This window comes from Oratosquilla oratoria, chromosome 1 (genome assembly GCF_046742065.1).
Source record: "Oratosquilla oratoria isolate Oo_2021 chromosome 1, ASM4674206v1, whole genome shotgun sequence".
Taxonomy (NCBI): Eukaryota; Metazoa; Arthropoda; class Malacostraca; order Stomatopoda; family Squillidae; genus Oratosquilla; species Oratosquilla oratoria.
Genome location: NC_134777.1, coordinates 77,657,941 through 77,730,029, shown reverse-complemented (window position 1 = coordinate 77,730,029; position 72,089 = coordinate 77,657,941). Strand labels below are relative to the sequence as shown.

The following is a 72,089-nucleotide window of genomic DNA, read 5'->3' as shown; positions in this document are numbered from 1 at the left end:
ATATTACCCCAGGGGTCATACCTTGATTCACCCCATAGAGAATGCTTGGCATTAAAATCACCCATTAAAATAAAAGGCTGAGGAAGCTGGTCAACCAAAGATTGTATGTCATTTAACTCAAACTGACGGGAATGGTTAAATAAGTCTAGAAGTCGATCTTCCAGTTCAGGCTCCATTTAGTGGTAAAGATTTGTACTAAACAAGCCTGCAACACTGAATGTAGGTGGATACTTCTGTGGTTTACAGACTTGTTAACAATGATACCAGTACCTCCATGAGCATGACCCCCAATCATAGGATGAGATCTATAAAAATTATAATTAAGTCCAACATTAGGGGATAAATCACCAAGCATAGTCTCTTGGAGACAAATAGCAGACACATCATGTTCTTTAAAGAGAATCCAAACTTGCTCTTGATGAGAGTTAAAACCTTGAATATTCCACTGAATTATAGACATTATACAGCTTTTTCTTTTTTGGTTCTCTTGGCAAAGGGAAGAGAAGGTTGGGAGAGAGAGGGTTTACAAGATGGGTTCTTATCTTAATTTCTTTGTGTTTGAGGGTGGCATCCTCCTCTCTGACAATGGTCCGACAGATGTTGATGTAGAGACAGAATTAACTACCGGTAGTTCCTTTCTTAGATTGCATATCACGTTATGGGGAAGAAGTTGAAGATGAGGGTGGACTGTGGAGCCTTTTACTGCGCACAACTTCAGACTCCATAGCTTTTCTTCTGTACACCTCAACCGAGTGAGGTACACCAGTCAGTGATCCCTGTACTGGGGAGCCCCCCAAGTTTGGGAGAGAGATTATCTGAGAGGAGGCTTAATTGAAGGAACCCTGCAGGGTTTCAGCAATGGAGACCTAAGGTACCCCTCCAGATGGGGCAGGAGACATTCCCTCAACAGAGGATGAGAGAACCTCCGCAGAGGAGGATTGAGGAGTACTAGAATTTCCAAGTTGTGGAGAAGAACGAATAGGTCTACTAGTGACTCTTTCACACTGAAGCTTGGGTTCAGCATTAACAGAAGAATTCGTATTAGCATTTGTTTTTCTATTAGATTCTAGAGTTGGTTGATCCTCATCGTTTCTGTGCACCTCAACTGAATGAAGCACACCAGTCACCAATCCCTCTACTGGGGAGTCCCCCAAGTCTGGAAGAGAGATTGCCTGAGAGGAGGCTTCATTGGAAGCCTGTGAGGTTTCAGCAATAGAAACCTTAGGTGCCCCTCCAGATGGGGCAGGAGACATCCCCTCAACAGGAGATGAGGAAACCTCCACAGAGGAGGATTGAGAAGTACTAGAAATTCCAAGTTGAGAAAAAGAAAGACGATTAGATTTGATAGTAACACTTTTACACTGAGGCTTGGGTTCAGTGTTAACAGAAGAATTCATATTGCCATTTTTATTTCTATTGGGTTCCACTTTACTATTTGTTTTAACAACATCACTGTATCTTTTGGAATTAGTAGTCTTTTGGCATGACCAACACTAATATGTTCTGCATGGGCTTTTAGTAGTGCATCTTGTTCCTTCTTATAAATTAAGCAGTTCTTATCCCTGGCACTGTGCTCTCCTTTACAATTTATACAAGCATTTGGAAGGGAACAATCCCCATGCTCTGGCTGAGCACATATCAAACACAGTTTGTCTTTTGCACATCGGTAGGAAGGATAGCCAAAACCAAAGCAGTTAAAGCACTGAAGGGGACGGGGATTAAACTGGTTCACATGCACAATCTCTTTTTCTATCTCTACATAATGAGGCAGAGCTTCACCAAAAAAAGTTAGGATAATCATAGAAGAACGAGGGATTTTAAAAACCCTCCAAACATTAGTTGGGCACATTTCTAAAATTTCATCTTCCTAAAAGTAATGGTTTCTCTATTAAAAATTAACCCTTTGGCTTAACTAAAGGTATAGTGGGGTTTAACATCCTTAATGTCTGGTTTCTGACTCAAGTTAAGCACCATGGCAGCTTGCTCATAAGATTTTACATGAATTATGAAGGAATTTCTTCCAAATCGTGATACCTGTGAGTTAGTTAAATTACCAGAGCCAAGGTGACTCTTCAAGAATCTTCTAGACTTGAACAAGTTAGCACATTCCTTTGCAAAAGTGATAATAAGTCACTTAGTTGGATTGGGAGGCCTCTGCACACTTTTCTTCCTTTCATCTACTAGGTTTTCTGGATAAAAGATATCCAGGTTAGGTGGCGCTCTAGCAACAAGTTGGGCCAAAGATTCATTTCCTTTGGAATTATCATAATCCAAGTAGGCAGCAGCTGCATCCTGATTAGAAAGAAATGAGATCTGGACTAGCCAAGCCTTAAAGTTGTCAGTCAGTTTAACCCTGATCTTTTTAATGAGTCCAAATTTACAGAACTCTTCATGTAAGTCAACATAACTCTTATCAAGAGACATATTTTAAATGTAAGACTCTATGACAATTGGGAGCAATACTTGAGCTATTTATAGGCTTCTGAGTATCTAAAGATGATTTCCTCACTCCAGAATCCATTCCAATTGTAAGTTTCTGGACAACAGAATTATCTGTCAATGAGGTCTCAGTATCATTACCGAAATCCTTTTTCAAGCCAGAATCAAACAACTGGGAGTTTTACTTTTACCGAGCCAACATCGTCAACATTAGAATCAGCAATATTAGGAGAGGGATTGGGGGTTTAGGAGGAGGATCAGGTAGTGGTGGTTTAGAATATACAGTTTGAGCAGCTGCCATGATCATGTATATTTATAGGGCCACATCATATATCATGAAAGAGAGATCAATACATAGAAGATACTGCAGTTGCCTGATGCCTCAAGCAATAAAAGAAAAGTCTGCAGAGTCAGGAAGTTCCAGAAACGACTGTTTACACATGCAGGGCCTTGGATTTGAGTTAGAGACTTTGTCTACCCGGAGATTTGTCCTCTTTAGTTTTGTCACTCTGCATGTGCACTGGATAGAAAGTAAGTTGGCAGCCTAGTACCTACCTTGCAAACATGCATTCCCCAGTCAGTGAGCTTTCAGCCCTCACAGGGAGTAGTGACCTCGCAGTATACATCCCCACTTGATTGGGTTCAGACATGTAGTTTGGAAGGCACCAAGATACTAGAACCTGCCTTAACAAGTATTAGAGAAAGATGGTGAAAGAGGAGAGCAGAGTAGCAAATATGAAGGATAGGGATAGGGGAATTCACAAAGGAAAAGGGTGGGGGACCCTCTATCTATTCACTATCCCAAGAACCTTATCCTAAAACAACTGTCAGAGGGTGAGGGCGGCAAATCCTATGAGCATTCCAGTCCATAGTCAAAGACAAGCTAGGGTTGTCCATTGGCTCAGATTTTGTCTGGTAGCTTAGGGTTGACCTCTCCAGTATGGTTGCACCTGGCTGGCACTGTTCAGCCCATTCTTGCTACATGCAAGCACCCCCACTACATAAAAGTATTGGGCCTTCGGGGGGGGGGGAGGGGCAGCTACAGTTAAGGACCATTACCCCTAACCCCATATTGACACTCTAGTTGACCAGGTAGGGAAGTCCCACTTCATCTCCAAGATAGACCTAATCAAGGGGTACCACCAGATCAAACTCTTCATAACCCCTCTTGGCCTGTTTAAATATCTGGTCCTCCCTTTTGGCCTGTATAACACTCCTGCCACCTTTCAGCGGCCCATCAATCATACCATCTCTGGACTAGATAAAACTTTTGCCTATCTTGACAATCTTCTTGTTTTAGCAGATTCGTGGGAAGACTACCTCACCAAACTAAACTCCCTTCTAGATCACCTCTCCACCGCAGGATTCGTGGCCAACTTGTCCAAATCCGAGTTCAGCAGAGCCATGGTCACCTACCTAGGGCATGTAGTTGACCACAGGCTGTGCCAACCCAAGATGGCCAACACCCAGGCCATCCTAAACTTCACTGTCCCAGACAACCAGAAATAGCTTCGAAGGTTCTTGGGGATGGCGAAGTTCTACCATCGCTTTTGCCGCAACTTCTCAGCAATAGCAGCCCTGACCAGCCCTAAAGAGAAGTTTGTCTGGTCCACTGCCTGCCAAGAATCCTTTGAAGCCCTCCAACGTTTCTTGAGCACTGAGCCCATACTTTGGACTCCCAACTACTTGCACCCCTTCGTCCTCAAAATAGACGCCTCCGGAGAGGGGACAGGTGTCCTTCTCCAAGATGATGACCACTTCCCCACTCTCCACTCGGTTAGCTACTACTCAGCCAAACTACTCCCCTACCAATGCTCGTACTCCACAGTGGAAAAAGAAGCCATGGCCTTAGTCTCTGCCTTCAAGCACTTCAAATGCTATTTAAGCTATCCTGGACATGAGACCATTGTCTACAGTGACCATAACCCTCTCATCTTTATTGAAAAGACCAGACTCGCCAACCAATGCACTTTTCAGTGGGCTTTCCAACTCCACCCCTTAATCCTGGACTTCTGGAAGGGGGGTGTTATAGTCACTGGTCACCACCATCAGTTTTCTTTCACCCCAAAACAGACCATTTGAAGACACTTGTAAATGACCTGTCAACCCCACCACTTCCCCATGTCTTGTTAACAGCTCCAATGGGTTGTTGGTTCCAACCTGTTTTTGAGCCAGAATCAAACCCTCAATGAACCACTGACGAGGTCCATGTCAAAGCTCTGCCCACTACACCCACTATTCAAAGGCGGCCACCAACTTCAACAGACGGCAATCAAGACCCAAGTGGCTTCTCTATGTCTCAAGACGCTTGCGTTTATATTGTTCCTGCCCTGCTGCTCCACCACTGGCTCCCCCGAGGACAAGCCTTGTTCTGCCCACAACTTGAGTATAACCAACTCTTACCTGGTAGAAATGGAATCCCCCCCCCCTTTTTTTAATCTATCTTTACATGTATTTGTTTTGTGACTGGGAACACTTCTCTTGTGTTTAAATTATTCATTACAAGTTTCTTATTCCATTGTATTTCTTTTTATAATATGTCTGATGTCATCCTTCAGGATGTATTGGTGATATTACAGATTAATTATATGTTTTCATGTTATTTGTCATTAGACATCTCGACTTGGCTTTACGTGTGTAAAAATTGACCGAGGGCCACTATGGTTGCATCATGCCTTCGTAAATGATCAGTTTCAACCCCGTACAGACCTGGCCACTATTCATAATCCTGGAATAGTACAGCACACTTCAGCAAGCCATAACGATATGGATAACTAATATATCTGTATACTATGAATGCTATTACCTTGTTTCTGAAAAAGTAATCTCACCAAGCCTGAACAGTGCCTGCAAGACCAGTATATACATGTTGCTCTCTGGCAGGCACAAGTATAGATGAAGTTAGTTAAAATTCTATCAATCTTAACGTTTGGTAGCTCATTTGGCACTTATTGAAATAATATGGTGGGTGGGAGAGAAAGAGTGAAAAATATAGCAGGGGAGAGAGATTGTGTGTGTGTGAAAGAGATAGATGGTAGGTGGGGGGAAGAGAGAAATATGGCAGGGGAGGGATAGAGAGAGTAAGAGATATGGTGGGGCAGAAAGAGGGAGAGAGATAAAGAAATATGGCAAGGAGAGGGATAGAGATAGATAACAGGGAGAGAGAGAAAATAGAGAAAGAAATATGGTGAGAATGAGGGATAGAATGACAGAGGGAGATATATTGGGGGGAAGGAGAGATGGAGGGGGAGAGAGGAACAGATTGAGAGCTATATGATGGAGGGGAAAGATAAGAGATAGGGGATAGAGAAAGTGGAATATGGTGGGGATAGGGATATAGATTATTGATTGATTGATTAATTAGAGTGAGCAAAAGCCCGGCACAGGGTCGTTAGACCATTCGTGCCACGGGATAAAATAGATAACGAGGTTAAAATATTAAATTCTAAACATTAAAACAACTACAATGTTACTGTCTGATTAATTATTAAAATAACCTACGAAATATATACGAAACCTAGACATTAAGCAGCGAACTACACAAGAAGTAAGACTACTAATAAATAGGTACAACACAGTTAAAATTAAATATAATAAAACAAATTAACGTCTTTTAAAAATCCTACAAGGGGTTGTATCATGGGTGTAGCACCAAGCATCTTACGGAGGTCAGGAGGAAGGCCCCACTTCCGCCGCCAAGGCTCGTAGTATCTGCACTCGAGCAGGAAATGACGGACGGAAAAGGGGGAGCCACACCTCACGCAAGAAGGGGGAATCCGGGGAAGAGTAAATAAAAATTCGTGAGTTACCTTTGTATGTCCAATACGTAAACGGTTTAAAAGTTTCGGATAAAAACGGTTGTGGTGGGAAAGGAGTGGCCAGCGATCTGCAGAACATTTTATGCTCCGTAGTTTTTGGTTCGTTCTAATATTGTCCCAGGTGGTGTCAAACTTTCTACGCACGCGGGAGGAGATGGTAGTGCGGATGTCGGAAAAGGGAGAGTCCCCGCGCGATGGTAAGGGACGGGCCGCCGCAGACTTGGCCGCCCTGTCCGCCTTCTCATTGCCAATGATACCGACGTGTCCGGGGGACCAGCAGAATCGGATAGTTTTTTCCCTGGCCACTGTTCTCGTGTGCCACTCTTGGATCTCGGATATCACGGGGTGGGACGGAATAAAGCTAGTAAGTGCTAAAATTGATGATTGAGAGTCGCTATAAATGGTAAAATCATTAAAATCTGAATCAAAAATAAAATGCTTCAAAGTGAGTAAAATTGCGTAAAGTTCAGCCGTAAAAACAGATGAGGTGAAGGGTAATTTTGCTGTGAAAGTTTGAGATGATGTAACGGCTGCGCAGCCCACACCAGCGGGAGATTTTGACCCGTCAGTATAGACTGCGATGGAATTGGCATGTAATTCTTTATGCTCCTCAAACGAGGCAGCAACGATGTAGGGCAGGTGCCCATTTTTTGTCCGTTTCATGGGGCAGAACTCAGGAATGGGCCTGCACCAAGGCAGGGTATCAAAGTTTCTGGACTCGGACACCTTAAGGGGGCAGCCGCTTCCCTCCTAAATTAGACGGAGCGCGCGTAGGTGCGGTGGGACTGAAGCTGATCTTTTGGTGTTGTACGTATCCCTGAGTCTTACGTTATTAACCACGTCAAAAGATGGTATCTTTCTGAACGATTTGCACTTGAAGTAAAAGGAGAGTAAAAGTTGCTCCCTTCGGTTAGAGAGCGGCAAATCGCCAGAGAGGACGTAGAGGGATTCGACAGGAGAGGTACGGTAGGCACCAGTACACAGTCGCAAAGCCTGGTGGTGTACTGTATCGAGGGAGCGGAGGGACGTCGCACTTGCCGAGGAATAGATCTGGCACGCGTAATCCAGCCGTGATCTTATGAGGGCGTGGTATAATCTGAGGAGCGAAGGCTGGTCCGCTCCCCAGTCGCGTCCAGAAACCGCCTTTAAGATGTTGAGGGCGGAGAGGGAAGATCGTCTAAGACTGAGGATATGGCTGTTCCACGTAAGGTGCTGGTAAAAAATGACCCCAAGAAACTTAGTCGACTGTTCATAGGGTATTTGAATGCCTCCCATGATAATATGTGGAGGAACATTCTGGCGCGGTCGTTGTTGAGGCCTGCAAAAATGCATCGCCACCGTCTTCGATGAGGAGAATCGGCAGCCTCTGCGAGAGGCCCAGGAAGTAGCAGCATTTACACCGCGCTGAGTGCGTGTAATTGCTGTGAAAAGGTTTATGGAGGAGAAGTACAAAAGGAAGTCATCAGCGAAGAGTGAGCACTGGAGCGAAGTGTCTGCCTCAGCAACCGTCCGGATTATCCCATTGATCCTGACCAAGAACAAGGTGGGGCTGATGACGCTGCCTTGGGGGACACCTTGCTCCTGGGGCTTGGGCGACGAATATGCTCCGCCGATCTTCACCCTCAGAGTTCTATCTGATATGAAAGCTCGAAGGAAGGAAAACATCCTACCCCGCACTCCCATCTCGAGGAGGCTCATCAAGATACCCCCTCTCCAAGTCGTGTCGTACGCCTTCTCTAGGTCGAAGAAGACGGCGATGGTATTCATGTTGCGCACTAGGGCGTCCTGCACGTGTGTCGAAAAACGGAGCAGAGGATCTAAGGTGGAGCGGTGTCGGCGAAAGCCGAACTGGTAAGGGGTGAGGTGGTCTCTACTCTCCAGGTGGTGGGTAAGTCGAAGGTTGACCATCCTCTCAAACACCTTGCATAACATACTCGTCAGGGCGATCGGCCGGTAACTAGAAGGGATCTGGTTATCCTTGCCTGGCTTGGTTATGGGGACGATCGTAAACGATCGCCAAGATGATGGTAAGAGACCAGAGTACCAAATCCTGTTATATATCGTCAGAAGGGTTGTGAGAGCCTCCGAAGGAAGGTGGTTAATCATGTCGACACTAATCGTGTCATCGCCTGGGCTAATTCGGCGTCTGGTCGATGGCGTGCTTGAGTTCACGGAGGGAGAAGGGCAGATTGTAAGCTCAGTGTCTGTGGGAGCGTGGTCATCAAAATTCGTCACGTGATCCGGTAGCTGGAGTTCTCGATGTAGGGCAGTAGAGCTGGAAACACGGGAGAAGTGTGTGGCGAGTTCCTCGGCCACCTCGCACGGGTCTGAGACAACGGTGTCATTTATAAGGAGGGACGGCTGAGGAGATGGTATGTACCTGCCGGAAAGCTTCTTCACTCGGTTCCAAACTGACGCCGAAGGCGTCGACGTTTTAATGGTCGATACGTAGTTCTGCCATGACTTGCGCTTCGCCTCCTTCATATACTTTCGTTTGATCGCAACCGCTTTCTGGTACACCATTTTATTGGTCTCCGTCGGAAGGCGACGGAAACGCCGGTAGCAGGAACGAGCGGTGTCACGAAGCTTCCGGCAGGTGGTGTCCCACCAAGGAACAGGCGGCCTGCCAATCGGCGGGCGGCTAACCGGTATAGAACCGCCGGCGGCGTTAAGAACAATTGAGACGAATTGCTTATAAGCTTGAATCGGGTCGTCCATGTATAAGTCACTTAGTTCGGAGCACAGCTCCCCAAAGAGTGACCAATTTGCCGCTTTCAACTTCCACCTTTGGGGCTGGGAGATGGGGGGAGGAGAGACACGAGAAACTACTACCGGGTAGTGGTCGCTGCCGTGTAAATCCGCACACACCCTCCGCTGAAGTGCAGATCCCAAGATCCAAGACAGAAGTAGTGTCGAGGAAGATGTTACGATAAGTCGGGTTTTCATCGTTCATGAGGGAGACCTCGTTCTCCTCTAAAAGTTTTTCAATGGCGCGGCCCTTCTCGTCACGGGAAGAGCTATGCCATAAAGGACTGTTTGCGTTCAGATCACCAAGAATAATAAATGGGGGTGGGAGTGCATCGACAAGTTCTTGAATGTCGGAAGCACGAACACTAGAGCTTGGCGGCAGGTATAGGGAGCAGATCGTGTAGCTCTTACTAAGGATGGCCCGTACAGCGGCCGCCTGGAGAGTTGTGCGCAAAGGGATGGTAGTGTGTTGAACGCTTGCGTAGACGACTATCGCAGCACCACCCCTGCTTGGAGAACCAGCTGCAGGAACGGTACCGTAGAACCTGTAGTTCATACCTAGATTATAGTGACTGGAGGGAAGCATAGTTTCTTGAAGACAGACAACTCCGGGTTGTGTTCACGGAGGAGACATTTCAACTCCTCCCCGTTCGCACGGAGACCTCGGATGTTCCATTGAAGGAGTGTTGTGGGAGGTGAGAATTTGAGGGATTAATTAGAGTGCCGCCCCCCCGATGGGGGACGGCTTAAGTTAGCCATCATGGGGTTTACGAGATTCGCGTCCCATAGGAGTTTTTTGAGTTAAGATCTTGGCTCTCTGGTCTCTTTCTTTCGGTCTTTGTTCTGGAGATTTAGAATACGGATCGGGATTAGAAGGCGGTTGTTTCTTCGACGGGTTTGGCGTGGTTTTGATAGGGTGAGGCTGTGTAAACTTTTTATTGGATCTGGCATCATCTGGGGGACACTAAAGGAGGAGGTTGAAGGGAGGTGTTGGAGGGCGCGGTCTTGGACGGGCGGTCGCTCGAGTCACCATCGGGCAGGGGTCGTTTCTGGGAAAGCTTCTTGCCGGAAAGGGCAGGAGGATGTTTAGGTAACAGCGGGAGTAATGGAAGGTCCAAAAGCGAAGTTGTGGAGTTGCTTGGGCTCTTCATCACAACGTCTTCGGTACCAGGAATCTCCCCATCCTGCACAGACGACGGGGTGGAGATGGATGTCATCTGGAGGAAGTCACTCATTGATGAAGAGTTGGCGCTAGATTGCGCCATTGGGGGCTGAGAGCTCGATTGCCCCGAAGAGGGGGACTTTTTTTCAAAGGATGGTGTGGGCGATCTATAGACCTTAGTAGGAGACTTTGATAACTTGCTGGGTTTAGAGTTGTTCCGGGGCGATCGTGACTTACTGGTTTCAGGGCGCTTCTTAGGTGATATATCAGAAGACATCACGGGTCGAGAAGAAGGATTAACTGGATCCAGAGTGCCAAGATCGGATGTATTTGTCAGATGTGGAGGGGGAGAAACAAGCATAAGATTACCGTCGGTGACGCGAGATATGATACGCTGGGAGGTCGACTGGCGTGAAGATTGAGAGGGTTGCGCGGGGACGGTCGCAGCGGATGATGTGGCATCCGGATGTGATGATGAGGGAAGGAGCGACGGGTTAGCCTTTACTGAAGTCTTCGTTGCCGACGCGTAAGACGCGGGGCGCTGACCCCCCCCCCCCACCCCCCCGTAGGATGGCTGCCGCACCGCGAAAGCTGGTTCGGTTATTGTACGCAGTTTCCGAGACCAGTCTCTGCCAGGAGTGTTCCTCACACTCCTTCGAGAATGTGCGGTGAGCGCCATTACAAGCAGCGCATGTTGGCGCAATATCGCCAGCATTCACCCTCAGTGACGTGGGATGGTTTGGCGCAGTTGCGGCAGAGGGTAGGAGAACCACATATCTTGGAGGAGTGACCGTACCGCAGGCAGCGGGTGCACGTCCTTGGCGATTGAACATAGGATCTAACCGTACAGCGGTGGGGTCCAATAACGATCACGTCAGGGGGATTCGGGTCGGAGAACTTTAATATTATTAGTGGCGTTGGGACAAACTTTTTTTCTTCTGGGCTGTAATTGGACACTACGTGGGTATCCAAAACGTTCTGGGGGCACATGTTAAGGAGGGTAGTGGTTGGAAGGCTACTAAGGGAAGAGTTAAAAATCTTACCCTTTGAGCCATTATAGTCATCATATGGAGAAATCTTGAGGATTCCGCTGCCATAAAAATCTCCGGACGTATCCTGGAGCATAAATCCCTGGTGGGGTCTTACCTTCACTAGGTAGGTGTTGCGACCAAAGCGCGTGAAGGTTTCTGGAGTGAGTGGAGGGTTGGCGATCATTTTGTTGATCATATTAAATATTAGGACATCGTTACTGCCCTCCTCGACAGTCACTAGGTTTTACACGGGAGCTAAAGCATAAGGATGGGGACGTTCAGGGAGCTCGGGGGTAAGGTATGTATCATTAGGGACGAAGTCATCGTCTTGTTCTTCAATATTTGATATTTTTAGGATGGATCATTTTAAGATCGAATCCGCGATTTTATTACCATTGAGGGCAACGCTGGCTGCAATGCATTCTGATGGAGCTAAGAAACACACATAAAAGTTGTTATAATTTGACTTAACACGAAGAGAGATATGTTCGACAGTACCAAAAGGGGTAACTAGCTTCACGAGCTCGAAAAAGTTTAGACGCCTTGGGGCATATTCGATGCCAAGGAGTCTTTTATTCGGGGTAGACGACGCTGTCTTACCAGCTGCGTCAGCTGGAGCCGGATTTAGGGGGCCGGCCACCCCACTAAAAGGGGATTTTTTCATGATTGGCTGCCAAGGCCAGGTTGTAAGTGAGGATAGGGAGGACGGCACCAGGCGGAGCCTCACGCCTGGGCTAGGACTTGGATCGAAATCCTACTGCACCGGCTTACCGTGCTGCAATGCAGGAACCCTTCGAGGTGGCATGATACCCTGCCACCAACGAACCTATTGGCAGGGACGCATTACCTTAGGATGGGTGTAGCGCCGCTACCGAGAGGGGCGGCTGAAAATTAGGTCGGAGGGAGGGGACAGCAAGCGGAAGAGAAGAGAAGAGTGGAAAAGGAAGTCTAAGAGGAAGCCCTGTGCGGGGAAACAAGAGCCCCGCTCGGGGATCGGCATTAGTCGCCTCTTAAGACACGCAGCCAACGTGGCGGGGGCTATATTCTATACTATACCCCCTAGCCCCAGGGGGTAGGGATATAGATATGCCAGGGAATGGGAGAAGAAGAAGAAGGAGAAAAAAAAAAGAGAGAGAGAAAGAGAAGGAAATAGATCAATATGGCAGGGATGAGTGATAGAAAGATAGATTGGGAGATATAGTGGGGCAAAGGAGAGAGATAAGGAGGGGAAGGACAGAGTGAGAGAGCTATGATGCAGGGGAGATATATAGAAAGAAATATGGAGTGGATGAGGGATAGTAAGACAGAGTGAAAGATATGGCATGGAAAGGAGAGATATGGTGGGAGAAAGGATAGAGAGAAAAATATATGGTGATAGAGGGATAGAGGAGGAAAGGTGGTGGGGGTAGTGAGAGATAGAAAGACAGACAGACATGGTGGGGGAGAGAGAAATATATATATATAAAACCTCCCCTGCCATATGTCTCTATCACTCCTTCACCATCTGTCTTGGTCTTTCTATCCCTCAGCCCCACCATATTTCTTTCTCATCTCCCATTTTCTTTCACCACCCCATATCATATCTCTCTCAATATATCTCTATCCCTCCCCACACCATATTTCTTTCTCTATCCCCCTTCTCTTTTTTCCAGGCTTCTCTCCTCTTTCTCTGTCCCTCTCCCTTCTCTAATTCTCTCCTTCCCCCTAATATATTTCCCTCTCTTTCTTTCTATCCCTGAGCCCCATCATAGTTTTCTGTTTCCTCTCTCTCTCTCCTCCCTGTCATCTCTATCCCCCCACCATATTTCTTTCTCTATCCTTCCCATCTCTCTTTCCACCCTGCCATATCTTTCTCTCTCCTTCCACATATTTCTCTCTTTATTACTAACCCTTCTCTCTCTCGTCCCCCCACCCACCATATCTTTCTCTTGCCATTTTTTCTTCTTCACTCTTTCTCTTCCACCCTCCATAACTCTCTTTCTGTCTAGCTCCCCTCCCCCTACCCTTACCATAATTCTCTCTCTCTCTTCCCCCAATCTCCCATTTTCTCATTCATTAACTCTGTGTGTGGACATCTAAAATTAATATTTCAATGAACATCAGATGAGCTACCAAACATTAAAATTGATCAATATAAATTCCTCAAATGTCATCTATACTTGTGCCCACAGGGGAGCAATGTGTATACTCTGGTCTTATAGACATTGCATAGGCATGGCAAGGTAACTTTTTCAGAAATGAGTTGTTAGCATCCACAGTATACAGATGTATTAGTTATTACCTGTGAACAGAGGTGGGCGCGCGAACCTTTTTTGGGGTTCCGAATCCGAACCCGAATCTTCGCCGGTTTTGGGTTCCGAACCTCCGAATAGCGAACCCGATTTTCAAAATTTCGGTGCGAACATTTATTCCGAACATTTGTCCGTGAACCTCCGAATCTTTAAAAAATAGCAAAGCGAACCTTAATTCCGATACCTTCCGAACATTTTCAAATCTAAATTTTACTCATTCCGAATCTCCGAATCTAAATTTAAAGCTTTCCGATTAAAAAAAGTGTTTTTAAGATATCTACATTATTTATTAAACAAATTATTACTAGAAAAACAAATTATTAATACAAGACAGTAAAAAGTAAAAACAAAAGTTCACAAAACAAAACAGTAAAAACATTTAAAACAAAAATTCACAACACTTCAGTCTTCACTCTTCACTCTTCACAGATTCACTCTAACTTGTCGGCCCTCTCGCTCTCCCTCTTAACCAACTTCAAGTTTCCCTTCATGAAGGTCAGGTTCTCAAAGTTCAGATTGGTCAGAGAGGCTCGCTTTGGCCTCAAAATGTCCGAGCCGAAGCTGAAGAGTCGTTCAGCTGAGGCAGACGAGGGCAGGGGAGTGTTATATTTGATGAAACAGTTCACCCAGTGCTGCCTGTGCTCCTCGGGGAAGTTTGCTGGGGAGATCTTCACGATGCTTGTGCCGAGAATGGCGCCCCAAGTGTCTACTTCCTTGCCGACCTCCTCCTCCAGGTTGGCCACCACCACAGGCTCCTCCTCGTCCTCAAGAAGGAAGTAGAGAGAAGCGATAAAGTAAAACACAATGCTAATGGTCAAAGGCGTCTCTAGTTGTTACAGAAACATAGGCGTCACCACATCTGTATGCCGCGGAAAAGTTGAAAACCAATGTTTGGTCGTCTTCGTTTTTTCGAATTTTTCCCGGGATACGGAGGTTCGGATTCGCGAAAAAAGACGTTCCGAACCCGGAAGTCCGAATCTTTTTTGACGTCGGTCCGAATCCGAACCTCCGAACCCAAATCCGGGATTTTGCCGGTCCGAACAAATCCGCGGATAAAGGTTCGCGAACATTTGTTCGGAACGCCCACCTCTGCCTGTGAACAATAACAGTTCTGTTCACATAGAAGTTACACAATGTAGTTTTCATAACTGTGTTTTTTGTGTAACATAAAAATGTTGAACTTGTAAAGGTAATCTTTTTTATTCTATGCTAAGAAGAATTTTCTGAATATCATATTCTAAGAAAGTGGGTTAAGGCTCTGTGAAGGTAATCTTATGGGTGGCCGAAACAGTGGGTTCGAATCCTACATGTGACTGTCATAAAAATTATCAGATCACTTAGTCCACCTACTCACCAATCATTATTTTGAACATGGTGAACAAGCCAATTGGATTCATAATACAATTGTAACAATGCATTTAATTTTACATTATAGTTACTGTAAGGGAAATATTCAATATGCATCTTCACACACTGAACAAGTTGGGGATGGTTCAAGGAGGGAGTCACAAAGTGCGCAAAGATGGTGTGTGGAACAAGAAGGACAGGAGGAAATAGAAGGAAGGGTAGTGAATGGTGGGATGAGGAAACAAAGAAGGTTGTAGAGGATTGATTGATTAAAGGTTATCTGGCGTCGTAACTGCAGAAGTCATAGACACTGAATTGTTAAATTCTAAGATTCAGTTTTGGGTATAGATAATAATAATAGTGATTTACTATGTATAGATGAAGGTAAATATTAATAAATCTAAGTTCAGTATCAAGTATTAGTTATCAAATAGTGTAATGGTTATATATATATATATATATATATATATATATATATATATATATATATATATATATATATATATATATATATATATGGTGTTAAATTATGTTAAGATCTGAATAGAGTTAAAAGCTATTTGGTTTTAATTATTCTTGTTATTACACATTTTAGGACCAACCAGTCCAAAGAGTCTAACTAGGCCTTTAGTATTGGTCAGGAAAAAATTGAGAAGATTGAGTAAATATATATATATGTAGGAGTATATCCAATGAAATGAGAGTGGTGGGATTATATTTCAATATTAACTTGTATTTGTCACTAAATTTGGTCAAGTAGGTTAACTTCTTTTAAGAATTTAATGACTCCCTCATAATCATACTGCAGTTCTTTTCCCAATATCTTGGCCAAATTATAGTTACCATCTCTCTCTTTCTTATTTGGGAAGTGACGCTCTCTCAGTTCTCTGTGATTAGGGCATTCAACCAGCAAATGTTTAATAGTCATGGGGATTAAGCAATCTTCACAGTATGGTTGATTTTCACCACTCATGAGATATCCATGGGTCAGCCTTGAATGTCCTATGTGGAGACGACATATAATTACTTCCCATTTTCTTGGCATAATTTCATATTTCCAAGGGTGTATATTTGTGGTGATCTCTTTAATTTTGTTATGTCCCACTTCATTCCACTGTTGTTTCCACGACTTATGGATAATATTCGTGATGCTAGGAAGGATATCTCTATATGGTATAGTGCACCGTTTAGGGATCAGACTGGCTGCTGCTGACTTACCTAGTTGGTCAGCTTTTTCATTTCCATATATATGTACATGTGCTGGAACCCAGCAAAATGATAGAGTGATCCCTCTACATTGTAGTAGAAACACCCACTGTGAGATTTTCATTGTTAGAGGATTATCGCCATTGAAGATTTTTATTGCCTGTAATGCACATTTTGAATCACAATAGATTGTGAAGTTGGATGTCTGGAGAGTTATAATGTGTTCTAAAACGGTTAGAATTCCATATAGCTCTGCTGTAAAATTTGATGCTGCAATTGGTAAAGCTCTTCTGCAGCTAAAATTATCGCTAAAAACTCCATATCCGACGCCAGCATCTGTTTTTGAGCCATCCGTGAAAACGAATGTGGAACCCAAATCTTCAGTAATATGTTCTAAAAACTGTCCTTTAATTTCTGCATCCGATTTATCTTTTTTAAAACCTTTAAAATATCTACAAAATTTAATTATGGGTAACTTCCATGTTTGGGTACCGTAACTGGTAATTTAACCGGGCAGATCTGATTTGTGATATTTATAGTCTCCAGTATTTTTCTTATTCTAAAACTAAATGGTCTAGGATATCATGGATGATTTTCATAAAAGTTATTAAAATAATTTCTGTTGGCTGTAGTAAATGCTCTTGATTCAGGGAGTCTCTGTGTCCTAAACCAATACCAGATGATAGATGACTGTCAGTATAGTTCTAGTGGAATCTCTCCAGCATCAATTAGTAAACTGGGGATGGGGGAAGATCTGAAAGCTCCTGTTGCCAAACGTATGCCATTGTGGTGTACTGAATCTAGGATCTTTAGATGTTTGCTTGATGCAGAAGAATAAATTTCACATCCATATTGTAGTTTGGTAATTATCAGAGATTTATGTATTCTTAATATTGTCTGTCTATCTGATCCCCAGTTTGTATTTGATAAAACTTTTAAAATGTTTAAAGCCTCTTGACATTTGGTTTATGTTTCAGATAGGGGATCCAAGTAAGCTTTTTATCAAATATGAGACCTAGGAATCTAGTCTCTTCGACACAGGGTATTCTATTGCCATATAGATAAAGGTCTGGGTCTGGGTGTATCCCTCTAATGCGGCAACAGTGCATGATTATTGTTTTGCTGGTAGATATTTTAAATCCTTGTTTTTCTGCCCAGTTGACAATCTTGTTGATAACGAGTTGTAGCTTCCTTTCTGCTACAGGCATATAGGTAGCAGCGAAGGATATCGAAAGGTCATCTATATATAATGTGCTTAATGTTTTATCTGATATAATATTTGCTACCCCATTTATTGCCAAAGCAAAAAGTGTTACACTAAGTATACTCCCTTGTGGAACACCCTCTTCCTGGCATCTCTTATCTGATAGAGTATTACCAATTTTAATTTTAAAATATCTATGGGATAAAAATGCTTTAATATATAGGGGTAATTCTCCTCGTAGACCACAATCATGAATGGTCTTAAGAATTCCATGTCTCCATGCAGTGTCATATGCCTTTTCCATATCAAAGAATACAGTTATATGGTGTTGCTTTGAGGTGTATGCTTCACATATGGAGGTTTCCAGCTGCATTAGGACGTCTATTGTAGAATGCAATTTTCTAAATCCACATTGTGATGGTGATATAATATTATCTGTCTTAGTGCTTATTGTTTTCATCGAAATATGTTGATCATCTGGACATGAGTGTTGCATTTCTGTTGAACAAGGTTGATTTCTGGAAGGTGGAGGGGGATTTGAGGGTTGCACCTCTTTACTATGCGAGGTGTTTTGGTAATCTGGAGGTAGATTATCTGTATTTGTGTTTGGAGTTCTCACCATAGTAGGTTGATTATTTGGCCTTAAATGTTGGGTTGCTACACCAGAGGGTGAAGTTTCATTTGTAGTGGGGAGATTTGTAGAATGAGGTAGATTTCTTGGGGTAGTAAGAGCATTTGCATAGCTCTTTTTTCTTCCTAAGAGTTGCTTAGCATGTCCTATCGTGATATGCTCGGTATAAGCTTTATTTATAGCTGCTGTTTCAAATTTGTATTCTTCACATACTCTATTTACTGGTTTGTGATCCAATTGACAGTTGATACATTTGGGAGTATCTAAGCATTGGCCGTGTGTTGGGCCAGAGCAATTACCACATACCTCATTATTCTTACATATCTTTGATGGATGGCCAAACTTAAAACAATTATAGCACTGTAGAGCTTTGGGATGGAAAGGTCTAATTCTCACTCTTTCATTTTCAATTGCTAATACGAGTTGGTATATTATCCTCAAAAGTAAGTATAATCACATTACTGTTTGGGATCTTTTTCACTTTCCAAATAGATGTGGGGCACATCTCTAATACTTCTAGTTCAGTCAATTCATACAAGTCTTTATCATGGATGACTCCTCTTCCATAACTAAAATTTTGGTGAGGACTAATCTTTTCTATTATATCACTATTTTCAACATTCATCATACAGAGCATCTTGGATTGTGTCTTTGATTTGGCATGAACAAGTATTGAGTTCTTACCAAATCTTGTTATATCTCCATTCTTAATGCCACCTACCCTCTGTTGTATCTATTAAATTTATAGTAATTAAATTTTTCTTCCCTAGCCTTAATTACTATCCACATAGGAGGTTGGGGGATTCTTTCTTTTATAGTATTATCTTGATGGATATCTGAATTCCATTCTGCAGGTTTATAAACATCTAGATTTTTAGGAACCTTATCTGTTAAGGCTCCTTTGACTAAGGAATTGTAAATTTTCAGGGTATTGAAGTTTCTGCTGAGGTTAAAGGCATCTTCATGCTTATCAAATGTTACCCAAGCTTCCCATTTTTTCTCAATGTCAAGAAATTTCATGCGAATTTCTACTATAATTCCAAATTTGCTCAGTGGGGTAGATATATCATCATAGTTGCACTGTATTGGAGTACCTTGTATGTGCACAACTTTCAATGGTTTTATATTACTATCAGTATTTGGTGGTGTCAAAGAAGAGTCTTTTTTCGAGTCATCATCTGTGCTTGGCATTTTTCTGCATCTTGACCGCAATGAGGGTGACCTTACTGGGGGCGGTTCCCCAGTCAGGTGGATGTGAGGCAAACTATTTTTAGGGCACCTTTTCTAGCCCCCTCCCCATGTGGGGTGAGCAGAGTGGATCCTGAACAGGGCTGCTCAGTCATGTGGGTAGCTGCCGAGCTGTGATGTTGCCTCCATCCCATCACAGAACGACTATCTTGCCCACATCGCCTATGTGCAGTTCGTGACTAGAGGCTCCCAGAGATCACCTTCTCCTGCCCCTATCATCACTAGCCATCGCCATAGGACTTTTTTTTATAGTGATTATGAATGAAAAGTTTGACTTATAATGATTGTACATGAAAATTTGTTACTGAGAGGTTTCAAAATTTGGCCATGTCATCAGGAGGGTCAATCATGATAGAATAAAGGGGTAGAAAGTTGGGCGAGGGGGAGAGAAGGTAATGGGTGGGTAAGAAATGCAGGTATAAAAGTCTATTCAGCAACGGTCGAGGCTATGTTGTACTGAGGGTCATGGGTAGTTGGCCCCCAGTATGCTACTGCCATCGACCATTCCCACCCCCTCCACGTGGAGGCAAGAGCCTGGGGTCTCTCCCCCGCAGAATAGAGCGGCTCCAGGGGGGGGGAGGTTGTAGAAGAGAAGCAAGCAAGCTTTCACAGATTGGTTACAAAATAGGATGAGGGAGTCATATGAGAGATACAAAGAAAAGAAAAGAGAAATAAAGCCTAAGGTAAAAGAGGCAAAGATGAGAGCAGATGTGAAATGGGGTAAGGGTATGACAGAAAATTTTGAAAGTAATAAAAAGATGTTTTGGAAAAAAATTAAGAGAGGAAGAGGAGGCAAATCAAGTAGAGAAGAAAAGGTAAAAGGTGCAGATGAAGAGATGATAATGGAAGAGAAGGCAGTAAGGGGAAGATGGGTAGAATATTTTAGGGAGTTGCTAAATGCGAAGGAGGATAGGGAAGGAAAGATAGTTTTTGTTGTCATTCCCTAGACGGTCTGTCCGAGCAGTCCCATCTCCCCAAGGAATGCCACAGCCAAAACTGGGTTTTCCCACAAATCCTTTATAGAGTGTATGTTGTGTTGTTTGCATGCATGAATGTGTATAATGCAGTCTTCCATTATGTGTTGTATGGTATGGGGTGAAGTGTTACATCCTGGGCAGCTGTTCACAATGCGGTTATCCAGCCTCTTCTGGTAACTTAGAAGTGCTGGGAAAGATAGTTGCAGAGGGAAGTGCTAAGAAAATGACCATGATGAGTGAGGATAATGGAGGAGAAATAAAGAAGGATGAAGTGAGGGCAGTTGTTAAGATGATGAAAGCAGGTAAGGCACCTGGTCTGGATGGATGCCATGCAGAATGTCTAAAAAAAAAAAGGAGGTACAGTGATGGTGGACTGGCTGGTGAGGTTATTTAATGTTTGCTGAAGAGAGGGTAGAGTGCCAGAGGACTTTACAAAGGAAAAGGAGACAAGTGTGAGTGTAGTAGTTTCAGAGGGATTAGCTTGCTAAGTGTAGTTGGGAAGGCTCATGGGAGGATCTTGATTGAGAAGATTAAGAGAGGAAAAGAGGGAGTACTTGGTGAGGAACAGTGTGGATTTAAGACGGGTAGAGGTTGTGTAGATCAAACTTTTGTGGTAAGACAGATATGTGAGAAAGCTATAGGAAAGGTGAAGGATGTTTTTTGGGCATTTTGTGGATCTGGAAAAGGCTTATGACAGGGTAGACAGGAAGGCACTGTGGGAAGTTTTGTGGATATACAGGATAGGAGCAAAGCTTCTAGGAGCTGTCAAGAGTTTTAACGAGAGTAGTAGAGCATGTGTCAGGATTAGAAATGGAGAGAGTGAGTGGTTCAAGGTAAAGGCGGGTCTTTGTCAAGGATGCATTATGTCGCCCTGGCTGTTCAACTTATACATGGATGGAGTGGTGTGAGAGGTAAATGCAAGGGTGGTGGGTCAGGGATTGGAGATGGTTAAAAAAAATTGAGAAAAGTGGGAGGTGATCCAGCTGTTGTTTGTGGATGGCATTGTGCTTGTGGCAGGATCGGAGGAGGGATTGAGGAAGTTGGTGACAGAGTTTGGGAGAGTGTGTGAAAGAAAGCTGAAGATAAATGTGGGTAAAAGTAAGGTGATGAGATGTACAAGGGGTGAAAGTGGCAGCAGACTGGAAGTGAGCATTAAGGGAGAGCAACTGGAGGAAGTAAATAGTTTTAGATACTTGGGTGCAAATGTGGCAGGAAAAGGAGTGGAGGTAGAATGTAGATTGAGAGAAGCGAGTAAATGCCTTGGTGGATTAAAAAGTGTAATGAGGAATAGCCATTTGGGAATGGATGCTAAGAGGAGACTATATGAAGGAGTGATTGTGCCAACAGCACTGTATGGGGCAGAAACATGGAACATAAGAGAGGAGTTTGAATGTGTTTGAGATGAGGTGTCTGAGAAGTATGATTGGGGTTACTAGGCTAGAGTGAGAAATGAGGAGGTGAGGAGAACAGGGGTGGAAAGGGAGTTGGGAGATAGGGTTGATGAAAGAGTATTAGGATGATTTGGACACATGGAAAGAATGAATGAAGACTAGTAATAAAGGTATGGAAGGCAGTAAAATTTCTTCCCAGAGTTTATGAGTAGGCCCAAGGACCATTGCCAGCCACTGGGGGCTGCAGATTTCAATTTGATGAATGCAAAACAAGTATTACCACCACTTGGGAGTGAAAGTGTACATGAGGGAGTTGGCTTTCTACTGATGTTTACAGAGGAAAAGATGTGCACCATAAAATTTATTCAAATTTGTGTCTGGACAAAGTTTTATTTACAATATATATACACTTATGTGGATTAATTTTTTTCTATTTATTCAAGAAGATACAACAGTAACATGTAAAAATAATGCCTTAACATGCCATGTCACATGTAAAACACAAGTCATTAAGTATTAGAGACTATGAACACAACTTTCAAAGGCTGTTCTACCTAACTGTAAGCCTTCCATCACAGCATAGGTGATGGTTCTTTTGAACTCTGTAACTTGTTCATTTGGCAATGACCAGACACCTGGGCTACCTCACTTTGTATAATGTTACAAAAACATTTACTCCTCTCCCTTAGTCTTTTTCTATTGAATTTAAAGGCCAGAATGCACAACAGGAGACACTTTTTCAAAACTCCAAGCAGAGTAAATAAAAAAAAAAAAAGCATTGCCAACCATTCACACAAAGCATTTTTACTTTTAAACTTTAATTTAGGCAACAAAAATGCTCTATTTTAACTCTGAATAAATCTTTACTTTGAAAACAGCTTCAGCTACCATCGGTAATTGTTGGAAGTACAGTAGACCCTCGTTTTACGCGGGGGTTAGGGACCGGGAACCCCCGCGTAAAACGAAAATTCTCGTAAAATTCCGCCACTGAAGGAGATATACCAAAACAATCATTAGAACCCTAATAATTTTATTTCCACAATGAATTGCCATATTGAACAAAATAATACAAAAGAAAAATAGGAAAACAATACAATACAAACAAAAGAACAAGAAAAAACAGTGCATGAAATGAATATATGTAGAAGGGGTAGTAGTCTAGGTAGCAGTCTAGTCGGACTCGGCATCAGAATTAGCTGGACCACCACGTTTCTGTAAAAACATGGTGATGGGCAATTGTACTCGGCGCTTTTTCATGTCCTGCAAGACGGCTTTGTAGGGCGCCATAACACTGTCGATGCCATTCTGCGCCGCAATTGCCCTCACCATGGATGTGTCAGTCTCATAAATGGCAGCCTTGAGAGCGGAGGCCTGTCGTATCAAGGCTGCCAATGAGTCCAAAGTTAATCCTTCCTGTGGCTGGCTTTCTTCTTCAACATTGCCCTTCTCCTCCTCCTCCTCCTCACTGGCCGACTGGACGAGTTCCACCAGTTCCTCCTCAGACAGCTCAACTGCATGGCCACGAACCAGTTCCCGAACCTCTTCTTCCTCCATATCTGCAAATCCTTCACCGCCAACTTCCTTTCCTAAGGCTACAGTCTTCTTCACCTGATCTTCCACTTGCTCATCCGCTGTATATATATACAAAAACCCAAAAATCCGCGTAAATTCAAAACCACGCATAAAAAGTCCGCGTAAAACGAGGGTCTACTGTACAATGTATGAATAGCCAAAAAAAAATAATCCACACACCATTGCTTGCCATTGTTAAACATTGAATCTATTGAATAGCTGAGAAAATTTAATAGATTATGATCAAAATTTTCTAACAGTTATTCAATATATTCAATGTTTAACAATGGTGAACAATGGCATGTGAATAGCAATGTCTGACTACTCATACATCACACTTCCAAAGATTCCTGATTATAGCCAAAGCTGTTTTTGAAGTGCAAATGATTTATTCAGAGTTGAAAAGTTTTATTTTTTGCTTAAATTCAAGGTTAACCTCTTCACTCTGGGGCACATCGCACATCTGGCAGCATTAGCTGCCCGACGTGCGATGTTGCGTCATAATAATCGCATTATAGAAAATAAAGTCAGTGCTCAATCATTCGTTCTCTTTCACCCGTGAATTTTGATAACCATAGAAAATATGATGAAGCCAGTTTAGAGAGAATGGAGGTTACGTAGTTACAACTACAATAAATATAATCAAGACGCCAATGTCGGCATCATCGTGTACCCACTTGCTCCTCATGACGCCTACGTAGGCGTCACCATATGGAAGTGGTTAATAGTACAAATATTTCGTGGGAAAAGTCTTTATTTATTCTGCTTGGAGTTTTGAAAAAGTGTCTCCCGTTGTGTATTCTGACCTTTGATTAATAGTTGATAAATAATCTTACATGGAAATGTCAACATAAAAAAATATCAGGATATCCATTCTTTATTTCTGTACATATGTATAACAATCATAATTATATTGTGACTAAATAAATATTGCCAGGTATTTTGAACTATGATAAGTCTTTTCACCACCATTTCTCATAATATATTTGTGATGAACTTAATCCACATGCAAGAAGCTGTGTGTCCATAGCTTCAATCATTGGTGGGGGCCCACATATTAGTGCTTTCATATTATCCATGTCTAATTCTTCAATAGCCTGCCGTATATTCTCTAACTGTATCTTGCCAGCTGAAAGAATAAAATAATGCTGGTATAGAATTATTGTTGGTGCATGTCAAGACAATAGTAGTGATTTTTTTTTTTTAAATGTAATCACTGATAATAATGCACTGAAAACAAGTGAATATTTTAAAAACTGGGATAGAATGTTACCAGGGTTGTGTCCAAGTACATGTACTTATAGTTTAAAAATTCAATGGTACTTGTATTTGTACTTGTACTAAACCCAAAGTAGTTAAAAAATACCAAGTAGTGTACACTGAAGTACAAACAAATATACTGTAATTAATCAAAAAATGTATACCATATATAGATTCTAGCAAACTCTATGATACTATTGGGTACATACACTTGCATTATTTTTAGTTATAAAAAAATTGGGTATTTTAATAATGATTTACAAATCTGTAACAGGATTTTTTTATCACAAAGTACTTGTATTTTATTACAATGGCATGTACTTTGACTTGAGTACATGACAAAACTACTGTACTTGTATTTGATAAATATCCAGGTACTTGGACCCAACTCTGAAAGTTACCATGGATTCCAGAATCTTCAGACACCTGCTGCCGAGTGCAGAAGTATTCTATACTGACTTTGGATGTCTCCATCTGCAGTTCATCAAAGCGTACCTGTAACAAATAGCATTAATTTTATTCAGATTATGTGAACTAAAAGAAAATGATAAAAGTTACTGCTGAAAATAAGTTTCACAGTAAACTGCAGGCCCAATGACTAGTACTTGTTATTGGCAATCTTGCAAGGAAGTTCCTCTCCCTACTGTTTTGAAACATATATATCCAGCGGCGGCGCCAGGAATTTTTAGTTGGGGAGGCTAAGGGGAGCTGAGCAAATTTTTGGGGGGGCTAATAGTAATATGATAATACACATATATTATCCTCATTTCAAAAGGGGAGGGGGTTAATGGTAGGGCTAGCACTGATGGCTGACAAATCTTTAGCCCTGGCAATTAAAAATTCCACTTAATAAAATTACTGTATTTCAATGAGTGTTTTAAATTTTCAATTTGCTCATTTCAGTAGGGGGGGCTATTGGGGGGGCTGGCCACTTTTTTTGGGGGGCTAAGGCCCCCCCAAGCCCCCCCCTGGTGCCACCACTGTATCTATCCCACCCTCATTAAAGGTTGGAGCTTGCACTATCTCATAAGACAAGCTTTGCCCCTTAATCTTCCTGGTTTATCAAGTTAAATGTGTGTTCATGGAGAAAATGCAGTTGTTTGTATTTACCTAGTTGTATTTTACAAGAAGAGAGCTATGCTCATAGTGACCCGTTTTTGCATCTCTCCATGTCCAGTTTGTTCTTAAAATCAAATATAGTTTTAGCACTCACTGTTTCCCCATTTATTTTGTTCCAGGCATCAATCACACTGTGTGGGAAGCTATTCATTTTCGAATCTCTTCCGTAACTGTCCTTCTTTAGCTTCTTCTCATGTCCTCTTGTTTCTCTTCTGTCCCATTTTAATAAATCGTCTCTAACAAGAACTTCCATCCCTTTCATAATTCTGTAAATGGTCAGCAAATCACCTCTTTCTCTTCTCTGTTCCAGTGTTGATAGATGTAATTTATCCAGTCTTTGTATGTCAAATTTGAGAGTGTAGGTGCCATTTTTGTAACTGCTCTTTGAATTCTAATTTCCCTATATTTTTTTGGACTAGGTCCCCATAGTGTCACAGCATACTCCAATTTAGGTCTTATCAGTGGGACCACTATTTTCTTTATCATTTCTTCATCCATGAAGTCAAAGGCCGCTTTCATTGATATTAATAAGTTAAAAGTCTCCCCAACTAATTTATTGACATGTTTATCAGGTGCCAAGTCACTTGAGATAATCACTCCCAGGTCCCTTTCTGAGTTGACTTTTTTGACTTCCTTGGTATAATTTTATATTGACCCGATATTCTATTTTTGCTTTTTCCAAATTCCATTATACTACATTTCTTAATGTTAAAGTTCACTTCACACCTGACTCCATTCCCATATTTTGTCTAGGTCTTGTAGCAATTTCCAGTCTTCTACTGTGCTTACTCTCTTGAGTAATTTGGCATCACCAGCAAAGAAGTTAATGTAACACTTCACTCCCTCATCCATATCATTTATATATATGGCAGACACTAAAGGAGCCAATACAGAGCCTTGCAGGACGCTACTTATCAAATCTTCCCAGTTCGAGTTTTTCTCTCTAAGCACCACTCATTTTTCTCCCACTTAAGAAATCTTTCATCCATTCCAGTAGCTTACCTTGTATTCCTCCTATTATTTCAATTTTTTTTATGTGGTACTTTGTCAAAAGCCTTCTGCAAATCGAAGAAGGCACAATCTGCCCAGGCACCTCTTTCTTGTATTATCTCTATTAATCTTGAGTAAAAACATATTAAGTTTGTGGTACATGTGGTACTTCTAAAGCCAAATTGTTTAGGGTTTAATATTTTATTCTCTTCCAAGTGTTTGATCCATTTGCTCCTGATAACCTTTTCGCATATTTTTGCTACTGTGCTTGTAGATACTGGTCTGAAGTTTGTAGGATCATCTTTGTTTCCTCCTTTATATACTGGTACAATGTTTGCATCTTTCCAATCTTGCAGCACCTTTCCTTCTTTGAGTGAGAAGTCTATTATATTGTATAATTTCTCCGTTAGTTCATCTATACACTCTTTCAGTATCCAATTTGCAATTCCATCAGGTCAATGTGATTTCCTGACATCTAGGTTTTTTATTTGGTCTCTTATTTCATTCTGTATTTACCTACGGTAGTTTTATTTACCTAGCTGTATTTTACAGGAAGGGGAGCTATGCTTGTGGTGTCCCGTTTCCATATCTCGTTTTAACTAGACTGTTTTTAAATTTGTGTATAATTTTTGTACATACCAAATTCTCATCTAACCTGGTCCAAATGTTTATCCTGTGGGGAAAACTGTTCTTTTTCAGGTCTCTTTTATAATTGTCTTTCTTGATTTTCTTTTCGTGTCCTCTTGTATCTCTACCATCCCATTTTATTAGATCCTATCAATAATTTCCATGCCTTTCATGATTCTATACTTATCAAGTCTCCTCTCTCTCTTCTTTGCTCCAATGTCAGTTGCTCAAGTTTTGCCAGCCTCTCCTCATATGATAGGTCTAAGAGCGTTGGTGCCAATTTCGTAATTGCTCTTTGTATTCTTTCAAATTTTGTTATACATTTTTTTTGTACTTGGTGACCACGTCGTTGCTGCATACTCCAATCTTGGTCTTATCAAAGTGACTAGTATTTTCTTCACCATTTCTTCATCCAGGTATGTAAATGCCACTTTGATTGTTTTTCTTAAGTTATAAGTTTCTCCAAAACTTTAGTTTATATGTTTCTCAGGGGACATATTATTCATAATAATGACTCCCAGGTCCTTCTCTTTTTCCATTTTTTTAATTTCTTCCTCTCCTAAAGTATATGGTCCCACTATTTTTTTTTTTCTTCCAAATTCCATTATACTACACTTCTTAATATTGAATTCCATCTCCCACTTCCTACTCTGCTGCGACTCACAATCTTCTTCAGTGATCACTTTTTTCAACAGTTTTGCATCATCTGTGCAGAAACTAATATAACTTTCAATTCCTTCATACATACATATACCAAAGGCTTTTTTCCCCCTTACACGGGGGGGTAGCCAAAAAGAAAAAGGCATAGAAAACACTCCCACCCATTTCATTTCCCATATATTCCACTCCCCTCCACCCTCCTTCCCATCTTGGCACCCCCTGGATGACAGGTCATCCCTGCATCCTGTCCACAGCCCTGGGTCAGAAGCAGTGTTGCATATCATTAATATATATAGCAAACATTATTGGGGCCAGTACTGTTCCTTGTGGAACTCCACTAATCACCTCATCCCAATTGGACTGTTTGTCTCTTATCACCACTCTCATTTTCCTTTCATTCAAGAAGTCTTCCATCCACTTAAGTAGTTTGCCCTGTATTCCTCCTGCAGTTTCTAATTTCTTTAGCAATTTCTTATGTGGCACCTTATCAAAAACTTTTTTCAGGTCTAAAAATGCACAATCTGCCCATCCATCTCTTTCTTGTATTATATCTATTAGTCTTGAATACAAACACATCAAGTTTGTGACACAATGTTCCTTGTCTAAATCCAAACTGCCTCGGATTTAGTATATTGTTTTTTTCCAAATGCATTATCCATCTAATTTTGATCATTCTTTCACAAATTTTAGCTACTGTACTTGTAAGAGAGACCGGTCTATAGTTTGTAGGATTTTTGTTTCCCCTCATATATTGGTACTATATTTGCTCTTTTCCAATTTTCTGGAACTTTTCCTTCCTTCAATGAACTGCTTATTAGACTACTGTATATTTCCGTGTATAAGATGACCTTTGTATAAGACGAGGTACAAAATTAGAGCAAATTTTTATGAATTTATCTCATATCGGTAGTATAAGACGACTGCTAAATTACAAAAGCACCAGTGTATCAAACCTCCCGTACAAAAAGAATTGTTTTGATTCCGTTTATCAGCTGTTTTTTCTGCTTTTATATAAATAAATAAAGAAATAAAATTTTATAATGTTTTAAGTTTTAAATGTAATGTAATTTTATTGAAAATAAAGGTTTTAGAAATACGTTTGATGTGTAATATTGATGATTAGAAATTAAGTTTTATAATTTTATAATTTTAAAATTTTCTATGTTTTAAATGCAACTACTGTAATATATTTTTTATTGATAAATAAATGTTTTATGTACTGTAATCCAAAATTGTTATTTTCAGTCTTAAAAATTACTGAAAAGTTAGCGAAAGAAAAAGGTTGCTATGAACGCAACCAGTGCTCGATGTTTACATTTTTTTCAGCTGTGTTAAATGTGTTTACATAGTTAAAACTACCGTAATCTCATTAATATAGAATTATTCCTCGAATTTATTAACAACTGCCATTTACTATAAAGATATGCCAATAATATATAAGGTAAATATGGTTTAATTACCTTTATTACCAGTTCTTATCATAATGTGAGTCATTTCCTCTGTATCGGTGGTTATCGGCAGGCTAGCCTTCCAAGTCATCTCACGTAGAATTCAAGGTCTGATTTTTATAATGGTAGTATAAGACGACCCCCAATTTTAAGGGGTGAATTTTTGGATTTTAGGGTCGTCTTATACGTGAAAATATACGGTATGTATTTTGTCTGTTAGTTTGTTACTGCATTCTCTCAAAATCCAGTTTGCCATTTCATCTGGACCATGTGATTTTCTAACACCGAGATTATTCAAGTGATTCATTATTTCATTCTTTGTTACTTCTATCTCTTCCATAGGGGGGGGGGGGGGGCTTTCTCCACCCACTCAACATCTCTAAGTTGTATGTTCTCCCTCGTAAACACTGATTTAAAATGCTTGTTCATAATTTCTGCCATTTCTATTTCCTCTGTGTTTTCCACTCCTTGTCATAGTTTCACTAATTCTTGTTTGTTTTTCAGTTTGTTGTTTACAAATCTATAAAATAGTTTTGGTTGATCTTTACATTTTTCTATGACATCTTTTTCGTGTTTTCTCTTTTCTTCTCTGTGCACTTGTACATATTAATTTCTATAACTTGTATATATTTTCCATTTTTCCGATCTTTTGTCTTCCATTTTATCCAAGCTTTATCCCTTTTAGCGCCCTACATCTTTTGTTGTACCAACATTCTACATATCCTTTTTCTTGTTTTTGGTCTTGGAACATACTTTTCACTCCTTATAAATTTTAGTCAAGGTTTTCCATTTCTCTTCTACTGTTGTTTCCTCCTTGTGTATTCTTTCCCAGTCTGCTTTTTGAAAGAATTCTTCTTAAAAAAAAAAAAAAAAAAAAAAAAAAAAAAAAAAAAAAAAAAAAAAAAAAAAAATCATACATCATTCTTCCCTTTATATATTGTTCATTTTCCCCATGTATTTATCTTCGTTTAGTTCTAGTTCAACTAATATGTGGTTACTTTTACTCAGTGGTGTATTACATTAAAGCTTGTCCACTATTTCAGGTTCTGATGTGATTATTAGGTCTAATCTCGATGGCTCTTCCTCATTTCTATACTAGTATTCTCTTGTATCCATTGTGTCATTGTATGTTCTATAATATCAAGTAATACATTTCCCCATATATTGTCTCCACCTTTCAATGTCATCTCTTCCCAGCAGATTTCTTTACAATTAGAGTCACCCATTATAACTATTCTTCCTCCATCTTCCATTATCTTATTTAGTGTTATCCTTGTGTCTTCTAACATATTCTTGTGTCCTCTCTCTTCCCACGAAGCTGTTTTAGGAGGCACATAATTTACTACAAACTTCCTGCTCTTCTTGTCCCTGTGCTCTACTTCCATCATAATCATCTCCACTCTATTCTTTCCATATGTAACATTCCTCATATTTATATCCTTAGTCAGGAACATAACTCCACCTTGTTTTACTTCTCTGTTTCTAATCCAATAATTATATACACCATGTCCTACACTGTTGGGTGGTAGTGGAACTTTCAATTTTGTCTCCACAATTCCCATTATGTCAGGTTCTTTTTTCTTCAGGTAACCATTCAGTTCATCCAAGCCTGTTATTAATACATCTATATTTGTGAAGAACACTTTTAATTTTCTGTTACCTCCATCCTGTTTTCTGTTTCCCTTCTGTTTTTCTCTCCTATGAACCATTTCCTAAATTTCATATCCACTACTCTCCAATAGAATTTTTCTTTGACTCCGTTCTGTTCTTGTTTTTTTCCTTAGATTTGCTTTTTTTTTTCTTCCTCTCTTTCCTCTTTATTCATCTCTCTTTTTATCCATACCTGCTTGTACTGATCACTTTCTGCTAGTTTCCCTGTTTTTGATAAAAACATTCTCTGCTGTCGTTTGTGACCTGAATTTAACCTTAATTGGTCTGGTCTTGTCTATACTGTATTTCCTGAGTCTATATATTTCTTCAATTTCTTTCCCTATTTCCTGTTCACCTTCTTGGAATATTTCTAATACCTTGTTTACCTTATCTTTCTCATCTCTTACTTTTGTAGTCCTATTTGGAATATGTTTCTCTTCCATTCCTGTAATTAATTTCTTTTTATCTGCTATGTCTTACTATATTCTCCTTCTCTCTCATCACTTTAATGTGTTCCTTCATTTGTTGTTTCACTATATCTCTAGATTCAATTTTGGTATTCTCTTCAACTTTTTACAACCACTTCCCTCTTTTTCAATGGACTCTTTATTCTCTTTATTATTATTCTTTAATTATACATTTCTTTTTATCTGCTAAGTATCTTACTATATTCTCCTCCCTCATCACTTTAATAACTGTGTCCTTAGTTTGTTTTTTCATCTGCTGTTTCATTATATATTTAGATTCAATTTTAGTGTTCTCTTGTACTTTTTTTCAACCACTTACCTCTTTTGCTATGGACTCTTTATTATTCCTATTTAATTCCTCATTCACATCTTTTACTTCTCTTAACTGTCTTTTTAATTCTATTTCTTTAGTTAGGTTTTGATTCTCCTTCTTTAGTTCTTCCAGTTTATCAACTCTTTGGGTAACTTGTGTTAATTGGTTAAACCTAGCCTCCCATGCTTCGTTCATTTTTTTTTTTTTTTTTTTTTTTTTTTTTTTAGGTTCTCCTCTAGATTTACTAGTCGGGGAAGGTTGTCACCTCCTCCCTCCTTAAATCCGTAAAAGCATTCATCTTCTCTTTCCATTGATCTACTATTATCTATATTTCTGCTTTTAACAGTTCTGCTTCCTTGTTCTTCCTCGTCTGTGTGTTCTGCACCCCTCTTGTTTACACTTCTTCTAACATCCGAGGCCCATTCGTCCCCTTCCTCATTTCCTTCCATTTTCCTCAGTAATCCCTCTCACCTTTTTCTTCACCTTCCCACTACACCATGAGCTTTCCCCTTCCCTATTAATACAACAAAGGTACTCCCTTATTGCTGAGATAAATAAAACTTAAAAGTTTTCCTGGAGTTCCAAACTTCGTTGTCACTTTGACCGACGTGTGTGTGTGTGTGTGTGTATTTACCTAGTTGTATTTTATGGGAAGGGAAGCTATGCTCGTGGTGTCCCGTCTTCGTATCTCATTTTATCTAAACTATTTTTTAATTCATGTATTGTTTTGTGTGTGTATGTGTGTCGTTTTCTCCATTTTTTTGTCATTGAATTTAACATTTTTTAAATAAAAAGAAATCAAGTAATTTTTTCTTTTCCCTAATTTGTTCATTATTTCAACATTGGCTATGTATATTTATGTCAAAATAGACAAACGAATTGTTTGAAAAATACAGAAATGATAAAACAAAAGCTAACAAGTTCTTAAGAAATGAGTACAGGTAAACGTCGACTTACGATGGCCGCGACTTACGATTGTTCGACTTTACGATGACGACGACGACGATATGATAATTTAACCCCTTCCATACGGTGCCGCACACGTAGGCGTCATGAGGAGCAAGTGTATTCGCGACGCTGCCATATCGGCGTCTTGATTATATTTATTGTAGTCGCCCCTGTGTTTTTACATTCTCTCAAATGATTCATTCTCTGTGGTTTTCAAAATTCGCGGGTGAAAGAGAGAACGATCGATATAAGCGGTGACTATATTTTATGATGCGAGTATTATTACGTCACGTCGTACGGCTGGCATTGGCTGCTGCCCGCGAGATTTAAGTTCCGTACTGAAAATACATATTATAGTGTTTGAATATGGTAAAAAGGATAAAAATAATTAAATAAACTACTGTACATGTTTAATAGGCTATATTCAGTATCTCTGGTGGTTAATATACAGGTAGGCTAGGTACAGTGACCACGGAACAGAGTGGGGATCGACTTACGATGAGATCGTCTTACGATGGCTCTATCGAAACCTAATGCCATCGTAAGTCGACGTTTACCTGTAATAGGAAAAAAAAAAAAAAAGGGCCTTGAAGTTGAAAGAGGGTGACACTGCCAAAGCGCCAATGGTCACGGAGGGTGACACTTAACAGGTTAATATCCACTTTGCAATTCCACTTGGACCGTGTAATTTTCTGACATCAAAGTTTTTAATTTGGTCTCTTAATTTCTTTCTGTGTCACAGTTTTTTCTTTCATTGGGGTCATTTTTCTCTCTGTATTTCATCCCAGTTTTATGAACTTTCAATTGTGAATACATATCTAAAATATTTGTTCATAATTTCAGCTATTTTTACATCTTTATATTCATTATTCCCTTGGCATAGTCTTACTATTTCTTATTTGTCTTTTAGTTTACCATTTACAAACCTGTAAAAAAGTTTAGGTTCCTTGTATTTTTTATGTCCTTTTCATAGTTTCTCTTTTCATCTCTGCATACTTTTACATAATAATTTCTTAGTTTGATGTATGTTTGCCACTTACTCATTTTCTTATCTTTTCCCAATTGGGGTTTTATATTCTATTCTGTCCACAATTTCAGGCTCTGACATAAGTTTTAAATCTAGTCTTAATGGTTCCTTATTGCTTCTATATCTGATATTTTCCTTTACTCATTGAGTCATTGTGTATCCAATGGTCATATCCAGTAGTATGTTTCCCCAGAGGTATTCTCCACCTTTCACTGTCATTTCTTCCAAACATATTTCTTTTGAGTTGAAGTCACCAATAATTACTCTATTTCCTCCTTTCAGTAAATCAGTACATTCTTTGTGTCTTACAACATTTTAGAATGATCACTCTGTCCAAGACTGTACTTTAGGGGGTAGACACATTACTACAATTTTTCTAATTTTCCTGTAACTGTTTTCAACTTTTATCATAATCAATTCCACGTTGTTTTTTCCTTCTGTTAGTTTAGTCATATTTAAGCCTTAGTTAAAAACATGACTCCACCCTGTTTCTTCTTTCTATTTTTCATCCAATGGTTGTAGACCTTGTCCCACAGTGTTTGGTGGTAAAGGACTTAAATTTTGTCTCCACAATTCCCATTACGTCTGGTTTTTTCTAATGCCAGATAGTCATTTAATTTGTTTAGTCTTGAAATCATGCCATCTATGTTGGTATAAGCTATTTTTTTTTTTTTTTTTTTTTTTTTTAATCATTTTCTCAGCCTGAGGTCCAGCACTCCAAAAAATTCTTCAGTCTCCGTTCTTTTATATATATATATATTTTTTTGTGTGTTTCATTTCTAAGTGCCTTTTCTTTCTCTTTTTCCTCATCGCTCATTTCTTTTTTTATCCATACATTTTTGTAATTTTCATTATTTGCTAGCTTTGTTGTTATAGATAGTACTTCTATCATTTGAGACCTCAGTTTTATTTTTAATGGCCTATATTGTTTTTCTTTAAAGTATTTTCCCATTCTATGCACTTCCTCAATTTCTTTGTCCATATCCTGTCCCTCTTCTTGTATCTCCTTCAGAATTGCTTTAGCAATTTCTTTCTCATATTTTTCTCTTTTATATTTAGGTATACTATCTGTATTATGTTTCCTTTTTTCTATAAACCATTTTCTCAACCTGAGGTCCAGCACTCTCCAAAAAAATAATTCTTTTCAGTCTCTGTTCTTTTTTAACTTTTTTTGTTTGTTTCATTTCTAAGTGCCTTTTCTCTTTTTCCTCATCACTCATTTTTTATCCATACATTTTTGTAGTTTTCACTATTTGCTAGCTCTGTTGTTTTAGATAGTACTTCTGCTATCATTTGAGACCTGTTTTATTTTTAATGGCCTATATTATTTTTCTTTACAGTATTTTCCCATTCTATGCACCTCCTCAATTTCTTTGTCCATATCCTGTCCCTCTTCTTGTATCTCCTTCAGAATCGCTTTAGCAATTTTTTTCTCATCTTTTACTCTTATATTTAGCTACATTATGTTTTTCTCTAATACCATAAACTACAATGCACTTTTCTTTTATCAACTGTGTCTCTGGTTAAATTTTCTTTTTCCTTAATTACTTTGATTACATTTTCTTTGGCATTTTTTTCCACTTGCACTATTTCTTTGAAAGTCAACGATTTTCTTGTTCCACTTTCCCTTTTTTGAGATCAGTCTCTTTGATCGTTTCTCCCACTTTCTTGCTCACTGTTCGTATTTGCTCTTTCACTTCTTTTTTAAGGCCTCGTTTTTGTTAATATCCTCATTCATTTATTCTCATTTCTGATCATGTTTCTTTTTTCAAATCAAGCTCCATGTAGGTCTCTTCGTTAGCTCTTTTAAGTTGAGCTATTTCTTTGTACATTTCCCTGTGCTCACTTATTCCACCTTCTCTTGCAAATCCAGAAAAAGCATAGTTATCCAACCTTTGGTATTATTTGGGGGTTTCATTCATACATGATTATTTGGGGATTACTCCCATTGGTGATTCTACCCTGCTCATATCCAGACATCTCTTTGCTGGTTCCTTTTTCCTTTTTTCACTTTTATTTTCTTCCACTTCAGGTATTTAGCACTAATTTGTATATTAACCTCTTCAGTCTGGGGCACATCACACGTATGGCAGCATTAGCTGCCCGACATGCGATGTTGCGTCATAATAACCGCATTATAAAAAATAGAGTCAGTGCTCAATCGTTCATTCTCTTTCACCCGTGTATTTTGATAACCATAGAAAACTGATGAAGCCAGTTTAGAGAGAATGAAAATTATGTAGGTACGACTACAATAAATATAATCAAGATGGCGACGTCGGCAACATCGAGTACCCACTTGCTCCTCATGCCGCCTACATAGGCGTCACTGTATGGAAGTGGTTAATTACTCCATTTTGGTCACTCGATTTTTACAACTCCCTTTGCGTATATAAGTACAATTAGTGTTGTTCCAAAATATCTTAGCAATGAAGTGCTGCTCAGCACAGCGGAGCTCTTTTCAGACATCCGACATGGGTTGGTGGGTGCTTGTGTGTGGGTGGGTGCTTGTGTGTGTGGGTGGGTGCTTGATGGGAAAGGGACAACAATAGGAGAGGACAGTCACTCTAAACTGTGTCTGCACTTGTTTGTTCTATCCTACCTTGTACAGAAGATCCTTTGGTGTTCTGGCTGTATAGAGGAGTTTGACTCTTCCTGGCTTGTATTCATCTGGATTACAAGAGTTGTGAAGGTGTGCAGCATGGAAGAGGATGGATGCCAGAGGGTTAATACCTACACCACCTGCGATCAGGAGAAGATCGTAGGTGGGATCACCAATCTCAGGTGAGTAGAAGAAGTCACCGCCAGCTCGAATAGCTACACTTGAACCAACATGGCACTGCCGGAAGTTGACAAGGTGAAAGATGCTATAGTGATGCAATACACAAAATATCTCAGAAATCTCAGAATTTCTATGAACATACACTTACTTCATCTACAAGTGGTAAGCAAAATTTTCTAACATTGAAGGAATTACTTCTGCCCTATCATCTTATAGTAAGCGGATAACTCCAGTCAAAGTACTACGCCAAAGGAGTTGAGAGCTGGAGCATGCCCAGCAGACACTCACAGAAGTGGGTTTCCCCCACATACTTGTTTGTGAACCCAGAAGGCAGGTGGCCACTTGGTAAACTTGATCCCAAGGTCAATGGTCCCATCGTTTTCTAGTTGTGCTGGATCGGAGTACATGGAGAAACCGCCCACAGTCTCCAACCCAGGGATGAACATATCTACCCTATGTAGAAGTAATAAGTCACATGATCAGACATGTTATCCCATTCAGTACAATATTCAATAGATTCTGTGAGGAAATATGCCAACAGACCTTTTGATCCATAATTAGACTGGATTGGAAATAAAATAAAATGAAACAAAAAACACGACAGTTACTATTGTCATACAAACAGATTCTATTCCACCAAGCCCATACATTCCGACGAGCAAAGCCTTACCATTGGCCAGCCTTGAAGTAGAACCCTGGATTGGTCACTCTCAAAGTGAGACCGAGTACAGTTGGGGATTCCTGCCTGATGTCTGTCACAATGGCCTTGGACAGGACGGGTTCTCGTGTGTGCAGGGCAGTAATGCGCAGGTGTTTCCCCCTGCCGCCCCCTCCATCTCCTGCTCCTCCTCCTCTTCTGTCATTGGCATCTTCAGGTTCTTGCCCATCCCCCTCCTCGTTCGAGCTGGGGGTCGCGTCCAGCTGGCCAAAGGAAGTGTCAGCAGTGACCAGGACGTTAGTGCCTATCAGTACCTGACTGGAAGCAAGCACATTGTGACACTGGTCTCCTGCGGTATTACTAAAGTATGGGGTAGAGTCCAATGGGGACCTCACCGGAGACCTGGTTGGGCTCTTCTGGAAGGCTTCCCTGCTTCTCATGGGCAAAATATCACCGTCGAGGTGGTGGTTGTGGGCGCTCGTCGCCGGGGGAGCCACCGCCGTTGACTGCAGGCTGAAAAGAAACAAAAGAAAGCAATCAAACTCAGGGTCAATGGAAAATGGATTTAGGTAGGGGAGGAGGAGAGCAAGGAATATATGTCACTAGAATAAAGCATCTTGTCGAAATCCACACAATAACACAAAGAAAAAACATTAAAAATAAGGATTTAATGAAATTTTAACACTGGGAGCAAATTGTTCTATGACTGCAGTGAAGAACCCCCACCAGGATATTACAAAATATGTTAATCTTTAACGCAAAGGTGATGGGGGAGATGAGAGGGGCAGATGTCTCCACTCTTGCACCTGCCAACTGTCGCATTTACTCATGACATCATGTCGTTCGATTTCGCTTCCGAGTGGTCGTTTACTATTTGAACCCTGGACAAGAATCGGCTACAATTTTTCGTGTGATATGTCGCAAAGCCTGATGGGTCACAAAAACTTTAGTTTCGCCTCTTCATCTTAGAGGTCAGCGCCTCCCCCCACCCCAGCACCTCTGGTCCGCTGTCTTTTCATAACCTTAATGGAGACAATTTGGTCTTGGCCTGAGCAAAATGTATAGAGTGCATCAAGGTGTTGAAGGGATAACACAGGTCAAAGAACCCTAACTGCTGACAACCTTGACTTTGTTTACCCCCATGCCGTCTCCACCCTCGTGGCCTCTCTTTCTCTCTCTCGGACCCGCCAGCTGCCAAACTTGAGTCTCAGGGTCCGTAGAGTGACCCCCACCACCAATACCACCCTGATGGTGCCCACCCCCTGAAACACGGTTACGGTGACCAGGGGGAGACTACACCAGGTGATGCTTTGCTGGGGTCGAAGCCACCTTTGTCCTATGTGCTAATTACCAGAGCAAGTGGTAGTCATTGCTAGCTGTCGGGTTCGAACCTGGACCCAAAGGGTGGAAACTAAGAAAAATTTGACACAGCCCGAAGGGATTTCTCCCCGTCTTCTCCTCTTCTGCATGTGGGGGGACAGAGAGGGGGGGTCGCCAAATTTATGAAGTGGCCTTGCTTTGGATGTGCTGTGTCTTGCGACACTGCTTCTGACCCAGGGCAGTGGACAGGATGCAGGGATGACCCGTCATCCAGGAGGTGCCCAGATAAGAGGAGGGTGGAGGGGAGTGGAATACATAGGAAATGGAATGGGTGGGAGTGGTTTCTATGCCTTTTTCTTTTTGGCTACCCCCTGTATAGGGGGAAAAAGCCTTTGGTATATGTATGTACAAAGGAAGTAGAAAAAAGTAAAATCAGAAAGGGACCTAAGAGTAACTATAACGACATGACACCAAACATGTCAACAAATAAGTCAGAGAAACTTTTCACTTATTAAGATAAATGAAAGTGGCCTTTGACTAGATGGATGAAGAGATGGTAAAGAAAATACTAGTTACACTGATAAAATCAAAACTGAAATACACAGCATTTCTATGGACACCTAATACCAAAAAACACTTAAACTAGAAAGAATTCAAAGATCAATGACAAAGATGATACCAATAATTTGCAATTTGACATACAAACAAAGATTGGACAAACTAAATTTACCAACCCTAGAACAAAGAAGAGAAAGAGGTGATTTGATAACCATTTACAAAATTATGAAAGGGATGGAAATTCTTGATAGGGACGACCTACTAAAATGGGACAGAAGAGCTGCAAGAGGACATGAGAAGAAACTTAAGGACAGTTACAGAAGAGATCTGAAGAAGAAAAAAAAAAAAAAAAAAAAAAAAGATTTCCACACAGAGTAATAGATATCTGGAACAAACAAAGAGGAAACAGTGAGAGCTAAAACTATACATGACTTTAAGGTTAAACTGGATGCAAGAAGATACAACAGCAGGTCATTACAAGCATAGCTCTCCTCCCACAAGATACAACTAGGTAAATACACACAAAGGGCAGCAACCAAACTGGTCCCCAACCTGCCAGAGAAACCATATGAGGAGACTGAAAGTACTGGGTCAGCTAACTTTAAAAGATCAATGAGAAGGAGGTGATATGATGACAATATTCAGGTCACCAAAGGGGATAGATTGCATTGACAGAAGAGATCTCCTGATTAAAGATTGGAGGGCTTTAAGAGATCATGAGAGCAAATTAAGAAAGACTACACATCTTTAGGACATGAAGAAATACAGTTTTCCATATAGATGCATAAATATATATAGCTAAGGAAGTGATATATCCTCAGCTCAAACAATACATGAGTTCAAATCTAAATATAACTGGAAATCAAGGACACTAGAGTTGGAACTGTAAATGAATTTGAGTTTAGGTAAGTTAGAAAAATAGAGAATAGGAGATGGGACCCAATGAGTGTTGCTCCTTTCCTGTATACTACAATTAGATATACATATGTCAGACACATCAGCAGAATTGTGGGGGAGACATACAGACTAATGCAGAAGTGGCATTCCACTATATGGATTAAGAGATGATGAGAAACTCAACAAAACCCTGATACATCCAAGACTGGAATATGAATCAGTAGAATGGTCCCCACACAGAGTGAAGGATATAAGCGAGATTGAGAGGATACAAAAGGCAGCAACCAAACTTGTTTCCAGCCTAGCAAAGAAACCATATGAGGAAAGACTAAATGTATTGGGTCTGCCAACTTTGAAAGATTGAAGAGGAAGAGGTGATATGATAACAGTGTTCAGGTCATTAAAGAGATTGAAGAGGAAGAGGTGATATGATAACAGTGTTCAGGTCATTAAAGAGATAGATTGTATTGACAGAAGAGATCTGATTAAAGCTGGGAGGGATTTAAGAGGTAATGGGAGTGAATTAGGAAAGACCCCATGTCTAAAGTATGTAAAGAAATACATTTTTCCATATGGATGAAAAATATGTGGAATAGCTTAGGTGATATAACCCAAGCTCAAACAAAACATGAGTTCAAATTTAAATATGTAGTGGGAGCATGTATATTTGTAATATTATGTAAAGATGTATTTATGTAACTGTATAGAACCATCAAGCAGATTTCTGCTAATGGATTTATATTCCCGCCAATTATGTGTGCCAATTCCATGTATGACATCAGTATTTTGTCAGCTGTGAGCTAGAGAACACACGGTCATTCTGTGTAGCAACATATTTTTTATTTAATAACATTTGTAAGTGTCTGACATTTCATTTATCCACCATTATGTAAATGGTGGCAGCAGTTAAAAACTTTGTATTTCTGAGACAATTCAGTGACAAATTACCTGAAACTTGGGCACAAGTGAACTGTACTTACCTTGTATTTACCTAGTTGTATCTTACAGGAAGGGGAGCTATGCTTGTGGTGTCCCATCTTTGTATCTCGCAGTGTATAGTTTGCTCTTAAATTCATGAATGGTTTTTGCACACACTATTGTTTTGTCCCGTTTGTTCCAGATGTCTACCACTCTGTGTGGAAAACTTTTTTTTAGGTCTCTTCTATAACTATCCTTTTTTATTTTTTTTCATGTCCTCTTGTCACAATTTAGTAAGTTCTCTCTATCAAGGACTTCCATGATTCTGTAGATGGTCAATAGGTCGCCGTTGCCTCTTTCTCTTCTTTGTTCCAAAATCAGTAATTTCAATTTAACCAGTCTCTCCTCATATGACAGGTTTGAAAATGCTGAGGCTATTTTCATGGTTGACTGATATCTTTTTAACCATTTCTTCATCTAAATAGGTAAAAGCCACCTTTATTGATCTTAGCAAGTTGTAGGATTCTCTGACAATTTTGTTTATTTGTTTATTAGGGGACAAGTCATTTGAGATAATTACTCCCAGGTCTTTTTCAGATCCCACTTTCTTCACCTCATTTGTTCCAATTGTATATTATCCTGATATTCTTTTTTTATTTTTTTCCGAACTCCATTATACTATATTTCTTCATGTTGAGGTCTACTTTCCACTTCTGACTCCATTTCCAAACCTTATTTAGGTCTCTCTGTAGTGATTCACAATCGGTTTCGGTTTTCACTTTCCTCAACAATTTAGCATTGTCTGCAAAGAAGCTCGTGTAACATTCCACATCTTCATCCATGTAATTCACATAAATAGTGAGCATTCTTGGAACCCATACTGATCCCTGTGTGTGATTTCACAGGTGTTTCAGCATGTTTTTTGTTTTTTTCCTTTTCTTCCTCCACTCATTTTTACATCTAGGTTCAGACACTGTGCAACTGCAAATAACTATTGTGGAAGTGCAAAAAGTGAAATTGTGGACTGCTTAGTATTATTCTGTTGGACACTAATCCAAGCCTTGAGATCTTTTTGCCGTTAGATACCTTAACATTGGCCCAAACTATTATCGTCAGTGTGCTATGAGATTTCTCAACATATTGCTGTAGTTTTTCCAGCTAAAACATCATTATGTACATGGATGTTGTCAGATGAGTACTGAGTTCTGAGTCCATATGGGATTCCATTAGCTGGCACATTGCTGCTTCTCCTCCATATTGTATATATATTACCATTAATGTATATTATGGTTACCCCTTTCAATATTTACATTTTCCATCATTCCTTGTATTCTAAGAGAGGCTTAAACAATTGTGACCTTTTTATATAAATTCTCATAACTCCACACTTTTGTTGATGTGTGGGCATGGAAAAAAATACTTTTTTATTTTCCAGAGCCATTTTTTTTTTTTTTTTTTCACCAGAGCAATTCTTTTAATTACCAGAGCCATTTTTGATACTTCCAGAGCCATGTTTTTGCAGCTTCAATTTCTTAACATGTTGGCTTCCCAGTTGAAACTGATCGGCAGACACAGCGCCTCTGTTTCCACTGGCAGTGGTTGGGGGTAGAAATGCACGACAAGCCTTGGTATTGGGTATGGTGCATTGTATATGTAGTCAGAGCATTGATTGGGCAGCTAGCTGCATGCAACCAATGAACTTCCCTGCATACAGGTACCATGCAATTTGCAACTAGCGACATTATGTAGCACGATAGTCGTGTAGAGTCTAGTCAACATGTAGTATGAGCGCGCATGCAGCTGATACGAAGCTAGGCTAGGTAAGCCATTGAACTTTAGCAGCTATACCGTGTACACATATGTACGTACATCAACAAATTAAATTTGATTAATGCGTTGCGTTTATGATATCGATTGATAATTAATGCAATGAATGATCACGGGTAAGTTGTGTTTGCTCTGATCCTTTCATCTATGGTGATGGGATTCAGGGATTGCCAAATGATGGATAATGCATGAAAAACGTTGAATCTTGCCACGGGAGCGATTTTTTTGTGGGGGGATCGCTCCCGCTATTGGATTTGTGAGAGCGACATTGGAACTTTCCCGAGCGAAATCGCTCGTCGCTCCCCTGTATTTTTTTCGCTGTGCGTGAGCCAGGATCACATGTGTAGCTGTTGATCAGCAGTTAATTCCTGTGTGAATGAGAGCCTTACTGCATTCAGTGGTCCCCTGTCCTGCCTTCCTTCAGGATGCCAGTATCCCTCTCCAAGCAGACACCAGCATTTATGTGTGTTTCATCCCAGGACTCCCCAGCCATGGTTCCTCCCACTGTTACCCTATTGCACCAGGACCCCTGTTATAAAATTCCCTGGTGAGCATCCTAGTTATTCAGCATCTGCATTTATTCAACTACATGAGGATAGTATCACCAACACTAATGTCATTAAGGGTCTGACAAAATGTCATTTTTTAGATCTCAACTTGTACCCAATTCACTAGCCTCTGAGATGATGTCAGCTTCATGTGTCAACCCTAGAGCTTTAAACTATGATTACACCACCTTCACGGTGAATTTTGTTAAAAAGTTTGATGCAAACCTGGTAGGTGATAATTTTCTCTGGTGCTTCAGGTTGGTTGACATACTCTCTTCCTCTATAGACACTGTAAATGTTATGCATACTCAGGCTGGAGCTAGTACGGTGGCCTCTGAAACATTAGATTCTCTGATACATTCACAGTGGACAGAAAAAAAACTCAATCACTCTAGACTGACTTGTTTTGGAGTACCTATTCTACATTTTGTTCCTCAATCCATCTGAATGAAAGATTACTTCAGAAAGATGAGTCTTTACTAACGTTTGCAACAAAACTTTCTAAAAAGTTCAAAGAATTGCCTCATTGTGCCTTGCTAACTCCTGTATCACCTAGTCATTCACAGCAGACTCCAGAGGTTCCTACCCCTCCTTCACCACCTCTGTCTTTGACACCTACACAGAGCACGCCTTCATCTCCATCTGTATCTAGCATACTTACATGCATGTAACAAAGTAGGTCATTCTAGTGTTTTCTGTTTCCTTTGTAAGCGTTATGAGCGAAATTCTAAGCAGACTCCTGTATGTAGACATTTCACTTATTCCTCTTCTAGCATCACACATAACTTTTCAAGAATGTCATATCAGCCTCAATCTAACTACTGTCATGTCCATGGACAGTAGCCACTCTTCTGATCAATGTTCCAAGATTTTGAAGCTTAGAACAGACAATAGTTCAATTCCCAAGCATGCTTAGTCCCATTTTCACAAGCACCCATTTCAAAATCCCAAAGACTAAGAGTGATCAGTCCAAGACCATCCCTTTAGTGGCTGCTGTTTCTTCCCAATTCCTTACCTTTCAGTGCTATATGGACCAGATCTCTGTAACAGTAGACACTGGGGCAGAATGTAGTACATTCTGCCCTCAAGGATTTGTACAATGTAACATTGTCACCTTCTTGTAGTGCTTTGCAAGCTGTACAAGGTTCTCCCTTGTCTATTCTTGGATCTATTTGCATTCCCTTAAGGTTTTCTTCTCATGCTGAAATGTTTCATGTTAACTTTGTGGTAGTTTCTGATTTCATACTTCAGTGTGTTTGTCTCATAGGCTTTGATACTTTAGCAATTCATGCCATAGATATATCTCCTCAGCACTGTTTAGTTACTTTCAACAACAATGTCATTTCTACAATAGATAGGCCAGTTTCTATACATAGCTCACATTCTGTGCATGATCTGACCAGGCAGTCATCTTCCAAGGGTTCAAAACTTTTAAGCCTTCCTGTACTTTCCTGTGCTGCTGTTGTTATAGGTGAGCACTATATTGGTCCCTTTAGCGCAGTTTGAGTCCCAGTGCACATTTCAGATGCTCCAATTGGTCCTGACATCTTATCTCAACATAACTCTGTTCATGTTAGACATCTTGCATTGGAGAGTACCCTTTCCACTCTTCATGATGACCACATTACTATAGCCTTGATAACCAATGTTTCTGGTGCTCCCATCACACACTCTTCTGGTATTCATTTAGGTTCTTTTGATGTCACTGATGTTGACACTGTCCAAGATTCACTTCCTATCATAGCAGCTTCTATCCAATTGTCTACACATGCAAATGACACAGCTCATTAAGCCTCTCAGTATGCAACATATGTAGGTAACATTGATTTTCCTGGGGTGAGAGACGGTCTCATTCAATTGTTAGTGACACATCAAGCTCTGGCCTTACCTGGGGAACAACTAGGAGTTATAGATCATGTTGTCCATAGCACTGATCTTAAACCAGGGGTGCATCCAGTCTACATACCTTCGTACATGTTGCCTCACTCCTGTAAACTTGTAGCTCAGTTGTTAAGAGAGGGTGTCATCCAAGAATCTCATTCCAAGTGGAATTCCCCACTCCTTCTTGTGCCCAAGATGAACGGATCATTCCACCCTGCTGTGGATTATAGGCATTTCAATGATGTCACAGTTCCAGATCATTACCCTTTGCCTGTGCTGAGTGATCCTCTTCAGTCCATAGGAATAAGTAATACACCTTGGACCTAAAGGCTGGTTTTTGGCAGATTCCTTTGGAAGAAAAGCCTCAGAAGGTCATGGCTTTCCTGAATACATCAGGTCATTATGAATGGCTCCACTGCCCCATAGGATTGCAGAATGCTCCTTTAACATGCCAGTGCCTTATTAACTCAATTTTTCATGGAATAGTGGGCAATGGACTATTTATGTATCTGGATGACTTTATTCTAGTTTCCAAGGATGTGGAAAGTAATTTCCATAAATTGTCCTCAGTCTTGCAACATCCTGCTGAAGCTGGGTTGAAGCTCAATTTACCCAAATGTTCATTTTTTAAGTCTAGCATCCAATTCTTAGTCATGTGGTAGACAAAGATGGCATTCATACTTCAGATATGATCAAAGCTGTTAGAAACTTTCCTACACCTAAGACAGTTGACCAAGTACACTCTTTCCTAGGATTGACAGGATACTATCGTGCTTTTATAAAAGACTTTGCTTCCATGGCATAACCTCTTACTCATCTCCTCAAAAAGGATGCTTCCTTCCAGTGGCATGATGCTCATCAGTACAGTTTTGACTCCTTGAAGCATGCACTTGCTCAAGCACCTGTGTTGGGATTCCCAGATCATATTCCTCCTTTTACCATTTGCACTGATACTTCTGGTTTAGATATTGGAGCTGTCCTAATGCTGCAAGTAGATGGTCGTTGTCCGCATGTCACTGCATATGAGAGACGCATACTCAATCATGCTGAGTCTCACTACTCTATTACACATCTGGAAGCTTTAGCAGTGGTGTGGGTTCTAAAGCATTTTTGTGACATCATCTTTGGCTATCACAGTTTACACAGACCATATTGCTGTTACACAACTTTTCAAGGGCAATAATCTTTCAGACCACCTAGCCAGATGGTTTCTTACTATTGAGGTCAATCCAGCCCTTAAGCATATCCCAGGATGTGCAAACAATGTTGTTGATGCTCTTTCACAAAATGTACCCATAGCTGCTGTTACTGTAATTCACAACTTCTCCCTATGAGATTTTGCCAAAGTTCAATGTGAGGACCCTGTCTGGTCTGCTATCATTTATGCCTTGGAATCTGGCAATGATGCTACCTTGCTAAAATTGCCTGTACCTCTGTCTCAATTCTCCTTGCAAGACAGTGTTCTCACTCATAATGTGAAAGAGTTTGTGCAAGATGTGGCACACTTAGTGATCCTTGAATCCCTAGTTCCTGTTGTTTTATCTTGCTCATGACTCCCCTCAAACTGGCCACCCAGGTCATGACAAAACTCTGGCTATGGCTCACAAGAAATATTGGCCTAGAATGCATTTCAATATTGCCACTCATAACAAAGGTTCTACTCACACTGATCCTATTCTAGAGCATCCTACTCCTTCTTACTCCTTTGACACTATGGCCATTAATCTTTTGCAATTGCCCCATATCATTCAAGGCTCAGTGTACGTTCTTGTATGTGTTGATCACTTTAGCAGTTTCATGATATTGGCTCCCTTGCATAATAAATCTGCTTTAGTTTCCCATGTTTTCTGTCCTTACACTACTCCTTCAGTGTTGCTTAGCAACAATGAGACTGAGTTTAAGAATAAGGTCATAGTCAACATTTGCAAACAATACATCACCTAGACTTATCATCCCTCTTCTAACAGTCTGGTGGAGTGGACAAATAGGAAAATACTTCACATCCTAAGGCATGTTGCTAGTGATCTGCAAGAAACTTGGGAAGACTGGTTACCCCATGTCAATGCTTGCATTAATAGTACTATCAATGTAGCAACAGGAAAAATGCCTCATTATGTCATTTACAGTTCTGAGATGAGGCTTCTATATAATCTTTGGGATAGTCCTATTTGTCCTCTCTACAATTCTGAAGATTACAGTCAACTTCAGTGTCATATATTGCATACCATTTATGATTCTGTCAAAAGGAAACTTCAGGAGTCTAGATCAAACATGATAAAAAAAAAAACATAGTAAAGCTACACCCGTTTCCATGTAAGTGAGTGATCATGTATTTCAACAACTGCCTGAGCACTAGTCTAAGCTTCTGTATAATCTTTGGGATAGTCCTATTTGTCCTCTCTACAATTCTGAAGATTAGTCTTCAGTGTCATACATTGCATACCATTTATGATTCTGTCAAAAGGAAACTTCAGGAGTCTAGATCAAACATGATAAAGAAACAACACAGTCAGGCTACACCAGTTTCCATGCAAGTGAGTGATCATGTATTTCAACAACTGCCTGAGCACCAGTCTAAGCTAAACAACAAATTTACTGTTCCTTTTCTGGTGACACAGAGGCTGCAAACCAACAAGTTCATGGTTTTTTACCTATCTCAGGGACTTGGTGAGGTTCTGCATTCTGATATGCTCAAGAAGACACAGGTGCCCATACCTGCATTTACTCAGCCCAATGTTCCCACTGTGTCACCCCCTGTTCATCACTCAAATCATCTATGTTCAAAAGGTACAATCCCTTGATGGTCAAGTGAGACTATTGTGTATATATGAGTTGCTGTGCAACTTTTTGTCTTTGTATCCACTATTAAGGTTGGGGTAGTGTGAGAGGTAAATGCAAGGGTAGTGGGTCAGGGATTGGAGATGGTTAAAGATAATGGAGAAAAGTGGGAGGTGAGCCAGCTGTTGTTTGCGGACGACACTGCGCTTGTGGCAGGATCGGAGGAGGGATTGAGGAAGTTGGTGACAGAGTTTGGGAGAGTATGTGATAGAAGAAAGCTAAAGATAAATGTGGGTAAAAGTAAGGTGATGAGATGTACAAGGGGTGAAAGTGGCAGTAGACTGGAAGTGAGCATTAAGGGAGAGCGACTGGAGGAAGTGGATAGTTTTAGATACTTGGGTGCAAATGTGGCAGGAAAAGGTGGAGTGAAGGTGGAGGTAGAATGTAGATTGAGAGAAGCGAGTAAATGCCTTGGTGGATTAAAGAGTGTAATGAGGAATACATTTGGGAATGGATGCTAAGAGGAGACTGTATAAAGGAGTGATTGTGCCAACAGCACTGTATGGGGCAGAAACATGGAACATAAGAGAGGAAGAGAGAAGGAGTTTGAATGTGTTTGAGATGAGGTGTCTGAGAAGTATGATAGGGGTTACTATGCTAGATAGTAAGAAATGAGGAGGTGAGGAGGAGAAAAGGTGTGGAAAGGGAGTTGGGAGATAGGGTTGATGAAAGAGCATTGGGATGGTTTGGACACATGGAAAGAATGAGTGAAGAAAGACTAGTAAAAGAGGTATGGAGGGCAGATGTGGAGGGAGTGAACAGGATGGGACGTCCTAGGATGAGATGGATGGGGTGAAGGGGGCTTTGGGGAAGAGGGGAATGTCTGTTGAGGAAGGACGGGAGAGGACAGAAGACAGGGGTGAATGGAGAATGGTTGTATATGGATGATGTTGTGATGCATGAGGTGGAATGGGCAGGGGGATGGGGGGTGAGGTAGTATGTGTGAGCAAAATTTGACGCAGCCCGAAGGGATTTCTCCCCGTCTTCTCCTTTTGTGCATGAGGGGGACGGAGAGGGGGGTCGCCGATTTGATGAAGCGGCCTTGCTGTGGATGTGCTGTGTCTTGCGACACTGCTTCTGACCCAGGGCAGTGGACAGGGTGCAGGGATGACCCGTCATCCGGGAGGTGCTAAGATAAGAGGGAGGGTGGAGGGGTGTGGAGTGTATTCAGGGATGGAATGGGTGGGAATGATTTTATGCCTTTTCCTTTTTGGCTACCTCCCTTGTAAGGGGGAAAAAGCCTTGGTATATGTATGTATTAAGGTTGTAAATTGTGTAAATATGTGCAGCCTCAGTTATGTTTGGCATAACCAAGGGGGATGTTATCTATGATTTCACTAGATATTTTGTACTTGTCAGCCAAATTTATGATTCTTCTGTAATTTTCCCATTGTCCTATGTATCAGTTTATGTATTATTATAGTTGCATCATATCCCAGATATCCGGCAATTTATATCACATTCTTTTTCCCCATTTTACCTACTGGCGCCAGTATGTGTTTGTGTCATGTTTCAGTGTATGTGTGTATATCTTTTATATCTTATGTCCCAGTATGTGTATACATATATCCTTTGTCTATTACCATATTTTACGTGCCCTTGCATTTGTCTGCTCCCTGCCATGAATATTGTTTCTTCAGTGAGGGCACTAAGAGGTTGTGGCCGAGCTATGTAGTGGGAGTGTGTATATTTGTAATATTATGTAAAGATGTATAGATGTAACAGTATAGAACCATCTAGTGGGTTTAAGTTAATGGGTTTATATTCCCGCCAATTAAGCATGCAGTTGTGTGATGTCTATTTTGTCAGCTGTGAGCTAGAGAGCACACAGTTGTTCTGTGTACTGACATATTTTTTAATATTTTCATAAATGTCTGGCATTTATCCACAATAATAAATATAATAACTGGAAAACAAGGATATGAATTTGGAAGTGTATATGAACTTGAGTCTAGGTATGTTACAAAATTAGAGAATAGGAGATGGGGCCCAACAAATGTTGCCTCCTTTCCTGTATACTACAATTAAGTAAATACACAGTTTAGGTGATACAGCCTAAGCTCAAACAATACATGATTTCAAATTTAAATATGATAATTGGAAATCAAGGATATAGATTAAGTTGGAACTGTACATGAATTTGAGTCTAGGTATGTTAGAAAATTAGAGAATAGAAGATGTGACCCAACAAGCAAGTCTAGCATTTATCCACAATAATAAATAACTGGAAATCAAGGATATAAAATTGGAAGTATACTGTATACTGCAACTAGGTAAATACAACTAGGTAAATACACACATTTATGTGGAAATTTGAGCATGTTGGAGGACCGAGTGGCAAACTACTAGAATGAATGAAAGGCTTTCTGATGGAGATACACAAGAACAGTAGTAAAGGATAAGATGTCAAGCTGGAGATCAGTAACAAGTGGAGTTCCACAAGGTTCAGGGTTTGCACCAATAATGTTTCTTGTCTATGTCAGTGACATGATGGAAGGAACAGGCTATGTTAACATGTTTGAAGATGATGCAAAAATCATGAGAAGAGTGAAAAATGAGGTGGATGATAGACTACTGAAAAAATATCTAGACATGGAGCCAAGAATGTGAAATGAAGTTCAATACCAAAAATGCAAAGTATTGGAAATAGGCAATAGTGGCAAAAGGCCATCCTTAAACTACTCTTTGGGAAGTGAACCCATTACAAAAGCAAATGAGAAGACTTGGGAGTCGTGATAAAAGACAACCAGTCACCTGACAGACATATCACCAGGTTTGTGGGAGACACATATGGACTACTGCAGAAGATTAAAGTGGCATTCCACTATATGGATGAAAGGATGATGATAAAAATAATCAAAACCCTAATACATCCAAGACTGGAATATTCTTCAGTAGTATGGTCTCCACACAGAGTAAATAATCAAGTTAGGAAAGCTGGTGGTCATGACAGTGGGGAATGATTAAATTGATGGAAGGGTAAATGTCCAGTTGTGCACACCTATGTGATATAGCAATAGAAAATCAATTATTAATTTTGTATGTTATAATATGCAATTTTCTTGGCAGAAATGAAAAACAAAAAAGTTGCTGAAACAGATTTCATAAATAACAAAGTTGCACCGGACGAATGGTATGACATGTTTGTTTTGATTGATGCTGACGTCGAAGAAATGAAAAGACGATAAATTCATCTAACCTAATCTGTATTTAGTAAATCAGTACCTGTAATTTAAAGGTATCTGGATGATCATTGTGACGGATGTTGGTGGCCTGTTCAATCGCTCTGACTGCAAGGTATAAAGGTTTCTCATAGCTTGAAGGAATGCATGGATTTCAGTTCCATAGCATTCCTTCAAGAATATATATGTTGCAAGGTACTGGCAGAAGTACCGAGGGGTAAACACTTGACAAACGACAAGATGGCATCACGATCCTATGCTAGCGACTTTGTTCGTTAGTATATTTGCAAGTAGCAGTAATTTTTTGTTCATTTCCGCCAAGAAAATCCCATATTTCGTTCATGTATTATAATAATAATTTACAAAATTAATATTTAATTTTCTAATGGTATATCGCATTGTTGTGCACCACTGGACTAATACTGATGGAAGACTACAATTTACCAGACAGTATAACCTCCAAATAGAAGAAAAACACTGGCAAATTATTGGAGATGAAATACATTATCCAAAGAGACAGTTGTGGTTTGTTGGGTAAAATTCCAGAATCATGCAAACACAAATATTTAACATGAATCTTACATTATCCAATAGCTCCTAACCCAAAGCAACATAGCATAACCATCCAGAAAAAAAAAAAAAAAAAAATGAAAGCTGTGTTTACATGATACTGAAATAGAATAATTTGTTGTAATATAAAATGGGGGACGGCAAGGGTATAGGGTCAACTCAGCCCATTGCCAAATTGACCCATCTACTTTACCAAGTCAGCCCACCAAGTTTAGGTTAGGTTGGAGTAGACAAATTTATCATACTTTAATTTACTCAACCTCTATATCTATCAAAACAAAGATGGCATCTCAAGTAGCTAATGGTCCAGGTTGGCAATGAGCAGAGCTGGCAAGCACTGCTAGCAGGCACGGATACAAGGGGGGTGCCCAGGGGGTCCAGGCCCCTCCCCCCTCCAACACCCTGAGTATGGTACACTCATCTCGAGTTTGATTCTCATTGGATAAACACTTTTTTGGGCAAATTTATGATTTGAATTATATTTGTGAATTACATATGATTTTACATACAATTACGAGCAAAACAGACTTAGGTTTCAGGACCAATCTCCAAGCCAACAGCATTATTCTTGGGGTTAAAATATCAGCATGTTTCAAGTATTGGTTATCGCTTATCTGTTAGGGCCCCCCCAAATAACATTCCCGGATCCACGCCTGACTGCAAGCACATGACAGTGTCACTACATATTTCTTTCTCTACAGATACAATGGCTCTTGCTCCCTAAATATGTTGTGCATATTCATTGATACTGTCATATGTGCTTGCAGTCCCCCCCATTCCACAGCACCAGGAGTTACCATTACTATTTTAAAGTGCCAGACAAACCAATGGTAGATACTTTCACACAAATTTAAGTTGATGGTCTCAGCAGTTTATCAAAAATTCTCCCTCAAATATATATCATTCAACATTGGCATAAATTTTGTTAACTTCCATAATAAATGGTACTTATCATTTCCTTCTGACAACTGCCATGTCATTTTGTTCAACTGCAATTTACCCAATATTAAAGATTCCGTTGATTGGTAAGTAATAAGCATTAATCCCAGGTATGAAAATTAAATTTGTACCAGGCTACACTGCCGAATGCCGGTCAACAAACACCATACCATTACCAGACCAGTTGGCCTTAATTTAAGGAATTGGACGCCAGAAATGAAATGGTAACAGCAGCGGATCAACGTGGCTGTGAAGATGTTTTCTAGACATCTTCAAGTAATAGTAGTTTCATAGTAATAATATGTCATCTTACTATAGTGCACTTGTTACCTAATACCCTTCTTACATTGTTCAAATGTGTGTATTATATAATGAATTAATTACGTTTGACGAACTGGCAACGAAATTATTTCTTGAATTGCCTCCCTTCTAATGCTGCTTACCAGTAATTTTCGCATCTTCGGAATATTTGTGTACAAAATCTTCGAACCATGTTGTTCATCATTCTTGCTGAATCCGGGCAAATTTATTCCCACTCACACACTAATTGCAACACTCACTCTAAAGCAACACTTGTGTATATTCAGTTCAACAACCTTGCCTTTTTGCGGTTCTTTTGTTTACGTTGCGATTTTTGTTATATAATATATGATAGTAATTTCAGTTGCGCCTTCTCACAGTAAGCTTCTTGAGGGTGCCAAACACAGGCCTGTATGTCCGGGTCTGGGCTTTAAATTGAATTTAGTGGTGATGGACTGATGGTGATGTCAGTTTGAATAAAATTACTATATTGAATTTCAGCTCTATAATTATATGATGAATCTTGTTTACTCCATGCTGTATTTAGATTACACTCAGATTTAATAACTGGTTTTGAGTCTATCACATACTGGGGTAAAGAATTCCAGTTGTTTACCACTATTACAAACTGAATGAATGAGTTCTTTTTAGGGGACTTGTGGACGCAATCACTCGAAAATTTGTGGCACATGAACGAATTTTAGGTAAACATTTCAAAAGAATCTCTATGATGGTAGCACTTCGACCAAATATTACAGCTCAAGTCCGTTTCTTTTTTTATACAGAATAAAATAGATAAATTATTGGCAACCTCCGGCAACCCCATTGCATAAAGAAAATTTAGATTTAAGAAGGAAATAGGCAAGAATTGGTTTACTAATAGGGTGGTCGATGAATGGAATAAACTTAGTAACCATGTAGTAAGCGCTGAAACTATCAGTTGTTTTAAAAAACGATTAGACAACTTTATGGATGGGGATGACAGGTGGTGATGGATACGGAGCTGCCTAGTGTAGGCCTTATGGTCTTTTGCAGTCTCCTTTATTTCTTATGTTCTTATGTTCTTATTTTGAAATAAAGTCAAAATTTCGATAGCTAGTTCTGTTTTGTTTACGATATTGTGTTTATGGAGATATCTGGCAACTCTTTCCATAGCAATCTGTCGCCTCTCTAGCTCTCATTTCTCTCAGTGCATAAAGTCAAGAGGAAGAGCACGTTATTTTCTAGCCTCCCAGTTAAATCCCCCTATCCTGAAAAATTAATGTTTTTGTTCTTTAATAAGCCATATCTCTGGTTCTATTTTACATATTCTTGTGATTGTTGTGGCATTGTAAAGGGGAAAGTCATACTTTAGTTTGTTTAGAAAAAATAAAGGAAACTAACTTAAAAATTTTGTTTCATTTAATGTGATTTATTCTAACAGATTTTCACAGCATTTGTCACTATAAAAAATGAAAGTAAAATATAATCTTACCAAGTTGTTACCAAGATTCTAATCTTTCATTTCCTGCATAGGCGGTTGAATGGACACCATGTTCAGATATATCATCTTCACTACACAATATTATACATTATAAAAATATTCACTACACGTAACAAGTTCACCAGAGAAGTTGAACAACTTTTATGACACGTTCACGTGTAAGAACTCCCAGGTTCCCTTAGGGTTGATTCACACTATCGGTCCGGTCGCGCTCCGCTCTCGTTCCGCTCCGGTTCTGAGGTATTCAGGGTTGATTCACACTATCGGTCCGGTCGCGCTCCGCTCTCGGTTCTGAGGTATTCACACTATCGGTCCCCTCTCGTTCCCGTCATCCCCCCTCCCTCGACACCAGTAGAAGTCTTACCATCAGTTACGAAGGATGTGTGACTTTTCTGACGCCGAGTTGGCAATAATCGCTATTGCACTTGATGAAGAAGAAGGAAAACAAGATAGAAAAAAAAAAAGAAATTGTGGGTTCATCCTATGTTGCAAGATTGGAAGACTGAAGGAGAATTTCATACTCTGTATCCTCGTCTTATTGATGATGAGAGTAAATTCCACAGCTATTTCAGAATGAACAAAGGAACATTTGAGAAAATACTATCCAAAATTGAGGATGACCTGAAATGTACAAGAAGTTGCTGCACTTCCTGACACTTATGTGCTTGCACCATACGTTATAGTGGGAGATGAGGCTTTCCCGCTGACGAGAAATTTGATGAGGCCCTACCCAGGTTCACAGACTGAACATAAGTAGAGAAGAGGATTTTTAATTATAGATTATCTAGAGCCAGGAGGATAGTTGAGTGCACATTTGGTATTCTAGTGCAAACCTTCAGAATATATTTAAGGAAACTTAAAGCTATGCCTTCTAACGCTAATGCAATCATTACAACAACATGCATACTTCACAATCTGATACACCCAAATGCTGTTGCATTACCAGATACTGTTGTCATGCCTCCATCAAACACAGTACGTCCAATGAGAGGAAGAGGGGGAAATGCTACAAAGGAGGCTTTTGGCGTGAGAGAAACACTGAAAGATTATTTCAGCTCCCCAGCTGGTTCAATGTCTTGACAAAATGATAAAATATAAGTAGACAAACAAACTTGTGTAAGAATATTTGTTGAGTGAGCTAAGGAGATGCATTTCCGCAGTGGATAATAGGTTGTTATTATACATATGGAATTTCTTTCTTCGGTTAATAATGTGTATTTTTTTTCTCTCAGTACCTAGGCAATATGATAAGTATGCAAACATTATTGTATAGGAAAATTGTTTAGTGAGGATAGGAAATGCATTTCCACAGTGGACATTAGGCTATTGTATGGAATTTCTTACCTTCACAACCCAGCTGCCTGCTTATTTCAACACAGCTTCTTATTTTCGCCACGTTATCACTGTAGTGCAGCGAAGTCAGGTCATACAGCTCTGGTTTACCTTTTGACTAATTCTATTAGCATTTCATCTGAATCCACAAAATTAAAGTAAATTTTGTAGGTTATATTTTATTCAGTTGGTGCTTATGTATATCCTCGCTGTACGCATTGTCATTGTATCAGTGATAAATAAAAATAAAACGTATTTTTATCATTTTTATAACTTTCTCATGATCCCATTATGGTGTTTCCTTTGGATTATCCATGGTTTGGTAGGACAGCAGGTAACACTACTTGCTTATATGAAGGCTGAATCTCGACTGGAGTGGACCAGGACCGTGGCAACTGAGTTCACACTGGCGCTCACAATCCAGTCACGCTCCGCTCTCGCTCCAGTAAAAATATCTTTCGACGGAACCGAGAGCGGAGCGAGAGCGCCAGTGTGAATGCTTCCATTGAAATTAATGAGACAATATTGGACCGGACCGAGAGCGGAGCGGAGCGCGACCGGACCGATAGTGTGAATCAAGCCTTAACCTTGATGTCCCGAAATCCTTGGACAGTGGAAGGAGGAGGTGGGGGTTGGGGGGCATGAAAATTCTCGTACATTGGGGAATTGGCGAAGGGAGCTACAGTGAGAGCCAAAGTCCAGGAGATTTGAGTCACCAGCCGGGACCACGCACGTTTCCTTCAAACATGCATGTAATCAAAGGTGGGAGGGGGGGGAACTCATGATGTAGATTACAATCCTAGACTATTCAAACAGAACATACTACACCGATTTTATTGATTAAAATTATTTTCACAATACACGACATGCAAATTGAAGCTTTAAATATTCACCAGAGATTGAATGTTCCAATTTCACTTATGATTTGCGTATTCTACCTGGTCAGCCCTGCGCGCTTTAATTCCTAACTAATAATCACCAAAATACCTCGATTTACTCGGGAGTCTCTCCGGTGATAGTGCACTTCCTGTACTCATCTTCAAATGAATGTCTTCGGTTGTACAGGATGCGGCTGCAGGCGATAGACACGTGGCACTGAGGGCGGCAATAATCATGGCTGTCCTCGTTGATGACACTTGCCGCCATTAGGCGTAATAAATTGATCAAACCGTTGATGACACAGCTCGTGGCGGGAAGCGGATCCGTTAACAGAGACTTCCTTTTCCAGACCTCATCACACCGAATAGAGTTGTGTCCTTGTTACTGAATCACTGGAGTGGGTTCGACATGCACACTGAATAAGTTTTATAGTCACCGAAGGCGAAACTCGTCGCGACACAGATCAAGCTCGTTTCAATGGGTCGGGGAGGCACTCCCGTGACACTTGTTTCAATTCAATAGGTCTCCGGGGCACTAGCACATGAATCAATCTTGTATGGCTGACGGTCATTAAACGAGTCGGATTGAGGTGTAAAATCCTCCATAGACACCCTATGGGAGAGTGGGACACGTTTGGTTCTTCCGAGAGCACGTGTGGCCTACCTCAACCTGTGCAAACCTGAGGTCTGATGCCCGCGGGCATCGGGTCAACTGTCTGTGCCGATACACTGTTGCCGGTGCTCTTAATTTCAAATAAATTTCGAAAGGAATGTAGTACAACGTTTATGTGGGTGTTGAATTATTTCTAGTAGTCCTCTGAGGTAATCACTAGTCACGAGAGAGGACTTTATGATCCTAACTAACCTAATTAAAACTAGCCAAGACAATAAATGACAAGCACGTAGGGGGGTGAAACCGTTATAGAACCAATTCGAACTGTGACACTTGGGTGAAATACACCAATCCTAATCATAAAGTAGCAATTTACAACTACAACATGGAGAAACAGTAAAACTGAGAGGTTGAGATATTCCAATCTTAACATTATAACATCCGTGATGTCTTCGATCATAGGCATACGAAGAGACACCTTGAACGAAAAGGGGAGGAAATTCTTGAGTAAATAGGAGACTTTCAAACTCGTTAAGGCACTGCAACTGACTGCTAAATTGGCACAACAGTTAGTGGAGAGAAAGGGGAGGGAATACATCAAGAAATAGTTATTAAGACGCCCTAAGACTTCCAACGATTCCATAAGTAGAGGAAAGTAATAGCTGAAAAGGGGTGAAAGGAGACGAAAAAAATGTGAAGCCTACGGTGTCGGTGAGTCCCTTGAGCGAAAGTATTTGGTAACTGTAGTTTGAAAACAGTCGAAAGAAAATAAGAAGCAATAGGCAGTGTGTCACAATGCAAAGTTGTGACACTTGATCTATTCTTTCCTATTTCCATACAATGTCCTCTGATTCTACCATTTGCCCATGGTACAAAAATATCTTCACATACTCGTGCTTGTCTATACGATAGTGCAGGTAGTCTCAGTTTCTTCTGTTTCTCTTCATAGGTTAATTAATGTCCTCTGATTCTACTATTTGCCCATGGTACAAAAATATCTTCACATACTCGTGCTTGTCTATACGATAGTGCAGGTAGTCTCAGTTTCTTCTGTTTCTCTTCATAGGTTAATTTCTTAACTTTTGGTGCCAACTTGGTTGCTCTCCTATAGCTTCTATGGAATGAAAATGGTGCAGAGAGAGGTGCGCAGTTGGCACCTCCCGGCACGGGGTCAAAGGTCATGGTGTAGGAAGGAGGGCGAAGTGTGCACGAGGGTGTATCTACCTAGTTGTATTTTATGGGAAGGGGAGCTACGCTCGTCGTGTCCCGCCTTTGTATCTCGCAGTATCTAGTTTGCTCTTAAATTCATGAATGGTTTTTGCACACTATTTTTTCGTCCAGTTTGTTCCAAGTGTCCACCACTCTATGTGAAAAACTGTTCTTCTTCAGATCTCTTCTATAACTATGTTTTTTTTCCATGTTCTCTTGTGTTTCTCTTGTCCCAGTTTAACAAGTCCTCTCTATCGAGTATTTCTGTGCCCTTCATGATTCTATAGATGGTCAGTAGGTCGCCTCTCTCTCTTCTTTGCTCCAGAGTCGGTAACTCCAATTTAGCCAGTCTCTCTTCATATGACAAGTTTGAAAGTGCAGGAGCCATTTTTGTGGCTGCTCTCTGGATTCTTTCTATTTTCTTTGTATTCTTTTTGGTACTGGGTAACCACAATGTCGCCGCATATTCTAGTCTAGTCCTTATCAGTGTGAATAATATATTTTTAAATAATTTCTTCGTCCAAATATGTAAATGCCACTTTTATTGATCTTAGCAAGTTGTAGGATTTTTCGACAGTTTTGTTTATCTGTTTATCATAGGACAAGTCGTTTGAGATAATTACTCCCAAATCTTTTTCAGATCCCACTTTCTTTACCTCCTTAGTTCCAAATTTATATTTTCCTGATATTCTATTTTTACTTTTTCCAAACTCCATTATGCTACTCTTCTTGATATTGAAGTCCACTTCCTATTTCTGACTCCACTTCCATACCTTATTCAGGACTTCCTGTAGTGATTCGCAATCCGTTTCGGTTTTTACTTTCCTTAACAATTTAGCGTCGTCTGCAAAGAAGCTCATGTAACATTTCACATCATCATCCATGTCATTCACATAAATAGCAAACGTTATTGGAGTCAATACAGATCCTTGCGGAACTCCACTGATCACCTCTTTCCAACCTGAATATGTTTCTCTGAGTACTACTCTCATCTTTCTACCTATCAGGAAATCCTCCATCGATTTAGTAGGTTACCTTGTATCCCTGCTATATGTTCCAGTTTTTTTTTTTTTAATATAATTTTTGTGTGGTACCTTGTTGAAAGCTTTTTGTAAGTCCAGGAAAGCGCAATCAGTCCATCCACCCCTTTCTTGCACTATGTCTATTAGTCTTGAGTAAAAAATATTAAGTTTGTGGTACATGATCTTCCTTGCCTGAGCTCAAATTGTCATGGGTTTATTATATTATTTTCTTCCAGGTCTATAGTTAGTTGGTTCTTCCTTGTTTCCTCCTTATATGTTGGTACAATGTTAGCATTTTTCCAGGCTTTTGGTATTTTTCCTTCTTTAAGTAAGCAACTTATTATGTTATGTATTTTGTCCATTAGTTCTTGTGCGCGCGTCAGTGTGTTTGTGAAACAAGAAGGGGCAAGTGTAACCTTGATAGGATCAAAATTAACAGAGCTAGTAGTTTTAGGTAAGGTAGGTTGTAGAGTGGGAGGAGTAAGTGCGTCGGACGATTAAAACAACTGAAGAACCAGGAAATCACAGGAATTAGGTAAGTGAGCTATAAGTCTTACAAGCTATCTAGGCGCTAGAGATGGCCGAAGCGACGAGCACAAAGGAACCATTAAAGATTAACAATATCATATTAAAGCCATTTGATGGTAATGGAGACGTCGCTGGGTGGCTCAAAAAAGCAGAATTAGTGGCAAAATTAGCCGGGGTCACCGACGTTGCGAGCTATATTGCCTTTAACCTGGAGGGCAACGCATTGGCCATCTACCTAGAAATAGGAGGTAATGATCAAGCAGATGCAGAAAAAGTGAAAAAAAAAAAGACTGGAAGAGGCATTCGCCAAGACTCCGTGCAAATCGTTTAATCGGCTACAAAGAATGCTCTAGGCTGGCGAACAGGTCGACGTTTTTGTCAACGACATTAAAAGATTAGCGGGACTGTCGAAATTCAAAGGCGAAGGCTTGGAGCAACTCGTTAGAACGGTGTTTGTGAATGGCTTTCCAGATCGCGTATCAGCTGGACTACAGGAAGTAAATAATGCTGTTTCGGCGAGTTTGGACGTGTTGATGGTCTGTGCTAGGCTTCTCACACGGACTCTATTATCTCCTACTTTCAATTCTAGTTTATTTGCTATTTTGTGTTGTTGCTTTTTCATCTCTTCTGAATACTCCTGCATATGTTCCCTAACTCTTTGGTGAATGCTTTGGAAAGTATTTATTCTATTTGAGATATAAACATCTATATTATACACAGGTTTCTGCTCTGCAGTCAAGATTTCATATGAAAGAGTTTTGTCTTCCCCCAAAATAATAAAATGAGGTGTTTCTCCTTGTAGTGGTTACTACAATTGTCATTGGTGGAAGGAGCTAGGATATTTAAAGTCAATCCCATGACTGATCTGTTTATTGAAAATGGCGATGATACTTTGTACAAAAATGTTGGCGAAATTCTGGACTCCTTGTCTTTAGTATACAATCATTTGAAATCCTGTTACAATACATACATATCCTTTTTACAGGATGCAGAGAGATATGTTTTATTTTATTTACAAAATAAATAAAGCTGATATAATGAATATTATTATTTATATTAAATATAATTGATTGAATGCATGTTCTAAGGGGTGACTATAGTTTATCCTGTGCTTGTCGGTCACGAGTCCTCAAGGGGTAATTACATGTGTTGGCTACAGAACACTACAGAACTCTCCCCCTAGTGACGAGGCAGGAGGAACGATATCTGTTTTTTCTTTGTAGTGTGTTTGTGGTTTGTAGCCCGTGTGTCCGGAGGTGTCGGAAGACCAACGGGATCTTGTTCGTTGTCCGAGAGGAGGTATGCAGGCTTGGTGCGGTCTATGGAGATGACGTCAGTGGTTCCACGGCGATCGATGGTCAAGTTCTTCCTTGTCCTCTTGACGACTCTATATGGTCCATCGTATGGTTGTTGAAGAGGCCTCTTTACTCCCTCCACGCGAACGAAAACATGTGAGCAGTCTTCGAGGTCTTGGCTCACAAACGTTCTTGTGGGTGAGGTACGCGGTGGTACTGGCTGGAGTTTCTGCATTGTATCTGTAAGATTAGTGGCATAATCTTGAACGCTGCAGGGCTGCGTTATAGGGGCAGATGCGAGAAACTCACCGGGCAGACGGAGTGGAGTGCCATAAAGAAGTTCTGCAGAGGAGTGGCCAAGGTCTTCCTTGAGGGACGTGCGTATACCGAGGAGGACCATTGGAAGCACCGTAGACCAGTTGGTGCGGTCGCGTGCTGTTGCTGCAAGTGAAGCCTTGAGTTGTCGGTGGAACCGTTCGACGAGTCCGTTGGATTGAGGATGGTAGCTTGCTGTTCTGAAACACCGGATACCTAGCGAAGACATAACCTTGTTCCATAGATTGGATTCAAATTGGCTACCACGGTCGGATGTGAGGCTGAGTGGTGTACCGAATCTTGAAATCCAGGTGGTTATAAAAGCTTTGGCTACTGTGTCTGTGCTTATGTCAGTAAGCGGGATTGCTTCGGGCTAGCGTGTAAAACGGTCTACACAAGTAAGAATATACCTGGAGCTGTCGGAGAAGGGAAGCGGTCCGACGATGTCGATGTGGACGTGCTCGAGTCGAGTGGAGACTGGGCCGAAGGTACCTGGAGGGGAGATGGTGTGGCGTGTGACCTTGGAAGCTTGGCATTTGACGCAGGTGCGGGTCCAGTGTCGAACGTCTTTGGCGATTCCACTCCAGATGAAGCGTGATGACATCATGTGCTGCGAAGCTCGAATACCTGGGTGGGAGAGGTCATGTAAATGGCGGAACAAGGGATACCTGTGGTTCTCGGGCAAGTAGGGACGGATGGTGTCCGTGGATACATCGGCGTAAAGCTGAGTGTTGGTTCCAGGGAGCTGTACCTTCTTCATCTGCAACGCGGGGCTTTCCATCAATCGCTGCAGCTCGGTATCACTAGCTTGGTCTGCAGCGATGGCGGCGTAGTCGATGAGAGAGGTAGAGACTGCAGATATGTTGCGCGAGAGTGCGTCGGCAGGGCAGTTATCTTCACCTCGAACATAACGAATATCTGTGGTGAATTGGGAGATGAAATCTATGTGTCTAGGGGAGTATGTTGTTTTGTTATGGATGAATGTTGTTGTGATTGGTTTGTGGTCGGTTTATATGTGGAATTGTCGCCCTTCAATGAAATACCTGAACCTGTTGACAGCCTTGTAGATGGCTAGGAGTTCCTTGTCGAAGGCGCTGTATTTCTTCTCGGCATTGTTGAGCTTCTTTGAGAAGAAGGCGATGGGTTTCCAAGCGTCGTTGATGTATTGTTGCAGAACTGCGCCGACACCTGTGTCTGAAGCATCTGTCGAGATGGAAGTGATGGCATGAGGGTTAGGGAAACTAAGGGCGGCAGCATTCCCGAGTGCTTCTTTAGCTGCCATGAAAGCTGCATCAGTTTCGGCGTCCCAGTTGAGTACGATGGAACGTCCCCTCTTGCATGGCTTGATCATGGAGTAGAGCGGTTGGAGCAGTTGAGCGTAGTCTGGAATGAAACGATTATAGAAGTTTAACATACCAAGGAATTGCTTGAGTTGGCGCTGTGTTGTAGGTTTCGGGAAACTCTGGATGGCGTCGCAGCGGGATGAGACAGGGGTGACGCCTGAAGGTGTGACGGTGTGTCCTAGAAAGTTGATGGATGAAACACCGAACTCAGATTTCTCGAGATTGATGTGAATGCCGTAGTCTTGTAGTCGGGTAAAGACTTGCTTCAGATGGTCTTGGTGCGTGGCTTCGCCAGGGCTGGCGATGAGCACATCGTCGATGTAGGTGAAGCAAAAAGGCAGGCCTCGTAGGACTTCGTCCATGAATCTCTGGAAAGTTTGGGCAGAGTTCTTGAGGCCGAAGGGCATTCGAACGTATTCGAACAAACCAAAAGGCGTGATGACAGCTGTTTTGGGGATGTCCGGCGGGTTGACTGGAATATGATGGAAGGCTTTGACAAGATCGATCCGGGAGTAAACGCGAGTTCCTGCAAGGTTTGAGGAAAACTCCTGTATGTTGGGAACTGGGTACCTATCCATCACAGTTCGCGAGTTGAGGGCGCGGTAGTCACCGCATGGCCTGATGTCGCCGTTGCTTTTGGGGACGATGTGGAGAGCTGACGACCAGTTGCTTGAACTTGGACGAATGATACCTTGACGCATGAGGGCTTCAAGTTCTGCCTTGGCTAGTTTGAGGCGTTCCGGAGCCAGACGACGGGCTTTGGCGTAGACTGGAGGTCCCGTAGTCTCTATGTGGTGCACTACGTGGTGTTTCACAGTCGTGGTCGTGGAGTAAGGTTGTGTCAAGGCAGGAAAGTTCCTGAGGAGAGAAGCAAACTTGTTATCGGCACTGATGGTTGAAAGTTGGCTACTTACTCCGGTTGTTGGCCTGGCGTTGGATGACATCGATGTAAAGGGGTCGTGGAGCTTGCGATTTTTAATATCGATCAGGAGATCGAAGTGGGTAAAAAAATCGGCGCCAAGGATTGGTTGGGAAACTGCTGCAACGTAGAAGGTCCACTCAAAGGATCGGCGAAGGTTGAGTTCTAGCTGAAGTGTCTTCCTCTTGAAAACGGGTATCTTGGTGCCGTTGGCTGCGTAGAGGTAAGACATCAGCGGCAGTGATTGCTGGGTTGCTGTGGCAGGCAGGACACTGACTTCAGCTCCGGTATCTATGAGGTATGTGGTGTTGGAGAGTGGATCAAATACGAAGAAGAGTTTCGATGTATGTTGGCGAACGCTGTGCGCCGTTAGCGTTCGCCCATCTTGTTTAACGGTGCCGGTGAGAAGGTGCACGGCTGTGCACATTTCCTCGCATCTTGTCCAAAGCGATGATGGTAGAAGCAGACGCCTGATGCTTGCTTGGGTCTTCCTCTGGATGTAGATCTGGAGCGGTTGCGGTAGTATCTCGGTGACGGGGGTCGTTGTTGAAGATTGGCAACCTACTCTTGGAGGGCGCTAACCTGGAGGGTGAGTTTGGAGACTAGCTCGGTTAACGCCTGAGTTGCGGACTGGTCGGCGAGGTTAGCGATGGTAGGGCGCGCAACCGGTACCGAAGCCATGAAGTCATCAGCGAGCGTGGCTAGCTCGTCGAGCGAGAGCTTGTTCTTGGCGCTGAAGAGGTTGCCTTGGATGGTTGTTGGTAGGCGCTGGTAGAATAGGTGGAGCAAGATGGAGTTGTCGAATGTTGCGTATTTGTCTCCGAGCAATCGCTTCATGCGTCGCAGCAAGTCGGATGGTTTCTCATTTCCAAGTTCTTCTTTCGAGAGGAGCTCCTGCAGGCGTGTAGCTTCGGAAGACTCAAGGCGGTCCAGAACGGCTTTCTTCAGATCCTCGTATGGGGTACCGGATGTAGGTGCCTTGGAGATGGTGTCTGAAACTTGGAGGAGTACGTCAGATGGCAAGAGGCCACAAGATGTGAAAACTTCGTTAGGCTGGTGGTAATGCGGTTTGCCTTAAAGTTACACTCGAGGATTGTGAACCATATTGTTGGGTCGCGGTTGGAAAAAGGGGGTGCGCGGATTGCACTTACTTCCTGTTGTTGATCGTCCGTCATGCTTACGTGATTAGTATGCAGCGATGTTCGTGGGCAGCTGGGTTGGTCAGAGTAGTCCGGGTTGGCGGGGTTGGGCAGGCTGGGTCAACGGGCAGGACAACCCGGGACGGCGGGGCTGGGCTCGTCGTGGCGGGACTGGGCGCGGCGGGCGGGGCTGGGCACGCTGGTGCGGCAGGCAGGCCGGGGCGGTGGTACTGGGCTGGGCAGCCAAGCCGGGACGGCGGGGCGGGGCTGGGCACGCTGGTGCGGCGTGCAGACCGGGGCGGTAGAGCTGGGCAGGCCGGGCGGGTGGAGCCGGGCTGGACGAGCAGGCTGGGCGGGAGTCCAGGGTGGGCGGCAGGGGCGGCAAGAGTCCAGGACAGGCGGTTCGGGCCGCGAGAGTCCACGGCTGGCGAGCAGGGGCGGCGAGAGTCCAGGGCAGGCGGTCGGTCACTCCAGGGTTACCAATTGTTGTGGTTGCTACAATTGTCCTTGGTGGAAGGAGCTAGGATGTTTAAAGTCAATCCCATGACTGATCTGTTTATTGAAAATGGCGATGATACTTTGTACAAAAATGTTGGCGAAATTCTGAACTCCTTGTCTTTAGTATACAATCATTTGAAATCCTGTTACAATACAGACATATCCTTTTTACAGGATGCAGAGAGACATGTTTTATTTTATTTACAAAATAAATAAAGCTGATATAATGAATATTATTATTTATATTAAATATTATTGATTGAATGCATGTTCTAAGAGGTGACTATAGTTTATCCTGTGCTTGTCGGTCACGAGTCCTCAAGGGGTAATTACATGTGTTGGCTACAGAACACTACAACCTGTTATAATATTAATTTGGTTGTTCAGAGTACATCCAACACAAGGAATCCAATTATCCCAGGTTATACTATGAGGACTTATCATACTTCTAAGACATATAATAATTTTCTTATTTAACCTCTCTACAACTCCATTACTTTGTGGATGATTCACTAAAATATTTACTTTCTTTATCTTAAATAAACTACATAATTTTTCCAAGATTTTTTTTTTTTATTAAATTCAGTTCCATTATCTGAAACTAAGATCTTAGGTGTAGTGAAATTACAGATTATCTGATCATAGATTACTGAAGCAATAGTTTCATCTTTCTTATTTGGAATGGGTTGTAAAATACAAAATCTTGAAAAATAATCAATGGCAACAAATACATATTTATATCCATTCTCAGACATAGGTAACTCCAATGTATCTATGTGAACTCTTTCCCAAGGTTTCTGTGGAATGGGATAGGTAAGTATAGGAGCAGGTTTTGGTGTATTTCCTTTCACCTTAACACATTTCAAACAATTTTCTATATAATTATATATATCTTTCTTCATACCTGGCCAAAAGTATTTAAATTGTGCTTGTCTATAAGTTTGATCCTTTCCTGGATGTGAGCTACAGTCACTATCATGAAGTAACTTCAACATCTCTTTTAAAGAGTTTGTGGTATTACCAACTGATTTACTGGGCCTCTAGAAATATCTTTCCCACTTACAACTGATTTTCTATACAAAAGTCCATTAATCAAATGAAATTCCTCTATCTTATACCCCTTTGGTAGTTTTGGAGGATTTCCTCTTGGGTTCATCAAGTACTTGACTAATGAGTCACATGTCTTATCATCCCTCTGTTCTCTTATTAGCATTTCCTCATCTAAAGTTACTTATTCCTCTATACTACAAACAAAATTAATCAACCCCGTCATTGTTTGGCTAATGTTTCTAGAAAGTGCATCTGCCGCAACATTCTCTCTACCCGGAATATATTCAAATTTAACTTCATAGCACTGAAGTACTGCAAACCATCTAGCAAGTCTGCCCCTAAGATTCTTATGCTTAAATAAGTTTTGAATAGCTGTGTGATCAGTCCACACTCTGATTGGATATCCCAATATCATATCTCTAAAACTTTCTAATGAATATATCACTGCTAACGTTTCTCCCTCTGTTATTGAGTAGTTTCTCTCTGCATTATTACAAAGTCTTGAAGTGTAAGCTATTGGTTTCAAAGTTCCATTTCTCTCTTACATAAGTATTCCTCCCAATCCTGTTTCAGATGCATCAGTGCAAAGAATTAATTCTTATCATAGTCTGGAAATATTAAAATTGGAGAACTCGTGAGTTTATCTTTCAAGTTGTCAAAAGCTTGCTGTTGTGCAGGTCCCCACATGAACTTTGAGTCTTTCCTCAAGAAAGAACTTAATGGATTAGCAATGTCAGCATATCGTTGAATAAATTTTCTATAATATCCTGTCAATCCCAAGAAACTTATTAACTTTCTCTACACTGTTTGGAACTGGAAAATTCTTTACTGCTTCAACCTTTGAATTCACTGTACTAAGTCCATGTCTGTCTATCTTATGTCCCAAATAAATAACACTCTCATGCAAGAACTTACATTTTTCAAGTTTCACTTTCAATCCTGCTTCAACTAGTTTTGAGAATATCAAAACTAATTTCTTAAAGTGCTCAACCGCTGTCTGGGAAACTATTAAAATGTCATCTAGGAATACACTGGCAGTGTTTCCTAACAACCCATCTAAAATCGTATTCATTAATCTCATGTAAGTTAATGGACTGTTGCATAACCCAAATGGTATTCGTTTGAACCCATAATGTCCCGTTGGAGTAGAAAATGCTTTGAACTCTCGTGAGATTTGATATCTATAGTGTTAAAATATCTATTCTCAGTTCCCAAACTTCTTAGAATGTCCCCTATTACTGGTAATGGTAACCTGTCACGTATGGTGTGCTTATTCAATTCCCTTTAATCAATAACTGGGTGCATAGTACCATCTGATTTTGGCACCCAAATCAAAGGAAAATTCCACTCACTTTTACTATGTTCGATAATATCCTGTGATAACATTTCAGTGATCAGTTTATCTACTATTGCTAACTTAGAGTGAGGAAATCTGTAGGCGGGTATGTAAATAGGCTGTGTTCCTGGTTTTAATTTAATCTGATGTTTTAAAACAGTTGTTTTGCCTAAAGCGTCCACCGGCAAAGCAATTGCTGTATTGTGCTTCACAAGCAAAGCAACTAAACTTTCATCCAACTCAGGGCAATTAGTAGGTTCTAATTGATTCTTGTATTTCTTTCTTAACTCTATTTCTTCCTGAACTGAGCAGATTGATGAAATTGGTAATTCCACCTCCTCACTACTCTCATTTAAAACCTTGATGGGTTTGGTGCACACCTGAAAGCATCCTATTTGTGTACCTTTCCTTGAAACTATATCTTTATTCAAAGTATTAATCATTGATATTCCTACCATGTTCTTATTTGACCTATAGATCCCCGAGTCCAATGTAAAACCTTTTAATCTAATTGATTCTGGGATGGTTAAAATTTCAGAGTCTACAGTGACTCCTTTTAACTGGCCTTCTACCCTGTTAATTGCTCTGGAGTGTAATAATGTCGACTTTATTACGCCATCATCCACAATTTGCAAGGCTTCATTTGTTGTTGATGTATTAGTAATTTCTGGGATTTCTTGAACATCTGAGTTGGGTTCACTATATGTGGCTTTACTTTCTGTTGATCTGGACCGCTCGGCCTCGTTATCTAAGGTAAAATTTTTATCTTTCTTATCTATATCTAGGGATTCATTGATTCCTATCACTGGTCTTAAGTCTGGTTGATTTAAAAATGGGATTAACTGTGATTTCACTAAAATCCCTAAGTCAGCAGGACATATGACCATGTTCTCTTTTCTCATAGTTGCAAATCCTACCAATAAATCTCCTGGAAAAACAGATTCTTCTACAACTATTACTGGAATGTGCAAATGTTCATTTGTATATAAGATAACTTCTAGTTCAACTTTACCTAATGTTTTTAACTGATTTCCAGTTATTCCTTGCAATGAGTAATGGATTGGTTCCAAGATTTTCACTCCTGGTTTCAACTGGTTTAAAACTTTACTGGTAATTACATTAACTACATATCCTGTATCAATAAATATTTGAATAGGTTTATTGAACACCCTATCAGCAATGAGAGGTACTACAGTCCTTCCAATTGTAATTGTCAGTTTATGACTATCTTTGATGTTGAAGTTTTCTTTCGCCTTTCTATCATTCTTATACTTAATACAAATCTGTCTATTTGTGTATGTATGTATATATATATATATATATATATATATATATATATATATATATATATATATATATGGGAAGTTCTAGAATATTTGTTTATTCTGTGTCTGGGGGTTTTCCTCTTGTTTCCTGGTGCATACGAAAAATTCTACATTCATGGGTTTTATGGCCTATTCTTTGGTGATACATACAGAAAGGTGGGTTTCTCCCCTGATACTCACCATGACCCTCATATTTGCAATTTCTACAAATAATTCCATGATAACAGTCTTGTGGCTTTGTGTCCCCAAGTATTACAATTAAAACATATAATTCTAGTATCCCTGGATGAACTTCTAACTTTCTGTCTATGTCCTAATTCGGTTTTCTTAAACTCTCCTCTAGAGTTCTGTTGTCCCACTGTCATCACATATGGATTTATTATTCTAGTCTCACTGTACCCTTGTATTAGATAATCTCCCTCCCTTAAATTCATAGTTGACTTGAGATCTTTATACAACTTGTCTGCCGTTAAATCATTAGAATTTTTGGTTAACAATCCAAATGTGATCAATTTCATTACCTGAGAAAATTTCATTTTGTCACTAGCTCCTTCTATCCAATCTGAATCTTTCAAGATAGAATTCATGTCTTTTGACCATCTATCTAATCTAACTAAGTATTCTGTGTCTGATTCACTTGTCCTAACTTCTTTGATCATTCTAACCAAAGACCTGATAGGATCCTGATCACATTTTGACATAAAATGTTTAATGAATGATTTCTTATATGAATCATATTGGCTGATATCTCCCATTTGCTGGAAATTTATGATCCTTCTCAGGATCTATATTTTCCTTTAATATTTCTATTTTCCTTTTTTCATCTGTTATATTTTTGCTCACAATTAATGTACCTATTAAGTTAAGGAACTTATTAACTCCTAAGGTGTTTACATCTCCGGTAAATTTGGGGATGTTGATATTTGAGGTATGAACCTCATGTCGTAAGACTGTGTTATTCATACCTTCAGTAAGTTGATTTGACTTGACTGCCTCCAAATAGTCTTCCTTGCGTACGTCAACCTCGAACCTCGTCGTTCCTCGTCAGTCTTTGTTCATTGCTGCTTTGTAGTGGTTCATCCCCTGCTTTGTAGATCGTCTTGTAGATTGCTTCGTTCCTCGTTCGCTCGTAGTATGAAGACCGTGGTATTGAAGACCCCTCGTTGGTTGTGGTTGTGCACTGCGTGGTTATGGTTGCGTGCACTGTAGATTGGTGTACCCGTAGACTTATCTTGCCTCAGTCTTGTAGTTTGCTGTATGCACCAGTCTTGTATTCTCTTCGGAGGTGTGTTTAATATACACTCGGTTCATCCCTAGCTGCCGCCACTACTATCTCCGCTGCTACTAACACTTTCAGTTCCTTTCTCTGATATTGTAATTCTTCATTTACTTACAACTTTCTTCACTTTCTTTTTATCATTGTAGTATTGTAAGTCACTCGTCTATAGGCCCCATACCTTTTTCGTAACGTATGCTTTTAGTCAAGTTCCATTACTCAATAAACGAAGGGGAATTAAATTAACTTAACTTTTCTTCATTTTCTTCACGAATTCTGGTACAACGTATTGTCTTAGGTACACCTGAGGAATCCCCCCTGGGATCCTCTTACACCCACCAAGCCAAGACTGCTTCGACGTCACTGTTTTAAGTCATCCAATAACTTTGGACGTTACAAATAAGTGCCACCCTTTTAGGGCGTGACTTTACCTCCATGCACCAATAATTTTTCTCCTCCTCCACCCTTTTCTCCAATCAGAAAGACTGTTATACTGTCTCAAGCAATACCGTTTATGCAACCACTTCTGTCACAAGCAGAACGGGGTTTGTGTTTACATTTCGTCACATCAGCGCCTTTGATCGCTACCTTAAACAATGTTTACAAACTTTAGGCGGTAAGCGAAATATTCAATTCTGCAACTTCCAGTGGGTCATTGTTTCCAAAACATCCAGGTCATAAAATTTGCATATCTTCTCACCTACCCCTCTATCTACTTAAATGTCTTAAATGTCTACCTCTATCTACCGGCCTCTTGCAGACTCAGAAGGATGGGCCTTTAGCTGCCATGGCGACAGAGAAACCGCAAGGCCCTACGCGAGACCTAGGACCGAGACGCCAGCCCGATGACTCATATGGGAAGAGGGGAGAGCTGGTGGAACCGGGCCCTCCACCGGACAATGGAAGAGGGAAAAGGGGGAGTTCAGGGGCGACCACAGTGGATGGAGGTGACTGCCTAGGATCCATTGTTATGCATGTAGGCGCCCCGGGCACCTCGCGAGGAATTGTAGAGAGACGGAGCCTATCTGTTACGAATACAACGAACCCGGTCATATTGCTCGACACTGCGAGCAGGGAAACGGACGAGAGGCGGTTGCTACGCAAGCGGCCGCCAAAGAAATGTAAGGACGCTATCCAACTGTATGCCGATTGTAGATGCCTGGTTGAGAGGAAGACGCGCAAGAGCACTAGTAGATTCCTGCTGTTCAACCACGATTGTAACGGCCGACTTGATTAAAGAATTTAGGAAGGGAGATATGGCCCTGATGACAGTTGACGGAAGGGAGACAAAGTACGAGGGCGACCAGGAAGTTAAAATGACGGTGGAGGGCATTCCGATACGACAGAGAGTTTTTGTTATTACAACGGTCATTGAGGGAATTGACGTGGTGCTGGAAGTGGATGCAATTGCACAGCTTGGAGAAGTCACGTTTGTCGCCGGACGAGTGAGGATTGAAGCGATACGTGACTCGAGTACGGAAGGGAGAGGGAGGCTAGAAATGGACGTAGGAAGGATTACAAAGGAGCATGCCGACTCAGAAATGGGCGTAAGAAGTATTACATAGGCGCGTGTCGACAGGAGACCTTTTGGTCCATAACTAGGTCGGATGCGAAAAATATAATAATGATAAATAAATAAATTAATAGATAAATAAGAAATAAATAAAATTTATAATAATATAAATAATAATAAATAAAATAAACAAATAAATAGGTAAAGTTAAATAATAAACAAA

General features: G+C 40.7%; 1 protein-coding gene across 7 annotated transcripts; it reads right to left on the bottom strand.

The window, feature by feature from the left end:
- Positions 1-23,118: 23,118 nt before the first annotated feature.
- Positions 23,119-53,563, bottom strand: LOC143041324 (oxidoreductase NAD-binding domain-containing protein 1-like). Of its 7 annotated transcripts, XM_076213322.1 has the most exons (7): positions 52,936-53,374; positions 43,308-43,416; positions 37,027-37,527; positions 36,668-36,809; positions 36,177-36,413; positions 24,727-24,820; positions 23,119-24,194 (listed from the first exon to the last, which is right to left on the bottom strand). In XM_076213322.1, the coding sequence occupies exons 2-7, from the start codon at positions 43,349-43,351 to the stop codon at positions 24,028-24,030; spliced, it is 1,185 nt and encodes a 394-aa protein (XP_076069437.1). In that variant the 5' UTR covers positions 43,352-43,416; positions 52,936-53,374; the 3' UTR covers positions 23,119-24,027. The 7 variants fall into 7 exon arrangements, with proteins under 7 accessions (XP_076069437.1, XP_076069288.1, XP_076069351.1 ...); XM_076213173.1 differs by lacking the exons at positions 43,308-43,416; positions 52,936-53,374 and adding an exon at positions 53,383-53,555; XM_076213236.1 differs by lacking the exon at positions 43,308-43,416.
- Positions 53,564-72,089: the final 18,526 nt, after the last annotated feature.

What these genes read in the sequence shown, in the direction of transcription:
- LOC143041324 (XM_076213173.1), bottom strand. Translation starts at nt 53,483, where the DNA reads ATGTGCCACAAATTTTCGAGTGATTGCGTCCACAAGTCCCCTAAAAAG. An exon ending in CCTTCTGGGTTCACAAACAA is followed by an intron (nt 36,414 to 36,667) that starts GTATGTGGGGGA and finishes AACTTCCGGCAG; the next exon opens with TGCCATGTTGGTTCAAGTGT. An exon ending in CAAAGGATCTTCTGTACAAG is followed by an intron (nt 24,821 to 36,176) that starts GTAGGATAGAAC and finishes TATTTGTTACAG; the next exon opens with GTACGCTTTGATGAACTGCA.